Raw genomic sequence first — 69933 nt, 5'->3', positions numbered from 1 at the left:
TGGGGGTTCAAAGGTGAAATTATGTGATTTTGGAATGCTCAAGAGTACTTTGGAAATTTCGGCTTTTATGATGAGTGACGCTTAATTTATGTTGTCTCATTCTCTTATGAATATACTGTGATGTTTGGCCAATGTATTGTTTTTGACAATTTTTGCAAGGGATGGAATAAACTATGTTAGTATTGAATTTAGGAGGGGTGGTAAATTTAATTTTTGAAAACATTTCTTTAAAAGAATATAGAGCTGTTCCTGAAATGAAAATATTTTCTTCTTTGAGTAATTTGGCAAAATAATCAAATAAGCCTTCAATGTAAGGCATGCTGTGAAAAGTGGTTTAATATTGTTGTCTTGGAATAACTTGGAGATGGATTGATAATTGTTACTTTTATGATAGGAAAGTCTTATATTGGTAATGGAATTGATGAGGGTGAGGGGATATCCGTTTTCTAATAAAGTTTTAGTTACTAATGTTGTGTTTGGGTATGAAAAGAAGAGTGAGACAACATGATTGCGTGGTCTATCAAAGAAATGATTGTATTGACTTTATAATTTTTGGGACAATATGACGCGTAATGAAGGTATCTTCCTGACCATGTAGTTTTTCTGTACCAATTTGTGCAAATAATGTTGTCAATTTTGTGTACAGTCACAGAAATAAAAAAATGATTTTGACTTACTTAAAATTATCAAAATTTTGATCAAAATCGATTTGTTCAAGAATTCAGAACATTTGAAAATTTTCAAAGTATAAAAATTTTCAAGAAAATAGATTTATTTCAAAAAAATCAAAGAAAAATCAAATTTTTGAAATTATGCAGTTTTCAAAAAATTTAAAACGTTTCAATTTAAAAAAAAACATACATATGAGTTTGTAGAATACGCTCGTTGCCTGACTTAATAGCTATATTATCAAAATTTACACAGCAGTTTATATTAGGTTTATATGAGGAGCATTTGAGGAACAACACACAGATGCACAGAATACACATACAGAAAATTTATATAATATATATTAATAACAAGTTCCGAAAATTATCATTAAGCAAATTTGAACCTGCAACTTCATCAAACATCGCTAGGCTATGTTCATGCTGACGAACTGTTAAGAACAGTTAATATTAATTACTAGGTGTAACTACCTTAAAATCATATATTTATGCTAATTTCGAGCAATATATATCATGTTTGTTCATTTCAGGGACTTCGTCCCTCGTGTTATTAATTATTTTCTTATAACATTATTAGACTCTGCAATATTAAGCACGTTATAACAATGACATATCGTTGTAACTCTTCTTCATAGAAAATAATTGTGTTGATATTGCGTTTTATTTTTATTTAACTTGAGTTAGTTTAATTTGTTGTTATTTATAGGCAGGTAACATACCTTTGTCAATTTCTGTGTGACAGAGAAACAAATCAAGAAAACCTACATTTTGGCTAAGGGTAAGGCTAAAATGAAAATTTTTATTTATCTTTACTTTTCAAAGATTTATGATTTTTTTGGCATACCTTAGAAGAAATAGATATAATTCAAAAAAATTCAATTTAATTTAAACAATTAAATAACGCATACTTACACAGTGCTCACAACGAAGAAAACTAACAACGGAAGATAATACTTCTGATATAAATTTTCAAGCATTGTCGTTTATCTCACGATAGCAATGTTCTCTCAACTAGCAAATATTGTTGTTAACAAATTCTTAACTTACTACTGGTTTTTGAGATATCGGTGATGGACTTTTTTACCCGCCGAATTTTAAGCGCCGCTCTACCCAATACTATGTATAAAAATATTTATGCATTATACATTTTCATTACTTATTAGTAACAAATGCCCATTTATATAAAGCAGATTTGATCAGGTTGCTTGTATAAGGCGCTATAGTTTAATCGTTTAATATATCGTGGAAACTTACTATATATAATATCTTAAATGCCAACACTTTTTAACGTATAAGGTCAGAATAGTATAATCAATACAGAATACACCTGCTTTATAACGAATTTTATACACTAGCATTTTGTTGGCAGGAATTTGCTGTACAATAAATATATGCTTTTGAATATTTGTTATGTGTATATCTTTGTTGTATAGAGGTCAATTATTTAAATTAATTAACTTCCCGTAGGGCAAGTTATAGTAATCGCAAAAAAAATCGAAAATGAAAATTTTTATTTATCTTTACTTTTCAAAGGTTTCTGAATATTTTGGCATACCTTAGAAAAAATTGATGTATGTGTGTGTGCGTGTGTATGTGTGTGTCTGTGTGTACGTGTGCGTGTGTGTGTGTGCGGATACAAATTTTCGTCGACGATTTCGGGAACATCGATCAACCGATTTGAATATTTCAAAAAACATTCGATTCGTATTGATAAGGAGACGTGCTGATTAGTTTTTGGCGAAGGCAGGTCTAGATTTGTGCTATGGTTTCGACAACTTGTTATCATGTTTATTTGTGTGTTTTACCATCTGTGATGTTAAAAGAAATATATTTTATCAATGTGCACATACTCATACCATGGATTAATAATGGTTTCATATGTTATATTAGGATACAAAATTGTAAGTGTTTCTTATTATTATTATTATTATTGTTTTTCTATGAAATTTCTTACATATTATTTATTTAGTTTTAATTTTTATAGTTAAATTGATTACCACTGAATGAAGACTAAGATGCTAGGTGAAACGTATAGATTTAAATAAATAATTTTTTTAAAAACTCTCATACTATTTTTATTGATGTAACGCCCGACTTTTTAACTCAAATTAAACATATATATACACACACACACACATATATATATATATATATAATATATATATATATATATATATGTATATATATATATATATATATATATATATATATATATCTTATATATAAAATTCTTCTGTAACGGCGTATGAATGGTTAATCCTTTTTAAACTAATCCTCGTGAAGATTGTTAAGGAAAGATTTTTGATTCATAGAAATATAGTTAGATTGTAGAAAAAAATAGAAAAAAAATACAAAAAACCGCTTATCATTGTTTGAGCTTGGAAATATTTAAGGCATGGATGACATTAAAAACAAATGAAGACTGTCATTTGCCAAACATTTTTATTCACTTATAGGCTAAGGCAATATTAAAATATAATAAATTCATGATTATAAATAAGTAATGTCTACATTATTATTGCCCAAAAGCAGCTGAGATGTGCCAAAAATTAAAATAATATAAGATATACAGTAAACATGCGTCTAACAGGTGATGCAGTCTGCGCATGCGTCTGTCAGTGATTGCATATCTAACTTAACCTATAATTCACTTTGACCGATTATTATTTTTTACTTTTAAATGCAGTCGTGTTTTGCCTTACTTTACTAAATCACAATAGAAGAGAAAAATGAATAATAATGTTTTTCAAAAAAGCAATTACTTTTCAAGTTACTGGCTACTGAAAATTTTAACGAAAATCATGTAATGAACAAAATTATGTCAATTAAAATCTTAATAAATCAGTGTTCTATAGAGTGTTCTAAGAACAATATTAAGCTAGATATGAAACTGGGGTTTTATAGTACTCAAAATAAACTTAAAAATGAGTATTTGTGCGTGTGAAATGAGTGAGCTATTATGCAGATAAAGGCCGCATACAAAGTTTTTTTCATTTAAATCAAATAGTTTTTTGAGTGCCATTTCCACCAAAATTAAAATAATCGTATTCCCTCTAGAATTAACTTGGTTTAAGAGATCTTGATGGATTCTAGAAAAGACCACGACTTTAGTACAAACGATTTCCAAAAAGCTCATGATTTCATGAAAAAAAATCTATTTAAAAAAAACAACCAATATCTCATCATTATATCTCTGAAAGAATAAAAGATACGTATAAAGGTATATAGATGATTATTCAAGGTCTTTTTCTGACTATTTATTGCTTTTTATTATTTTTCTGTTACACAAATATTGATAGAGTTATGATTGTTTAAAGTTTAAAGAGTGCGTGGCTGTCCAACCAGAGTGTCTTTCGAGCCATTTAACCCTTCGCCGTTTCAAAATAAGAGAAGTTACGGTAAAATGTTCGATAGAAAGTTGTAGCTTATTTAATTACCTTTAAAATAGTGTATTACAAGTTCTGATAAAATCAGAATTAAATAAGTTATAATCCAATGAATTCGGTGGGTGGTGACGGAGTGCAAATTGTTTTCACTTCTGAACTTAAGATAAAGATTAGCCTATTTCTGACACGCCTTTTTCCTCTCCATTTACTGCAATAATTTTGTTGATCGTAGGTTGAATAGAGCACATGTGAATAGGATTTGACAAATTAACTCACTTCAAATATAAACTTCAGTAATAATGTATATTGAATTCTTAGTGAGAAAAATGTAAGTTTGATATTAAAATTACTAAAAGCCAGTTAAAATTTGGTACGAAATTATAAAAATTATAGGCAACATTATTGAAGCAATTGTTTTGGGTAGAAAAATCCAATGTGATATCGTACTTTTACCGCCAGTACTATATATTAATTCTTTCTGAATTTGTTATACCTTTTAAAAGACTTCAATTTTCAACACGTGTCTCTTATGCTATGACCATAAATGAGAAAGGCAGACAATCATTTTTTGTGTGTTACATGTGGAAAATCAATGTTTTAGTCGTAAATAAACAAAAAATTATTTATTTATACATCCACATCTACAGGTATGACTAAAAAATTATATAACCCTTGGCATTAAAATAAATTGAGCTATTGAATATAAATTTGCAGTGTATAATTTTTAATAAACAATTTTATTGAACATAGTTTAATATTTGGGCCAGCAGTGGCGATATCGGTTAGAGCGTGGGCTAGCAGCAACTAGTCCCAGGTTCGCTGGTTTGATTCCCGCTACCGCCGCGCTGTTAAATAATAATAATAATAATTATTTGTTAAAGGGATAATTAAAGTGTTAACTGTGAGAATTGAGAATCACAATTTTATTTGAAGCAGTTTTACATTTAACATCACTCATATATTGGAGTAAATAGTAATTCGAAAAACAATTATTATTTTTAACTGACCGGTAAATATTAGTATAGGATATTTAAAAAACGTAGATGTGGGTACAGAACCACGTCTGTCGGGTCATCTAGTATATATATATATATATATATATATAATATATATACTAAATGACCCGACAAACGTTGTCCTGTACCCATGTCTACAATTCAAAAGTTCAATTTTTTTTTAATAACCTATACTAATATTTACCAATTAGTTAAAAATTATGTTTTTGATACTAGAGTATATACCGAAATGTATGTACATTCATATGGGTGATCTTAAATGCAGGGCCGGATTTAGAAATTTGGCGCCCCGGGGCACTGACAAAAATGCCGCCCCATCCCTGAAATTTTATGAACTTTCGAACTTCTTTTTAAAGCAATCGCGCTGCTTCAGCTGCGAGGGACAAAATATAGAAGCGCGAGAGCGCCGCGTCGCAATTTAACGGATAAACAATGTTACAGAACTTATATAAATATAAACAAAATTTATACTTATTATTATAATATCTTTAAAATATCTGATAATTTAATGTGCATATGTCTTATGATCACTTTGTTCGCCAAATGTTTCTTTCTTTATTGGATCATCGAAACCGCTAAACCTGCCCCCCACAAATTTAAGCAGTTATTTATTCTGTAATTTTTTTTACTGTTATTGGACGCTTTTTTCTCAAAAACTGAATTATCATTTTTGACATTTTGGCCCGTATCTTCAAAACAGTTGGACCTGCCTTGACCAATAACTAATTAGCATGTCTCATTATCAATAGAAATTGAATCATAAATCGGTTGATTCGTGTTCTCGAAATCGACTTGAATAATTAAAAAATATTAGATTTGTATTGATGGGGAGACGTGCGCTGATTAGCTTTTGGTACAGGCAGTTACGGAAAATGGTAATTGAGTTTCGATATTTCTCCTCTGAAATAGCTACGCAGCGCGAATGCTTTGCAAAAAGTTCATAATTTTCGAAAAATTTCAAAATACAAAAAAATGTGTTTTAGAAGCCTTTTTTTTCATTTTTCTATAAAATGTTAAAGCTCTTTATAAAATGTAATTTTCAGTACAGGATGTTTCAGTAATTTGTCTTAAGGCACAATGCCATGAGTCACTAGTTTAAATTTTTTTTTGACACTATAAGCACTTCCAAGTGCACAAATATGTCATTTTAAGAGGGCTCGAGAACTGAAGAACATAAATTTCCTAAACTTTCAGCTTGTTTACAGATCTTTATATTAGCCAAATTGCCAAATTTGATAACTTATTAACCAATTTGATAATGGCAAGGCAAAATAATAAATTTTAGTTATCGTTTATTTCAACCCAAATTTTGCATTGCAATCGTATTATGTTTTGTTAATTATATTTCTTGAAATAAAAAATGTTGTTAAAAAAATTTCTTATATTGTATAGAATTTTTTTCTCACTGTCCAAATTTTGCCGCCCCCCAAAATTTGCCGCCCTGGGCAGTAGCCCCGATTGCCCCTACGGTAAATCCAGCACTGCTTAAATGTACAACTGCTTTAAATAAAATGATGAGTCTCAGAACCCACACTTAACCCTTCAATTATACTGTGAAATTCGAATCAGCCACGTAAATCCATCAATATCTTGAATATATTGAAATATGTTCAATAAAATAGTATATTAGAAATATACACTACAATTTCTTGAACAAATTTATTTCCAATAGCTCAATTTATTTTAATGCCAAGCCAATGATTGTTTGTTTATTCACGACAAAAACATCGATTTGAAATTTTTGAAAATATTCCATTTTTTTTAATTTTCGAAATATTCTCAAATTTTTGTAAGAAATCATTTTTTTCAATTAAGTTTTTTTTGAAAATGATGAAAAATTTCGAAAATTTGTATGACCTGCCTTCGCCAAAATCTAATCAGCACATGCATACACACACACATACATCCATCTTTTCTAAGGTATGCCAAAGTGTTCAGAAGCCTTCAAAACGTAAAGATATGCACAAATTTTCATTTTTGATTTTTTGCGATTACTATAACTTACACTACAGAAAGTTAATAATAATTTTAAAATGTTGTTTTTTCCTTTCCAAAAAATAAAAGTTTTGTCAACACAAGTAGAAAGTTTTTTGAATCATTCAAATCGGATGCAGAGTTCTATCAAAAACTGCCATTTTTGCATATTTATCTCCGTATCTCCGTAACGGCTAGACATGCATTTGCCAAAAACAAATAATCACTTCTCCCCATCATTGAAAATAGTATGTTTGTTGAATTATTCAAATCGTATGCTCCGTTCTTTAAATCGTCAAAATATTCAGAAACCTTCGAAACGTAAAGATAATATACTAAAATTTTCATTTTAGATATTTGAACGGAACGTTTACAATAACTTACCCTACGGGAAGTTAAAAAATAAAATGAAATTGATACCCATATTACTTAAGGGTATAAAAAATAAATAGTTAATGATTCTCAGACCTCTACTGAATACGAATATAAAATTTGGTTAGAATCGGTAAATCCCTTTCGGAGGAGCACGGGAACAAACTTTGTGGCACACAAATTTTATATTATATATAAGATTATACCATACTTATTTATCTATGGATTATACCTACCCTGGTATTTATACCAATTTTCTACTATCTCATCATTTGTTCTGGATAATATTAAAAATATCGAAGTTTCAAACTTTTAGTCCTAAGAACAATAAAAGTAGCTGCATTCACAATGATCTGTACTTATTATTTATAACAATATAGTTAAATAATTAATTGTGCATAGAAATTGTGTAAATACATGGTGGAGCTAATTTTGTGTAGCAAGATTCTTCTGTCCTCATACATTGACTCCTTAAAAATTTTGAGATTTTTAAAAAAAGGTGAGATTTTGAAAATTTATCTTTTTGTTAAGTCATGCATATCTCTAAAACTGCTATATAAACCGACACTGGCATAAACTACCAAAACATTTTTTTCTGTAAAATGCACGAAAAGAATCGAAAAGGCTTGGAACATAAAAGAATTGGATATTATTGTATGGATGATAAATTTAAATTATAATTATTCCAAAATGTATAATTATTCAGTGGTGTATGGCATCGTGCTTTAAGGCAAATAACTATTACTTCCCGTACCTTTGGACTAAAATATTTGTAAAATAATAAATATTTTTACGTAGAATATTATAAATACTGTAGCTTTCATCATTCGTGTGTTATAGACAAAATATAAGAAAGAGCTTTAAATTTGACGACAACGTTTTATACATGTTTGCATGAAAAGTTAATAAACAGAACTTAACAAAGCAGAGTTATTAGAATAAAGGGCATTATATAATATGTATAAGAAATATATAAATTGCAAAATTTTTTTAAAATTTTAATTACAATCTGTCACACTCAGGACATTCAGTAATTGTTTTGACTTCAATTGCAATGTTAAAATTATTTATTTGAAGTTTATAAGTGAGTTATATATAGCTTTAGCTAGAATTAAAATTAAAATCCGAATTATTTTTGATATCGCAAAAAATGTTTTGAGAATTAAAAGAAAATACAATTTTGAAACAACAAAAAGAACTCTCAAAAAACAATCGTTTTTGAATCATTCAAATCGGATGCTTATATCTCTCAAAAACTGCCATTTTTGCATATTTAGCTTTTACCAAAAACTAATATCTTTACGAATTGAATGTTTCTTAGATCATTCAAATCGGATGCTCAGTTCTCTCAAATACTCGTTTTCTACTTTCTGCACTCTTTGCTTCATATCTCCGAAACGGCTGGACTGATCTTTGTCAGAAACTAATCAGCACGTCTCCCTATTAATAGGACTCGATTGCTTCTCGAATCATTTAAATCAGTTTATCGGTGTGCCCGAAAACGTGGACGAAAAATTATATCTACATATACGCACACACACACATACATACATCTTTTTTTTTCAGGGTATGCCAAAATGTTCAGAAACCTCTGAAACATAAAGATATGGAAAAAAAATTCTTTTTGATTTTTCTTATATCTTCTCATAACATAGGGGAAAGTGCCGAAACGCCGGACGGCACATAAAGCCGGATACTCTATTTAACACGTATTATTTAAGCGAGTATAAATCTTTCTATTTTTAAATACAAGAGAAAAGGGGCGCGGGAGGCACACAGGTGCAGAATTACGCGCTAAGACTCTCCTGTGACTCACACGGCCACGGCGTCACCCAAATATCAGAAGAAGTAATTCTAGTGTATTTATGCATTTTTATTTTAGTGGCATTCAAAAATAAAAGTAGTACTTACTAAATGGTAGAATATTATTATATCTTTTAAACAATTGTAGTAGGTACCACCAAATGTAATTGTCTGTCCCTTAGCACCGGACACTAAGTCGTTCCTTGGCGCCGGACAGTAAACATATTGATATTTTTTGTGAGAATTGACGTAATTTATTCTAATTATTTAATTTTGTTCGGTATGAGTGATAACGGTCACTACATACCCCAATTTTTTGTATTTTCTAGTCAAAGAATGAAAATCTTATGATGAATGCTCCAGCTGAGAGCATCGGTGTGGCCCAGTCGAAAGAGTGGATAATTAGTGTTTTTTGCAATATCTAAGAATATTCGTCAAACACAAATGTGCAGACATTCCAGAGTATGGAGATGGCTAGTGGCTACATATGTGTTCAAGGCTGGTTATTTTGAAATGTCCGGTCTAAGTGCCACTTTGTAAAATCATATCTTTTGTTACCAAAGTTTGATTGATAGTATTAATTATTGTTTAGCAAAGATTGCGCTTTTGTTAATTTAATTTGATTTCTAACTATGTTATCTAACATAAGTCATAATTTAATAAACATTTCGTAAAATATTTTTTAATTTATTTATAAACAACCTTAGGTGCCCGGCACTTGGAGACATCCCCCTACCCCACAAAAAGTTAACAAAGTAGACATCCTCGTGCATCATATATCATACACATTAATTTTCCTCCGATCTCAAAATAATGTAATTGTTGGCAGCCGCATAAGCTGAACATGAATATCAGATAATAGTAATCGGCAGTTATCATTTATTTAAACCAATGACGTATACGATTTAGCTACAAGGTTAGTTCACCCATATCATGATGCCTATTTAAATGTTTTCCTTGGTCTTGCTGTTATGCCTGAATAGTGTTAAGATAAGAACACCAACCCAAAGGCAGAGAAGAGGGAGTGTGATTTAAACGTTTGTCGGTCACGCAATTTCATGCGTCACAAGATGGCGCTTATGCCTTAGAGTGTGGGTAAATGGCATGTCTTTAATTATCGTAAAGGTCGACTGACAGTTACCCCGTAGTTGTATAAACTTTAACTTTATACATGGGGCCAAGTCAATAACCTATTTTATATCAAGTAGAAAACTTTACGCAAACATGAATTTGATAATTCCTAACTACAGCCATTATAAATGTCATTGCGTGTTGTTTGAAAACATTAACAACAAGGCTGGAACTATACACCGCCTCATTCCTTCTCTTTCTAAGGCATTTTCTTTCATTTTTATACTTTTACGATCACTTACATTGTGCGCAATATTTAATCTATCTTCTCTATAATATATCTTTTTTCTAAACATATTACAAACTACAATCACGTAAGTTCTCCAGAGACAGGTACTATAATCTTAACCCATTTGCATCATAAGCGCACATATGCGCGCATTTTGCCTGGACACTATCACCAGAGCGGGCATTTGTCAGTTATATTGTTTACAAAACAATTTATATGGACAGAGTATTCCACGTGTTCAAACAAAAATTAGCGGAAGAAATACTTGAAAAAAAATATACCTAAAATCAATACCCTACAAAAAAAAACAATTACACCATGTTTATCATTGCCAGAAAGATTTAGGAGTCAACATTTTCTAATCCTTTTTGAAACAAATTCATCAAAGAAAGCTCGTAAATGCTGTGTAGTTTGTTTATCATAAAAAAAAGAAAAGATACATTTTATCAATGTGATAATTGCCATGAGGCATTATGCATTGATCATTTCAAGCACTATTATGTTGTGCAAACTAATTAGATTTCATTCCTCTCATAATTATTAATCTATTATGAAGTAAAATTTCTTTATTTATGTAGTATTGCTTTTATTTTTAACATTTGAAAACATTTTTAATTAAATACAATAAAAAAATGTTTGGTGATAAGAACGAATTTTTCACTTTTCTGTGGGATGCAATTGGATTAAACTTACTGTCAGCCAGTTTAAATAAAATAGTTTTTGGCAAAGGCAGGCTCAGCCATTTTGAAGATACGGAGCTATATGTGCAAAAAATGGCAGTTTTTGAGAGAACTAAGCGTCCGATTTAAATGATTCAAAGAATTTTCTGCTTATCTTAACAAAATAATTGTTTTTGATCTTCAACGAGGAAAACAATAAATACGGTCAGCTTATATTGACCACCATCCAAGGTTTTCCGCCTTTCTGCACTATTTATCTTGCATTTATCCCCTTCGACAGAAGATCTTCAAAGACTTTGGATTCTGCAATCGACGGATGCAGACCGGTTATGGTTATATTCTTGGGTATGTCTTCTTTTGCGAGTAGATATAAAATTGATAATTACTGCCCCTTAATATTTCTTAGATTTCTATAATTTCTTGAAAATATTTTGTGCAAATATTTCTTGAGATAATGGTATTTGAAATTGATTATTGAAGGCTTACACAGGTATTTTAATGTCATCTAATTAAACTCAGCACTAATAATTGTTTAAAATTTATTAAAAATGAAAAACACTTTCCTATTTTTCTTAAAGAGCACCTACACTCTAATTGAGCCTACCCTCTTCTGATTACTAATTTCAATCTGAGATTTGGAAAGAAAAGTAGGCGAAAAGGCCTATCACCAATGTGATTTTGCGGAAGCGGAGCAAGCCCCTTATAATTGGACATTTCCCAAAAATTATCAGATATTAAGCTGATCACAAGTTACATTAAATCGGATTGACAAATTCTTATATTTTGTCTATGAGTAACAAAAGTTATAGTATTTATAATAAGCTATTTGAAAACATTCAATATTCCTCGAATATTTCATTTCGGTGCAGAAAGTTCCAGCAATTTATTTGTCCAATATCTAATTAGCACGTCTCCTTATCATTATGAATCAAATATGTTTTGAATCATTCAAATCGAATAATACATGTTTTCGAATTCGTCGACGAGAAATTTTATCCGCACATACATACACACTTTTGCACATGCGTTCATTTTTTCTAACAAGGTATGCTAAGGTAAGGTATGCCTAGATGTTTGAAAGGTCTTTTAAAACGTAAAGATATATAAAAAATATATTTTTGATTTTTTTGCGATTAAAATAACTCACCGTACAGGAAGTACGTTATAAAACATAGCTCCACTTTGTTGTGAAGGTTTGTGAGTTATTGAAGTTTTTTTTTATTAAAACTTACTTAGTTCAAATATATGTATTTTATTTAAACTGGCTGACAGTAAGTTTAATCCATTTGCATCCCACAGAAAAGTGAAAAATTCGTTCTTATCACCAATAATAATAAACACTTCTCCCAATCATTACTAATTGAATGATTTTCAGATCATTCAAATCGGATGCTCCGTTCTTTCAAAAACTCGATTTCTATTTTCTGCACTCTTGTACTAAAAGATTGACGCGGAAACCAAGAACCATAACGCCACTCAAGCTGGCTGATAACAACTACGCCACCATACCTGCAGATAAAGCGGAACTATCGGCGACAAACTTTAAAACATTCTCAAACTAAATGCCAATGTGCCAATCGCAGTCTTGAGGCGAGACATACATGAATTTATTCAAAAATTTTCTGAACAATTTAACGATAAGGACTTACGTAAAGACCCTGCCACAGTTAGCAAAATCAAAGCAATAATCGGAAAACTATCAAACAGAAAAGCACTTGGACCGGCAAGAAGTGCAAAAAACTAATTACCTGTGCATATCTCGGTGAATGTGCACATTTACCGATGAATGCGCACATTTACTGGCTCATTTGGCGAATGTGAGTTCAACTCACTTTATATTTATATTTACATTTACATTTATATTTATATTTATATTATTTATTTTCTTATATCATTAATATTCATTATTTATTATTTACTATTAACTATTAAGTATTTATGTATTAACAATTTATCTATTATCTATTAAATATTAACTATTCACTTATTACTATTTAACTATGAACTATTAACTATTTAATTAATAACTATTAACTATTTAAGCATTAACTATTAGCTATGTAACTATTCTTTCTTTAATTCACTATTTACTAGTGACTATTCACTGTTTACTATTAAGTATTTAGTTATCACTATTCACTATTTTTCTATTCAACTATTTACTATTAACTATTAACTATTTACTATTAAGTATTAAGTATTTAACTATTAACTAATAATTATTTTCTAACAATTATTTACCACAATTTTTGTCCACGTTTTCGGGCACACGGATTAACCGATTTGAATGGTTTAAAAACATTCGATCCCTATTGATAGGGAGAAGTCTTTTTATTTTTTATTTCATATATTGTTTGAACAGCATTCAGAACTCTTAATGTTCTATAAGCTGTTGGTTAAGACTTATGACTACCTATTTCATGAGAGGCAATCCATCGATTTACCATTCTCTTATGTGTGGGATATTTTTGATATTAGCTCTTTCGTCTAAAAGTTAACATGTGATTGGATGTTGCAGCTATGTCCACGAAGGACGATTTCCACTTGGAATTATATTGTGATCTATAACCCCAAGTGGAAATTTGACATCAAAGCTGCCTGATGTCGGGCTACGGCGGTAGCGGAAATCGATCCAGCGAACCTGGGACTAGTTGCTGCTAGCCCACGCTCTAACCGATATCGCCACCGCTGGCAATAGAGAGAAGTGGTGATTAGTTTTTGGCAAAGGCAGGTCAGGTTGTTTCGAAAATACAGAGTGCAGAAGTGGTGATTAGTTTTTGGCAGAGGCAAATCCAGCAGTTTTGGAGATACCTAGCTAAATATGCAAAAAATGGCAATTTTTGAGAGAACTAAGAATCCGATTCGAATGATTCAAAAAACTGTCTGCTTGTGTTGACGAAACGATTGCTTTTGGGAAAAATAACTTTTTATATTTTTCTTTATTTCCAAAAAAAAATTTTTTTTGAATATCGAAAATAAATCAATTTTTTTCTAGCTGAAGTTCTAAAGCTTACTAATATACTTTAAATAAATATTTTTAACTTTGCAATGCAGTTTATATAATTCTTATAAATATTAGACAATGTCCTTCATTTTAAATTGGATTAATTGAAGTTTGGAATATTTAGTTTTCTGAAAACATATATAAGTTAGAGTATTTATAATAATTTATTTGAAAACATTTAATGTTCTTCGAACGTATTTCATTACAGTACGGGAAGTTCCAGCAATTTTCCTCAAGGCACGATGCCATACACCACTTTTTATTTTACGTAGCAAACTAAACAATAAGTAAATTCCGCTACTTTTACAGATAATTTGATATGACAGGTCACACGCTAGTTGATTTTATTTTTATTAATATATTATTTGTTTATAAAATGAAAAGTTCTTGTAATTTGCTTCAACGCTCAATTTATCATATATATTAATAACATGTTAAAAATAAATAACATCAATTTTTCATGAATAATAATGTATATTTTTGTATTAGCACAAAAACATTTCAGTAATATACCGCTATAAACACTTTATAGTTTTTATTAATGATTAATATTGCCGGAGTTCATCATTCGCACTCTTGAACTTTCAAATCTCATATTAACTTCATATTTAGAATAGTCCAAAAGCGTATGTATTTAAATTTTTAACTAATTACCAATTTAATAATTATTCTAGAGTATAATACTTAGTACACGTGTATCGTAAATTTCGTATTTCACATACCAAATAATTATTATTCATAAACTAATTGTTTATGTCTATGACACATTACATAGAAAAAATTGTTTAGTCATCCAATAAGTTCAAATAATTTTGTAGCTTCTGTGATAATCCTAATTGTTTAATTCCCCACGGAAGTTTAAGATTTTTTGATAAATGATTCCTTATGACACACCTACCTAAATGTTTTAATTCTGGAGGAGTTTTCCCACATCTTGAATCGGGCAATAAATTAAGATCCTGAATGCATGGAAATCTATTGAAAAATGACTTTTGCATATCAAACAAAGTATACCATTGAAATGTTTTACGAAGCGGCACTGTATATACAGCTCTGATCATAATAGTAAAGCATTGCAAGCGTTTCATATTTTTACCATTTTCTTTGCAAATATCACTCATAAGATCTTCTATGACCATTGTGTTTTTATCACAGGGATTAGTATTGGCTCCAAGTTGCAACAGCAACAAAACTATTTCCGGGATCCCAATGCGTAATGCAATTCTTAGCGGAGACGATTTTGAACAACAATCTAGAGGTAGATCAACAAAAGGTACTGCTACTTTCTTGAAAAATGTTGCAGAAGAGTAAAATGTATATAAACGTTTGCCAACATTTGAATAATTAGCAAAATACATTAGTGTTTCCATACTTTCTTGCTTAGTTTCTTCATCACCTTGCCAACCAAAGAAGAACTGAGCAGCTTTCTTCCCAAAAAGTGCTCCTAGTATTAAACGTTCAAAAGTATTTTCGCATTGATAAATTTCATCCAATATCGATAAAACAACATTGGTATTTTTAATGTGCTTATTTTTGCACAATGCACTTGCAACATAAAGGATGTTATGATTTTTTCCCATGGGGCACACACCGAAGTTTTTATTTTTTGATTCTTTATGAAAACATACTAAATGATGAATCACCTAAAAAAAATATTATATCATTAACTTCTCGTAGGGTGAGTTATAGTAATGGGCCGTATGAAAATTTTTGCATATCTTCAAGTTTCAAAGGTTTCTGAACATTTTGGCATACCTCAGAGAGTGCAGAAAATAGGAATCAAGTTTTTGAGAGAATTAGTTTTTGGCAAAGGCAGGTCCTGCCATTTCAAATACAGATACAGAGCTAAATGTACAAAATATGGCAGTATTTGAGAGAACTAAGCATCTAATTTGAATGATTGTGTTGACTAAACAATCGCTTTTGAAAAAAATTTATTTCTTTTGTATATAGAAAATAATTCAGATTTTATTTTTAATTCTGGCTAAAGTTCTGAAGCTCACTTATATACTTTAGATAAATAATTTTGTAATTCAGTTTATATAATTTTTATAAATATTAGACAATGTTACAACGTACAGTATTAATCAACGGTCAGAATACAAACTACGCAGTTGTAGTAGATTGTATGCTTGAGATATCCATGACAAAGCCAGCAAGCGTTAATAAAATTCCTTGTCAAACCACGAATATCCAGTAACAATTAACAATAAGTAAACATTGAGTTGCACTATACAATGACATTGAACAAGTTGTAAAATAATGTTATCTAGGATCACATTGAGGTCGAGCTCTTATAAAGTCTTTGGTCAATCGTCATTTACTTTTCATAAAGTTCAGATCAATATGAGTCAGTCGTCAGTTTAGTTTCTATACAAAAATTTTAATTTGAAACTCGGCTTCTATTTCTGTGCTTTGTACAAGTTTTGATAAACTTAAAACAGATTTTTTATTACTGTTTTGTCTGCTACACAAAAGAATTTTTTTTCAAAGTTTGGAGTGCAAGCTTTGATAACTTTTATCAAACAAGGTATAAATTTTTAAGGCTCACATATGGCTAACACTTATATTTTTGCTAAACTTTTGTCATCTGTACTACTCATTATTGAATGGTCAAAAAAACATTTAACTGTGCTAATTTTTATTCTGGAAAGTTATTATAAATACAAACAGTGATTATACCAAAAACTTTCACACTAATATCTGAGTTTTTTTCAAAGGGTGGAGTTAGCCAGTGTAGCCATATTAGTGCACTGACCGACGAATATGTAAGAATTTATAAAATTTTCGATTACTTTTTTATGAGATTTTTTATTCCGTTCCTATCCACCATACAATAACAGCTACTAGCATGAAAATACCTTGTGGCATACTGTATCCATGTCTACATTGTCCGATTGAGCTGCAGCTTCGATAATAGTATCTAGATACTTTAAGAGGTTGTTTCTGCATTTAAATTTGAGCAAACTATCTCGATCCAATACAGCAAATACATCTTTAAAAAATATTTCTATCATTTCATCCATTTCATAGAAAAAATAGAATTTATTTCAAATTATTTATAACTAATAATAGATGTTTTTTGTTTAATATTATTTGATATGTCAAGATATTTATATATATTTGAGAAAACGTCGACAAAAGGTCCGAAAACGGTTCACACATACACAAAAAACACGCAAATTTGGTCTCATTCGATTCAGAATGGCTTAAAACGTCGAGAAAACATAAAACTAGTGGGACGCATGGCATCGTGCCTTAAGGCAAATTGCTGGTACTTCCCGTACCAATTTGAAAAAGATTAACATTTTTGAAAAAAATTTACTCTGAAAAAATTAGATTTTTGAGAAACTATATATTTTTGACAAAAATTTACTATTTTTTGAAAAAAAAAGACTTTTTGAAGAAAAATTTATTTTGAAATATTTTGGAAATTCAGAACTTTTTTTCAAAACAATCGTACTGCTTTAACTGCATAGAGACGAAATATCGAAGCGCGTAAGGGCCCCGCCGCCGTCTAACTTATAAGCATTGGTACGGAACCCATAGGAATGTAAACAAAATTTATACTTATTGTTAAAATCTCTATAAAATAATATAATTTAATGTGCATATGTCTAATGATTATTTTTGACCGCCAAATGGCATTTTTTTTTACTTTTTTTACTAGATCTCCAAAACCGCTAGACCTGCCTTAATGAAAATTTGATCAGTTCTTCATCTTGTAAATACAAGTAAAATGTTTTTAGAATTATTAAAATCGGACGCTCCGTTCTCTTAAAAACTGAGTTACCGTTTTTGGCACTTTTTGTCCCGTAGCTTCGGAACGGCTAGACCTGCCTTCGCCAAAAACTAATCAGCACGTCTCCTTATCAATACAAATCGAATGTTTTTGTAATTATTCAAATCGCTTCATCCGTGTTCCCGAAATCGTCGACGAAATTTTGTATCCGCACACACACACATACACGCATGCACACACACATACGCGCACGCACACACACATACACATACATCAATTTTTTCTAAGGTATGCCAAAATATTCAGAAACCTGTGAAACGTAAAGATATATAAACATTTTCATTTTCAATTTTTTGCGATTCCTATGGGAAGTTAATTAGCAAATCGGATTTTTTGGGTGAAAACATAAACTTCTCCTTCGGGAAGTTAAAAATACTTAAAACGAAAAAGATTTATCGATACATTTGTTTAGTGCATGTTGCAATAAAAAATATCAGTTAATCTATATACTCAACAAAAAAACAAGAAAAAATATATTATTAATGAATGAAGAATCAAATATTTATTTTGCAAATCGCGCATGGCATCGTGCTTTAAGGCAAATTGCTGAAGCATCCCGTACATATTTATAGGTAATATTTGAAGAATGTTAAACGTTTTCAAATGGCACACAGCGCACAGCACTTGGCACACGAAAATGGCACTTTTACTTTTTCCTCAAACTTTTGTTTAAATCTACTTAAAACTGCATGCTAATTTTAAATATACCTTCCATTTTTTCGTGACAGCTTCAGTTTTCGGGTTTTAGAGAACTAACCCAATTCAATACCAATATCACAGTTTACCGGATAACCAAGAGTTTTATCTACTGTTTTTGGTATGCTTTAAGATTTCATGTGCATAATCCAGATAGTTTTTGTTACATCTTATGTCAATATGTTTTCGATAAATACCGAACACCTATGTGGAACTGCGCAAAGCATCGTATTTCAACCACTTTAAAAGTGAATTGCGCAATCACGATAAAACATAGGTTCTTTGTACTGTGTAAAAAAGTTGAGTACTATGTTCACATCATTATCCAGAAGGGAAAAAAATGCTATAATTTAAATTCCCCCAGTCAGAAAAAACCTCATGATCACCCGACGATTATTTCATCTGTTTAGTAAATATAAATGAAATCAGGCAATAGAAGCAAATGGAAATAAACCACAATCCCAATGGTATTGAAGAGTACTTATGATCAGCTACGCGAACGTTATCAATGCTAATGATGAATAACCTAGAGCATAGGTCGGTTAATATAAAGGTATGATAGCCATAGCAGTTTACTCAAGCCTACATTACACAACTCCTGTTCTGGTCCTTTATTGCTCATCAGCTAAGAAGCACGTGGTCGATAGTTAAAAAAAATGAAACGCCGCTTGTTATCGGCTTACTAGATCTTGTCTTAAGATACTTATGATCAGCTATTCAGTCAGCAATTAGTGTGCTATTTTTGGGGATGGAATAGTCTGTGTAAACCAATCGAAAATTTTTCGTCACATGGTTCACCACGGCCTCCAGTGACAGTGTTTTTAAAACTATCAAGTAATTTCAAATTAATCATAAATAAATGTAAAAAAATAAGAACATATTATTTTGACGATTAATGAAAACATCTATATTGTTTCGTTGATAATAAAGGGAAGTATATTTGCTTGTTGCGTAATAAGGGTTTTGCGATTCTAAAGAAAAGTAACATATTAAAACCGTGAATTTTTTTTCAAACCAATTTTGATAGTGACTCTGAAATTAGAAGAAAAAAAATCCTTAAAATTTTCAATGACTAATCAAACTTTTCAAACTAAGCAAAGTTTTTTTTACTAAAATGCTACAACAACATAAAGGAGCTACGATTGCGACATATAACCCATCACTCAATAAGTCCGTAGGATAACTAAGAAAAAAAACATTTTTTTGGCACAATTCTTTTTTTTATTCAATATAGTTTTCTTCGAAGACTATATTCCAATTATAGTGAACTTCGATCTTTTCGAAACCATTTTTGTAGTACGATTTATACTTAGTCACGAAATTTGGCCATCATCTCATCATCTGGCAAAAATTTCTTTAGAGCGAGCATTCTTTTGAGATCTGAGAACAGGATATGGTCGCTGGGCAACAGATCTAGAGAGTATAGTGAGTGGGAAAGCGATTCGGAGCCTATTTCATGTTTTTTTGGCCACTGTTTTCACGGTGCATTGTCCTGATGGAGCAGCACAATTTTGTTTTTCAAATGGAGCCGTTTTTCAGATTTTGATCTTGAAATGTCCCAATAACGTTATACAATAATCACTGTTGATGGTCTGGCTTTTTTCAAGATAGATGATAAAGATCATTTCTTGCGTATCCCAAAAAACTGACGCCATAACCTTGCCAGCTGATTGGTTGCGTTTTTTCTCTTCATCGTCTCAAGTCCACTCGGCTAACTGTCTATTCGATTCCGGAGTGCAGTGTGGAAACCAGGTCATATCCATGGTGACATGTTGATGGAAAAACTCAGTTTTTTTTCGATTAAGCAGCTCCAAATATTACGAATCATCAACTCGTTATGCTTTTGGTCAAATGTGAATTCGCGCGGCACCTATTTTGCACAGGGTTTTCCAAAACGTTAAGGTGGACTTTTTTGATATTTTCCGGTGTAATCACCTCAATTGTCCTTTCAGAGCGTTCAGCGTCGTCAGTGACTGTATGCTGTATGGCCACGATTAAAATCAGTAAACCACTTCTTCACTATCTTCCTCGATTTGGAACAGTCCAGATAACACTTCTCAAGCGATACTTTGGCAGCAATGGTATTTTGACCCATCAAAAATTAATGATAAATCATCCCACAAAATTGCTTTGAATTCATGGTTTCAAAAAACTCAAAAGTAGCGTCACTTGAAAATCTGTAACATGTAAACTAATCGTCGGATTGTCATGAAATTTTGATATATATCTACCTAAAGTTGTTTCTTTCTACAAATCATATGAATGAATACATAGCTACATCATCTATGTGTTATCCTACGGACTTATTGAGTGAAGTGATAAAATAGTGCATTTGCTAGCTAAGAATAAAAAACCATTTACAGATGAAGAGTTAGTGAAATTATGTTAGAAGCTGCAGATTCACTTTTTAAAGAAAATAAAAAAGAAATACGTTTGGCTATAAACACGTTGCAATCATCAGCACTGAAAAATTGAAGTAATTGCGGAGAATTTGGAGGTAATATTAGCAAATAAGGAAGCTCAGTTTATTTTATTTATTTATTTATTTATTTATTTATTCATAAGGAAGCCGTAATCAATAATAATAGATATTATTTCAGGCCCTTATCAAGCATATTTATAATTAATATTAAAAGGATAGCAATTTTATAATAATCATAGTAGCTGCACGAATTTCGCTTCTGAAAAAAGAGCTGAAAAGAAGCATTCGAACATTAAATACAATGTTCATCATCAAGTTCATCATATTAAAGTCTATCTGACCACCAGTTAAGATCAAAATTCTTGCACAAGGTTGAAAATTATACTCATTTAAAACCGTAAAAAATTTAAATTAATAAAATAGCAATAAAAAACATGGTTGTACAGGCGATCAAATAAATGGTCAGGCTACATAGATAAAGGATAAGGATTATGCAAGAAAACAGTTATTGAAATCAAATTGAGAAAATTCAGTAATATCATAAAAAGCTTATTCTTTAAAAAGTTTAACTAGGGAAGCATGAAATTTTTTGCTGTCTAAGTTTCGGATATTGAGTGGAAGTTTATTCATAAGCTGAATACCTAGACCGTCGATCGTATTGAAAGAGCTGGCTAATTTATATGTGCGCGCCTTAATAAGTTTGTGTCTAGTGTTGTAGTTTAAGAAGGACGAAGCCATATCAAAAAGTTTTGAATTGTTGATGAAAGATAATGTTACCAGCAGAAAAATGCATGGGACAGTTAGAATATTGTGTTTTTTAAATATGGGTCTGTAGGAGGCTTTACTGGGCAAGAAAAAAATTATTCGAATAATTCTTTTCTGAAGCATTTTAATTAGTTCGGATAAAAAACCCCAGAATTGGATGCCGTATGAAACGTGAGAATAAAAGTTGCTATAATAAACTGAAAGTAAGCAATTTAAACCGAGTTTGGGTTTTATTGTGCGCAACAAAAGTTGGTGATAGTGAGATAGAGATATGATCAGACCCCTTTAAATTATTATTAATATGAATACCAAGAAACTTTGATACTTGCGAAAAATCATATGCTGAATTATTGATGGTTAAAGATATGGTGATATTATTGGATAAACGATTTTTTGTACAAAAAGATATGATTTGGATCTTATCATTATTTACAGATCATTTATCATTTATTTAGTTTACAGATCTTCTTTCACATACCGAAGTGAGGTGGCTGAGCAGAGGTAAAATAGTTGAGTGGTTTATGATGCTTTTACTATAAATGAAGGAATCTTTAACATCAAGAGGTGAATGTTATGAGCAGTTAGAAAATATGGATTGATTAATGGATCTAGGATTTCTGACAGATATAACGGCAAGCTAAATGAAGTGAATTTAAAAATACAAGGTGAAGTTAAATCACACGCATATAGATAACTGGTTTCGAACTGGGAACTCAAAATATATTCCCGATTATAAAAATAGATGAAAAAACGGACACACAAGTTTCACACTAAATTATATGTATTTAATTAAGTATTGCTAAATATATGTAATGTATATTTAGTATTATTTTCTTAGTATTATATATAATACTAAGAAAATAAAGTTATAAAAAATCTGTTTTTTTTTTAATTTTTCTTAATTTTATACCGATACGCCCACGGTAATTTTCAAAAATATTGTTGCGCCCTTAAGGAAAATCAGATTGCCGACCCCTGACCTAGAGCATAAACATCTTTGCTTACCATGTGATGGATGTAGCAACCAACATTAAAACAGAAGACAGGAAGAATTAAATACTGATTTATTCGATGTAATTGATTTGAATTTATTACCCGTACTCTCATTCAAAGCGGTTTTTGGAAAATATTGGAGACATTAGCGAAGAGCAGAGCGAGAGTATCCACCAAGACATCAGGACATTGGAGGAGCGATATCAAGGAAGGCGGGACTTCCACATTATGGCTGATTATTTTTGCATCTTATTACGACGAAATCAGTTAGGCTTTGTTTACTATCGAAAATCATATAAAAAGACTTTTGAGAATATAATATATAATATTACGTACTTTTTATTGTAATTTGAGGTAAAGCTAGCACATTGGCATATCTCAAAAACTAGAGCTGTTAGCAAATTTCTGTTACTGTTTTCAGGGGTCCACGAATTACTTAAAAACTATCATAACATCTAAGAAAAAATTTTAGTGTCGCGTAGTATAATAAATATTACAGTTTACAGTATTTATAATAATCAATTTTTAATTATTTCATTATTCGTATTTTATGGATAAAAGATAAGAGCTTATAAACTGGACAATAACGTTTATATATGTTTACATAAAAGGTAAATAATCAAAACATAATCAAGTGGAAATAATATGAAGAACGTTATTTTAAATTTATAAGAATTATAAAAACTGAATTGCAGAGAAAACAAAATATTTTTCGTGAAAAATGCCTTCCACAAAAACTAATCGTTTTTCCACACTATCAACGTATCAACGCAAGCAAAATATTCTTTGAATCATTCGAATCAGGTGCTCCTTTCTCTCAAAAACTGCTATTTTTCTCATGTTTTGCTTCGTATCTTCAAAAGAATTCAAATCGGATGGTCTGTTCTCTCAAAATCTCAATTTATATTTTTGCTCCATACCTCCGAAATGGCTAGGTCCTTCTTTGCCGAAAACTAATTGGCACATTTCTCCATCAGTTGGAGTCAAATGTTTTCAAAATCAAATCGGTTGAACCGTGCGCCCAAATCGTGGATGAAAAATTGTATGCACGTAAAACACACAAACATATATTATATAAACTAGATGTACCCGTTCACGCTTTGCCGTGATTTAGTTTAAATTAAAAAGTTGAACAAAGATGTGTATTTGTTACATTTAGCTTGTTACATTAGCTTACTACTATTTGTTCAACAATTTGTCTACGAATTAACCTATCAACTTAATTTAATTAATCAATCTACCATTTTACGGGCTTACCAATTTATCTATCAACCTATTTTCCTATCAACCCGTTTCACATTTCTACCAATTTTCTTGTCAACCTGTTTATCCGTCTTGTTAATTTTGTTATCATGTGTCTATCTATCAGTTCACATTTCTACCAATTTACCTGACCACCAGCTATCCAACGAATTACCTTTTCACCAATTTACTTGTCTCCAAATTCACCTGTCTATCAATTTACCTGAAAACCTATTTGCCTGTCAACCTGTTTATCAATACACCATTTTACCTGTCAACCAATTTACCTGTCATCCCGTTCTGAATGTCTACCAATCAATCTGTTCAATAATTTATCTGTTTAACAATTTGTCTACTAATTTACCTATCAATCTACCATTTAACTGGCCTATATATTTACCTGTCATTCCGTTCGACATATCTACCAATTAACATGTCAACCTGTTTATTTGTCTACATATTTGTTTTTCTACCAGTTCTCCTCTCTACCATTTTACATATCCTTCAATTTACCAGTCTACCAGTTTACCTTTATAAATTCTCTAATTTACCTTATTTATTTACGCATTATAAACAAATTAAAGCTCGAATTGATTCTACGTATTAGTTAGAAAACGTTTGTATGTAAAAAATAAAAAGGCTGTTTTTAGGGTTTTCCCGGCATTTATTACATTTTGTCTCGCCTTGAGAATCATCCTTGGACTTTTAAAAAAAAGAACATTTTAAAAAAAGAATTGGCCAAATTGGTCCAGGCGTTGTTGAGTTATGCGCTTACCAACACATTTTGCGATTCATTTTTATATATAAGATAAATATTTTGGATTGCTATTGATGCGGGATAAGTGTTTATTAGTTTTTGGCAAAGATAGGTCCAGACGTTTGGGAGATATGGGGCAAAAAGTATCGACGGAATGAAGAATTAGTTATTTTTTTGGGAAGGCAAGTCCATGGGTTTTAGAGATCCAGGCAAAACGTTCAAAAAGAATGCCATTTGGTGGCCATAAATGATCGCGGTACCAATATTAAAAAATCTGAAATTTTAGTAAGCTGACGTTACAGTTAAGCCGGCAACAGACGTAACTGTATAACTGCGCAACCTGCGACTTGCACCTGTATTCTGTAGCGTCTGCGGAGTGTTTTTTGCGCAACTTGACAGACTGGTGCAAGCGAGTAGGCATGAGCACTTTTCGATTATTTTAATTGCGCAATCATTCAAGTCGGCAAGTTCATTCGTTGGCCGCGTGTGGCAGCACATGTCCCGTTTTTATTTTACTTTGTAGCGAATTCATAATACAAGTTTATGAAGTTATCGACTATTAAAAGTTATTAAATTAGCCCTCTGAACACTTTGAATTCTCTTCTGATGCTGTAAATATATGAATTAATAAAAAAAATATATTTTTAGGTTATGTCTTGACGTTTCTTAGTTGACATTTGTGATATGCTTGAACATAAACTTGAGCTGTCTGTGGGCACTGTGAAATACGCCTGGTTGCGCATTCATTCTGTTGAACATGCATACAGTTACGTCTGTGGCCGGCTTTACTCATGGTTGGTAATCTCCGTACAAATGTCTGTAACCCGGATTTAGTTAGAGCCTCTGCCGCCGATTTCGCTCTCTTGCCTGATTTCGCACTCATCGGGTAAGAAATTTTGCGCGGGCAATAAAAAGTGGGTTCGATCGTGTTTGTTTGCATTTGATTGGTTTGAATTCAGTTGCCGGCCACAGGCGATACTGTATACTTGCGCAACCTGTGACTTGCACGTGTATTCTCTAGCGTCTGTGGGATGTTTTTGCGCAACTTGACAGACTTGTACAAGGGAGTAGGCATGAACACTTTTCGATTATTTTAATTGCGCAATCATTCAAGTCGACAAGTTCATTCGTCGGCCGCGTGTGGCAGCACATGTCCCGTTTTTGTATAACTTTGTAGCGAATACATAATTCAAATTTATGAAGTTGTACACAATTAAAAGTTATTAAATTAGCCTTCTAAACACTTCGAATTCGCTTCTGATGCTGTAAATTTATAAATTAATAGAAAAAGATATATTTTTAGGTTATGTCTTGATGTAAAATGCACATGCACACAGTTACGTCTGTGGTCGGGTTTAGTTGACATTTGTGATATGCTTGCGTAAATACTTGAACATAAACTTGAGCTGTCTGTGGGCACTGTGAAAATACGCCTGGTTGCGCATTCATTCAGTTGCACGTGCATCTGTGAAACGTCAGTGTTTTTTGTGTAAGTTTACAAATTCTTGGCGGTTTTTGTTCGTTTGTGTTTGTATATTTGTTAATAAAGATTTCCTCGGGAATTGCTCTCAAATGCATAGCCCTTTGGCAATATGAATAGAACAGCTTCAAACTCATGTGGAGGACATAATTACTACGTAGTGCATTGAAAAATTAGTCTAATTGTAATACACTTTAAGGAAAGTGGCCAGTTCTAAGAAATTATGTAAGAAATCAAGTATAAGCTTCTACAAGAAAGACATAATACACAAATAGAAATTTTCAGCTGCTTAAAATTGGATTACCACTTCACACGGATCGGGATATACTTGAGAGAAAATGAATTGCTTAAGCCGGCCACAGACGATACTGTATACTTGCGTAACCTGCGACTTGCACCTGCATTCTGTAGCGTCTGTGGGGTGTTTTTTGCGCAACTTGACAGACTGGTGCAAGCGAGTAGGCATGAGCACTTTTTGATTATTTTAATTGCGCAATCATTCAAGTCGGCAAGTTCATTCGTTGGCCGCGTGTGGCAGCACATGTCCCGTTTTTATTTTACTTTGTAGCGAATTCATAATACAAGTTTATGAAGTTATCGACTATTAAAAGTTATTAAATTAGCCCTCTGAACACTTTGAATTCTCTTCTGATGCTGTAAATATATGAATTAATAAAAAAAATATATTTTTAGGTTATGTCTTGACGTTTCTTAGTTGACATTTGTGATATGCTTGCGCAAATACTTGAACATAAACTTGAGCCGTCTGTGAGCACTGTGAAAATACACTTGGTTGCGCATTCATTCAGTTGCACATGCATACAGTTACGTCTGTTGCCGGCTTTAGAATGTCAAATTTTGCACGGGATGATTATTAGGTAGAGTTAAGAATGTCAGACGATGTAATGAACTAACACTATAATGCATTATTCACTAAATTTTACTAAATATTTATATTAATAAGTAGAAAAAGTGTAGAAGTTATTCCAGTAGATTAAATGTGATGTCTATTATATACAAACCGTCAGTGTATTTGTTGATTTATATTTCGATTTGATTGTATATTTATTACAATATAATAATATCTAGTATATTTTTGTTATTATTGTATTATTGCAAAACATAATACGATTGTAATACCAAATTTAGTTTCAAACATAGATAAGTAAACATAATGGTTTCAAATACTCGTGTATTAATTTGAATGCCAAGAGCAGCGCCATCACGTCGAGCGGAGGACCCTTTAAGTATTCCTTCTGAACGTAAAAATCGGGAGAGAGAAACGTCTATATGGTATTCTAATATTGTCTCGGGTTCTATGTGTCCTACGTTCAAAACTAACCGACTTTGTAGTTGTCTGCCTCGAGTTATTAACGTATACATTTTACTTTGACAGAATACTATTCACATAAATGATTCTTTTGTATGGGTTAATGATCTGAGGTTAGTGTTAATCTTATTACTTTGTCAGTTTTTGTTTATGAATGCGAATGATTGTCGATGATTTTTTATAGAAGTACTCCAATTTTTATGAGTGACACAATCAAGGAATCCTTGACTAAAATTTTTAAGCTACCGCGCAGTTTCATTTGTTTGTTTTCAACTGCTCACAAGTAACAGATATAACTCACGTACAAGTATATGATAATAATTACGAAGATTTAACTTTTTAATTGAAAGTTTACAAGAAAAAAATATTGGCATTTCAATGGTGAGTTATCCATTTATGAATTTTTATTTATATTCTGTCTTTAGCCAACTTTTTATAGAATAAGTAATTGAATTATTTATTTAGTATTAAATCTAGTTCACTGCTTTAAGTCATGTTGGTTTGTTGTTTTTCATAATTGTTGTTTTCAATTAACATGGAATTATTCTATTTTATAACCTCCTAGTGATATTTATTTAAGAAAATGTTCATATCTTTTTGACCAAATGTTTGAAAAGTCAGCAAAACAGCCCATCTAAGACTAATTGATTTATTTATATAGTGTTCTAATATAATGGATAATCAATTGCTCGATAATTCAAAATGCTGTTCTGAACAAAATTTGATGATGACTTTCAAAAGCCGAGCACCTTTAGAATTGCATACAAGACATATGGTCATCGTCTCAGCTATAGATGAAGAGACACTTACTTGTTGTGTACAATTGTTGTCACTACAAACAAATTTGGAACAATTAATGATTCAGATTAATAATTGTAAAAAATATCATTTTGATGAAATTCCAATAAATGGATCGACCTGTATAGGTATGGATTTCTTTCCTTTTTATATAAATTTAGTAAGCTTATGCTGTCCAAAGTATTTCTTTAGTAAAATGCTGCTTGAGGTTGCTGCTAAAAGTTATTAGTTGAGAATCAGATTTTCAGTTAATGAGTAATTTGCAATGCTAGTTGAAAAAAAATCAAAACATTGCAAATAAGGAATAGATTTTTTTTAGAATGTTGTTTTGTTATATATACATATATTTATTGTTTTATTCATTCAATTATGTGGAATAGTAACTTTTAGCATACTCAATATTTTCTATGCATGGTAAGGAAAAATCTATTCTGCTCATTTTCTTATTATAAATCATACAAATTATTTTTAATTGATTCTATAAAACTTGCATTTATTAACTACATATTTAATAATATATGTTTCAATTGTTGGATTGCATTAAAATTGATAAAATATAAAATTATATAAATAATTCATTTAGAAACTATAAAATGTGACTCAATTTTTGGTATTGTGATTCATATTATATTCTGTTGCTTTTTAACCAATTATTAATTATTTAAAATAATTTAAATAACTTTGTTTCTTACTTCATTCTAATTTTTGCTGAATGCAGAAATAACTGATATTGTAAAATAATTTTTTAGGTCAATTCAAAAATGGATTATATTATCGGGCCACAGTTATGGGTGTAGGGGATATAAATTCTCTGAAGTTATATTCAATTGATTATGGTACAACGGAAATGGTTTCCTTCGCAAAAGTTTTCCAAATCGACGCTGAATTCATTCTTGATAAGGTTTATGCATATAGATTTGCTTGCATGGTTTATTTTTAGATCCTACGCTCAAAAAGATAATGCATGAGCATTTTTGAAATATTGTAAATCAACAAGTATTAGAACTAGAAGTATTACCTTCAAAGGGTTCAGCAATACAATATTGTAATCTTTTTCTTGAGGAGAAAAAACGTGATAGACATAATTAATGAAACAATTTCTGCAGCCTGCAATATTCAACTACCAAAAAAATAATATTATGTTTGCTGAACTTAAAGTTTGTAAGGGATCCAAAAATAATGTTTTGGTATCATATATAGAAACAGTGTCACATTTTTTATTCATTTATATGAACATAAGGATCAATTAGATAATGTAATGGAAAAAATTAACATTATTGTGAGAATGCTGAAGGATTATCTATAGAACATTTGCAAGTTAACATGCCATGCGCAGCTCTCTATCTGGAGGATCAAATTTGGTATAGAGCTGTTATATTATCATGCATGATAATAAAAAAAAGTTCAATATGTAGATTATGGCAATTGTGAAACTGTAGATATATCTTGTTTGAAATTATTGAGTGAGGAATTGATATCTTGTTTGGAAGCCCAAGCACTTCTATGCTGTTTAACGGGCTTAGACAGCATTAATCAAAATGAATCTACTACAACACAATTGGAAATGTTGTGTTAGAGAAGATTCTAAATATGACGGTGGCATATTATGATGTTAACACGGGTTGTCTATTTATGAATATTATACTTTTTTTTTAGATCATCTCAGTTACAAAAATGTTTTATGAGTCAGCATCAAAGTAAAAGATTTAAGGATAATTTACCATCAGTTATGCAACAAGTTGCTGTATCTTGGTTTGTCAATCCCCACAATTTTCATTGCCAATTGAAATGTAATGATGCAAAATTGGTGGATTTGATGAAGAATATTCAAACAAAGTACAGTAAAATTAAAAGCAATGCGTTCAATGCTGAAGTAGAAGATGCTGTGATTGTGAAATATAAACAAGATAATATTATGTATAGAGGAAGGATAGTGAACATTAAAGAGCAAAGATATCTGATTCAATTTGTTGATTATGGCTTCAAAGACATTGTTGGACCTACTGATATTTTTCCAATAGAGGATGAATTTTTATTAGAGCCAACATTTGCTATAAAATGTAAAATCAATAGCATTATTCCAATCAGAATGGATAAATCAAATCTGCCACAGATATATGGCTTCTTCAAGCAAAATGTTTATGATTGTATGTTTAATGAGACTGATGCAAATGGCTACACTAATGTGGAATTAAGTCATAATGGTGCTGATGTTGGATTACAACTAGTTGAAAATGGGTTTGCTATTTTTGCTTCGGAAGATATAAGGAATGGTAAGATATATTAAGATTTGAGCAGTAATATATATTACACGATATTAAATATTTATCAATTGAACTTTGAGAGTACAAAAATTAATTATGTATATAGTTTTTTTTTTTTGCTAAACTATGATTAGATAACAAAATATTTTTTAAAGCATGTTTAATATTTGGTTATAAAAATTATGTATATTATAAAACTTTTCATACAGTAACTTCATATTAAATTTTGCATTCAAATAAACTAAATAGGATAACACATTATTTTTCATTAAAGCTATATGAAATTATTTATATTAACATTTTTGATCAATATGAGTTCAAAAATAATTAAGTTTCCATATTATAGATATTGAATTTGACTTGCTTCGTGGACAGTTTATAAAAGGAAAAATCTTAGGAGTAAAAAGTTTTCAGATATTTTTTGTGAACTTGTTTCAAACAGATTCGCAATTTGAATGTGGATTGTATAAATGGAACTGTGATGAAAATGATCCCGAATACAACAAGATGAGAAAATCTTTTTGTGAAATGACAGAAAATAATACTTTTATAATATATATTAATGAAATCCAAGGAACCAAGTAGGTTTTTAATATAATCTATATAAGTGCTTATATAACCTAGTGTTATAGAAATTTTATTTAATAATAATGTAAAATGTATTTTGCTTTTCAGATTATTTGTGACATTATACGACTCTTCTGGGTGTAAAGTTGTTCCTTTTTCATCAGATGAGTCAATATCTTCTGTATTTCCTCTATGCGCAAAGCCAGTATATAGGCAAAATATGAATGTGATCATTAGTCATCGAAATGGAGATCAAGCATTTATTCAGGAAGATTCAGACATGACGCTTCTATCGGAATTATTAGATAACCTCTTTCAGTTCTATGAAAATAATGGTGAGAATTTATTTTGATTTTCTTATATTATTATTAACTTTCTGAAGGATAAGTTTGCTTTCATAAAAAAATCCGATTCACAAATTTTATGTTTTCTCGACGTTTCAAGCCATGAGGATGTACGCGCGAAGCACGTTGATGATATGCACCATATTCATTAGATTTTTTTTTAAACAACTAAACTAATACAGTAATAATTTAGATACTTTTTATTTAGTAATTCCAATATTTTTAGAGAATATATAATTTATCTTAGCAATAAATATTTTATTTGTTTTTATTATTTAAAAAAGCATGGTCCTGCAACAAATTGCTTGTTTCTTTGAAACAATGTTCTTTAAATTTTTTAAATATTATGTTTTGTGTTTTTTTTTCTTGTGTGATTTTATTAAATATGCTGAATGACGGCGCACATACAGTGTCAAAACATACAGAATAGTTTAAATATTTATTGCTTTTTATTTGGACTATTTGGCTGCAAATAAACATTTCAAGACATATATTTATATATATATATATATATATATATATATATATATATATAATATGTTGACATATGTCTTAACAAAGTTTAAGAATCAGATACAGCATCAATAAAAACAATTCTTTTAAGAATTTATTTTATATTCATACTTTTTGGCTATAATCTTAGCCTTCATCCAGTGGAAACTGAAAATGAAATTTGAAAACTAAAATAATTGAAAAGGATTATAACCGAAACATATGGATGTAAAAGAAATTGTTTTTTTTATTGATGATATGCCTGACTGTTAGACTTATATATATATATATATATATATATATATATATATATATATATATAATTAAAATCTTGCAATATATATCTATTTATCTATCTATCCATCAATATGGCAAAATTAATTATTATCTTGTACAATATTTTAGGTGATATGCCCCAGACAGAGTTAACTGAAGGAAATGTTTGTGCAGCGAAATCTTTATTGGACAGTAATTGGTATAGGGCTATAATCATTCAATCGAGGGAGAATGATTATCTTGTCAGATATGTTGATTATGGTAATGAAGAACTTTTACCTTTTAATAACATTAAAGAACTTTCTACTGCATACTATGAATTATATATGTTATGTTTGGAAGTAATTGCTTCCAATGACTTTTGTCATGATGCTAGTGATGATTTGATTAAAGTGAATCTAAGTCGGAAAGGCAAAATGTGGTATCTAACTTCTGGCCACAAATTATGTAATAATGAACAAAGTCATCCTGCACCTGAAATATCTTCAAAATCCAACAATGTTGGCCATAAGGATTCCATTCAAACAGAATTAACTCAGACATGTGATTTAGTTATTGTTGCTCATATTGATTCACCTAGCCAATTTTGGGTGCAAGATGCCAGTAATAAGGAAGCTTTGTTACATCTGCAAGAAGTTTTGCAAAATATAGCTGAAAAATTGCCATCATTGACAAATTTGCAAGTCGGTAGAATATGTGTTGCAAAATACTCAATCGATGATCTATGGTATAGAGCAGTAATTCTTGATGCCGATAGTGATATTACTACTATAAGATTTATTGATTTTGGAAATACGGATGTGATTGAAAATTCTGATAATTTACTTAAAGATCTTGATGGTGAATTAAAACAAATTGAACCTCTTGCTACAAAGTGTTCATTATTAGCTGCTTCAGTAGAGGGAGATGATTGGAGTGAAAATGCGTGCAAAGAATTTGAAGAATTTGTCAACTTTCTGAAACTTTCAAACAAAATGTTTTGTTTAAAATAGGAAAATGTTGTTATGTAGAGTTAGAACATGATGGCATTAATATAACTGAGCAATTGATAAGGAATGGCCATGGTATTACGTGTGATGTGAGTGATATACATGACACTAGTGTTTTATGCTCAGATAGTGATGTATTGACTCAAAAAAAAACTGGTTACATTAGCCATTTTGTAGATCTCAACGAATTTTATGTGCAGCTTGAATGTGATAGAGCTGGTTTAGAGTTTTTGGAAGATGCTCTTTCAAATGCTGCTTCATTTCCTGTTTGCAAAAATCCTGTAAAAGATGTTGTTTGTGTTGCTCAGTTTGCCGATGATATGCTTTGGTACAGAGCATCAATCTTGAATGTTTTGCCTGATTGTTATGAAGTATTTTTCATAGATTTTGGCAACACCGGTACTACTAAAGAAATTCGTGATATGCCTGCATCTCTGGATAATATTGGTCAACTAGCTAAGCAGTGCTACATTTTCATTCCAGATGATCTATCAAGTTTGAGTTTTGAGATTGGTCAAAAGCTGCAAGAAATATCAGGGGACGGTCTAACTATATTTGATATTGAGTTCATGAGTTTGTGCAGTCCTTCCTAAAAACACAATTAATTTTAAATGGAGAAAATATAATAGAAAAAATATTATCTGAACACTTCTGATGCCAAATATTAGTATTTTAAATATGTTGTTTAATATTTACTTATGTTAATTGTCACATTTGACATGATTATTGTTTATTTTATAGTTTATGTGATAATTTTGTACTAATGGAATATATTAATAATTTTTTCATAGACATTCGTTTATTATTAATTCTTGTGCTCAATGAATAGGTACTTTTGATTTATGTATAAATGACTGAACTAATTTACCCATCATTTACCCCTATTTTCTTATCTATGATTTACCATTAAGTTAAATCCATTCTTACTATATGTTAATTCTTGTTCATGGCTAATATTGTTAATTTCACAAATAAAATAAATAAAATTCGTATAATGAGTAGAACGTTTAGTATAATTAGATTGAATTCTACTTATATTTGATGAAATGTTAATAATTTATTACAAGTGTTTGAAACAAAGCTTTTGTAGAAGCGCATACCAGATTTTTTTTTTAACTTCTCGAAGGGGAAGTTAATGCTTTCATAAAAAAATCCGATTTGCTAATTTTGCTTTCTCGACGTCTTGAGCCATTCTGAATCGAATGAGACCAAATTTGAAAACAGTATGTATGTGTATGTGTGTATGTGAACAGATTTTTTGCCGTAAATCGACGTTTTCTCAAAAACGGCTGGACCGAATCAAAAATTGAAAAGCCGTTAAAAAAGAATTTAAATAATTTAAATTTGATGCACCTCGATTGAGGACTATTGTTTGTCAGTTTTGTGAGATGATCGGCCAAGCCATTTCTTTATAAATAGCAGAAAAGTGAAAAAAAAATCTACGTTTTAGCCCGCAATTCTGATCGATTTTGAAAATTCAAAACATTCGAAAGATATTGGTTGGGAATTGTGCTGATTAGTTTTTGGTAGTGATCGGCCGGGCCGTTTTCTTATAATAAAGTGTAAAAAAAATTTCAAAGATTTTTATTATTATTTTTTGACGGTAGATACCATAGTCTCATAGCATAGTCTTATAGATCATACTAAAATATTATGACCCTACGACAACTCGTTTAACTTTAAAAATTCGTCAAAGTTTGCAAAAATTGGTATCGTTTTTTGGAATTTGTCAAAATTAGACCGTTGATCGACGTTTTCTCAAAAATGCCTGAACTGATTTCAGAAATTTAAAAGCCATTTGAATCATTTGATGTCTCTCAATGAGGATTATCGTCTCTCAGTTTTGTGCGACGATCGCCCGAGCCGTTTCTTTGTAATTTGAAAAAAGTGTTAAACTTTTCGTCCACATTTAAGCTCATACTACCGAATCGATTTTAAAAAATCAAAAACTTCAAAAGATATATTAGTTGAGAATGATACGAAACAGTTTAAATTTAAGCCGATTTTTATGGAACTTTTTTGGCGATATATATCATGGTATTATACAACTTACTGAAATATTACGGCCTTACGACAAGTAGTTTAATTTTAAAAATTCATCAAAGTTTGAGAAAATTAGACGATTTGCTTGGAATAACGATAGAGTGCTTGGTCTTAACCCCTTAACTTAAAATGACGAGCAGAGCTGCGTGCGATGACTAGGCCAAACTTAAATTTTACGGGCATAACCCGCGTACGATGATCGAGCCAGAAGTGAATGTTACGGACATAGCCCGCGCGCTGTAATCGAGACAGATGTAAATATTACGTTGAATATTTGATACGCAATTACAGTACGATGCAATAATTGTGGTAGACGCAAGTGTTATAAAATATATATTTATATTAAACTAAAATAAATTTAAGATATAAAAATAAAAAAAAGAAATACAAAATTAACTCTAAAATACAAAATCAGTAACTCTTAAATACAAAATCAGTAACTTCAAAATACTAAATTAGCAGTCGGTAACGGTATGATATATTATCTAGAATTTATGAACGTAATTTTTAATTTGCTAGCTTGATCAAGAACTACTAGCAACTGTTAACGATACGAAAAGGTAAGAATAATAGAATTACATCACAAGTCCTCCTGACGGGCGATGCCCGTTATGTCTACAATCGGCCGGGTTAGTCAGTCATACGAGTCGTGCGACCGGGCCCGAACGCTGCGCCTGTTTGTTACATTTTTGGCCCAAAATTTTCGAATCTAAATTGTAAGTTAAGGGGTTAATGAACATACTAAACCATTAAAGTCCTACGGAAACTGGTTCAATTATAAAAATAGTTGATATTTGAACAATTGCTCTTAGAAAATACACCGAGTTAACGTGATCGTTCGTGTTCAATGGTATTTAGAATCTTTCGTTCGTTATATTTCTTCCCTGTTTCTCTTTCCTCTTTTGTTTCTCACACCCCGTTTCCACTCAATCATCACACTTGCTGCGTAGCCTTGATCAGTGTTCATAATGCACCGCTATTGAAAACATAGAATAGGAGGGCAATATGATGACACACATCAAGTGTCGAAACGTTTAATAGAATAAATAATTTTTCTATTTATTCTTTTTTTAATTCGACGATTGGGCTGCAAAATTATTCCAAATATATATATATATATATATATATATATGATTTAGTTGTTGATTTTGATGTTGAGATATATGAGTAAGTTATTGTGTTGACATAAGCCTCGGAACTTGCAAAGTACAGAAATCGTGGCAGAAATTACCTAACGTTATTCACATTTTTGTTCAAATAAAATTATCATTTGTCTTTTTACATCATACAATAAATTATAAAAAATACATGGTGTTGACAGCTTGCAAAGTACAGAAGTCGTGGCAGAAATGACCTAACGTTATTCACATTTTTGTTCAAATAAAATTATCATTTGTCTTTTTACATCATACAATAAATTATAAAAAATATATGGTGTTGACAAGTTTAGTCGTATAAATGTTAGTGCTAATTTCTAGTGTTGTGTACACTTTCTAGATGTAACCTACCAACGTTAATAACCACTGATGATGACACTAAATTGAATGTCGAAACGTTTGGAATTAAAGATTAATTTATAAATCTTTGCTTTTTATTCTTTGATGTATCGCCCCACAATAACTTACTCATATATATATATATATATATATATATATATATATATATATATATATATATATATATATATATATATATATGATTGATTTCTTGGAGGGCGTAACATCAAGAGAAAAATAAGTAAGGTAAAGATTTTTTTATTAAAACATCTTTATTTTTCCATACGTTTCGACGTAAAATTCTACGGCATCGTCAGAGGTTTTGAATTTCTTAGATTATCACTAACATATTAATACAACTTGTAAGAATTAATGATTGGAGACAGGCACTAAATGTCATTCTTTTTATAAAAAGAATAAAAGATAAAAAGTAATTGATAAATAAAATATTATACATAAATACACGTGTATCCGAGGCCAGTGCCATACCATTGGTAATGCTTATGACTGCAGTCTTTGAAGTTGTAATATTCGGGTTTTGCTAGCGCATCCCCACTGTTCTATTCACTACGTCCAGATAGGCTTGATTAGTACCTTATACAGCAAGCAAGAGCTTGTTTTCTAGTGATAGTTTGGATTTTGGGCCCAATAACCAGTAGAGTGATTTTATTCTTTTGTCGACTTGTTTACATTTTTTAGTGGATGTGAGTAACCCAGTTCAGTTTGTGATCCATATACAGTAACCCTCGCTTTACGCGGCAAGTGCGTACCGTGCAGTATGGGGACCGTGCTATAAAAAACTTATATTTAACATACAATCAGGCTAATTCGTAGTGCGTTCTATAGAACCTTACATAGTGCAGTATGGGAACCGTGCTATGAGGACTCAGAGTTAGTACAAATCGCACCACTTTTATCATGCTGTATGGAGACCCACAAATATAACTTGAAGTAGGAGTAATACGGACGAATGATATAGACACCTTATTCAAAATTGGCGCGACAACAGTTGTCAGCTCAAACGTGTTCCTAGGCAGCTATTATATAATCAGACATAGCCTAAAAGATAAAAGTCGATAACAAAACTTACATTATAGTGCAGTATGGGAACCGTGCTATGAGAGACTCAGAGTTAGTACAAATCGCACCACTTTTATCATGCTGTATGGAGACCCACAAATATAACTTGAAGTAGGAGTAATACGGACGAAATGATATAGACACCTTATTCAAAAATTGGCGCGACACAGTTGTCAGCTCAAACGTGTTCCTAGGCAGCTATTATATAATCAGACATAGCCTAAAAGATAAAAGTCGATAACAAAACTTACATTAATACTTTTTTGATATCAAGTTACTAGAATCACTCATAGGTTGCACAACGAACTTATAGGCTGTTCACCAAATACCGTGCAATAAGAAGTCCGTGTAGTCGGAGGGATTTTTAGCTCCGTGTAGTATGGGAACCGTGTACCATGAGTGCCGTGTAAGCCGAGGGTTGACTATACAGTAGACCCGACTACACGAACTTCTTATTACACGGTATTTGGTCAACAGCCCATAAGTTCCTTGATATTGTGGGAATCAAGCAGGCTAGTCATGAGAGGAAAACAATTAGACTTGTCATTTTATATTTTTCATATCAGTAATATTTTATAATGAATCAAATTTATATATTTTTATACGATGGGAGGTTATACTTTTATATTCATTACGACTCCCACATTGGTGACCTACGACGATTGAAATGAAGACAAAGAAGGAGTTTTATTTTTCGAGGATTTGAGAAATATAGATTTTGACGCAGCACCATAATCACTGGTCTTCAGAGACGACTTATAAGGTACGTCCAGTCATCGCTTCATCATAGTTAATGCACTTACTATCTGAACCGGACTTTCGTGGTTACCCATTTGGTATACCCAGACCTCATTGTTTATTGCTGACAGAAAAAACTAATTTGGAGCCTAAACTTTTCATTGGAATGCAATTCAACCTCTCCTTGTCCGTTAACTCAACAAATCGTCTTTTGATGCTACCTCCCATTATCGGTGACAGCGAAGAGTCAAAACAAAATGAAGACATAAATTATTTATTGGATTCCACAATTCTGGACTCTTATGTTAAAGAAACCAATGATCCTGATTTGGATAAAGAGCCTACTTCTTTCTCTGATCAGAACCCATCAGATACGAATGCAACACCTGCAGAAATGGAAACTGTACCCATAAATTATGCATTCCAAACATTAAGTAATTCTGATATAACTAATGCTATTTAGATCGAGGCTGAAAATTAGAAGTTCACCGACATCGAGGTTCAGGAAATTTTCCACATGTTTTTTAGTCAGAACCTTATGCAGAGTATGGAGATGATGGAAAGTCGAATTACCTACCATATGGTGGATCTGCCGACGAAATATGAAAACTACTAATTGACTAGTACCACAATACTGCTATAATCTGCTTTCCCACCATATTTTTATAACGTGTTTCCCTGTATTTTTCTTTTAAACTGTGAGGTCAACACTGGGCAGGGAGTGTGAGGGGATCAAGCAGGCTAGTCATGATGAGAGAGGAAACAATTGGACTTGTCATTTTATATTTTACATATCAGTAATATTTTATAATGAATAAAATTTATATATTTTTATACGATGGGAGTTTATACTTTTATATTCATTACGACTCCCACAATATCAAAAGGGTATTAATGTAAGTTTTGTTATCGACTTTTATCTTTTAGACATGGCTGATTATATAATAGTTGCCTAAGAACACGTGTGAGCTGACTACTGCGTCGCGCCAATTTTTAAGGTATCAATGCCATACATGTCATTTTGTTCATATTACTCCCACTTCAAAGTGTATATCTTAGTTTCCGTACAGCACGATAAAAATGGTGCGATTTGTACCAACTCTGAGTCTATCATAACACGGTTTCCTGCTCTATATAAGTTTCCATAGAACGCACTACGAATTAGCCTGAATTGTATGTTAATTACGAGTTTTTTATAGCACGGTCCCAATACTGCACGGTACGCACTTGCCGTGTAAAGCGAGGGTTTACTGTACATACCCAAGTATTTTACTTCTGTGGTATCTGAAATAACTTTATTGTATATTCTAACTGGGGGGCATTTATCCTTTTTTAGGGTAAATGTTATATGACTGGATTTGGCATCATTGATCTTTACTCTCCATTGTTGTGACCACTTTTCAATTTTGTGTAAATGTTGTTAAAGTTTATTGCTAGCAGCATTAGGGTTGGAATCTGTAGCCGCAATTATAGTGTCGTCAGCGAACGTAGCGATTATTGTCTGGTCAGCGAGTGGTAGGTCATGGGTGTAAATAATATATAACATGGGACCAAGACAGCTATGAAACGCCTACCTCTATCTTGCGAAAGCTGGAAACTTTGGTGCTTATTTTGGTTTGAAAAGTTCTATCACTAAGTTGGCCAATTTTTTAACAACAATCCCTCATGCCAGTCTTTATCGAATGGCTGATTCACATCAAGTAAAGCAGCTGTGCAGTATTTTCCTTCTTTAAATGCCGTGTGTATTTTAATAACTATCAGATGACATATGAGTATTTCGGCCGAAATCCAAATTGATGGTCCGGAAATAATTGATGATATTTGATTATATCGAATAGCATTAGTTTCTCGAACAGATTAGCTATAGTTCAAATTAGAGAGATGGGTCTATAGGAGTCGACTAGATCTGGATTTTTGTTAGGTTTAGGAATTAGTATTATTTGAGACTGCTTTAGTAAATTTGCCCAATAGTTTAATCTTAGTATTGCGTTGATAATATATGTAAGTAGCACAAAACCTTTCTTGAGCTACTCTTTTAACAACCTGAGCGTGATACTGTCTATACCAGGAGCCTTTCTATTTTTTTATTTCCAAGCAACGCGAGCGTATTGTGTCTGGTGAAAACGTCGATGTACGAGTAATAGTAACGTTTAGAGCAAGATGACTTATTTCGTGATTGCTGATGCTGTTTCCGTTATCGTTAGGTTTGAACACTGATTCAAGATAATCAGCAAAGCAGTCGGCTTTCTCTTTATTACTCCGAGCCCACGTGAACCCTCCTGGTTTGAACATTTCAATTGGATTGCTTAAGATATTCACTCTTTTATTAGACTTGGTTGCGCGCCATAGAGAAGTGCCTCTTGTATTTAAGCAGATTTCTCGAAATTTTGCTGATTGAATAATCTTAGCTCATACTTGAGTTTGTTGTTGAGGTTATTGAGAAATGTTTTAGTTCGAGGTTCATGGTTTATCTTTAAACGCGTTTTCCTCGAAAAAGCATTTCCCGAATTTGCTGCAACGATTACTCAAAAACAAATGTTTCGATCACTATCAATTTTTTTTACATGTTCTATATATAGTTCTCCGTAAAATAAACTATCGATTTTTTGATCGGATCAAAAATCAAATTTTGGCAGTTCAAAAACGACCAAAATTTTAGGTAAAATTTGACTTTTTTTAACGCCGCCATTTTGTCATTTTTTTATTTTTTTATCGTAGGTCATTTTACAGACAGTATTATCTAGTTTAATGAGAAGGGCCTTTTTTCGCGCCGTTGGGGATCGACGATAACTTAAAAAATATTTAATTACTATGTGTTCTTAAAACATGTGTAAACATATTCTTAAAATTTTGAAATGATTGATAAAGTATTTTTTTTAACATAAATTCCCAAAAATCACCTTTTTTATTTACACTAGATGTGCCCTTTAACGTTTAAAAAAATTAATTATAAAAGAAAATTATCTACTCTCAATCAAGTTAACTGATAAATTTACTTCAATAAATTCAAAAATATACCTTGAAAAAATTAGATTAAATATTTAATCTTATCGCTCTTTTTCAAATTGCTTGCCTTATATTTGACGCATTTGCATGCATATCAGCGACTGTCGTTAGTTGTACTTCAACCTGTGCCCACGATATAGGCTAAAATGAATTTTGAAGGAAAGCATGCAATAATTGTTGGTGGAGTGTCTGGTATCGGACTATCATCTGCTGAGCTTATGCTCAAACATAAAATTGAAGTAAGGAATTGAATCTTTATTATATTTTTGTTAAAATTTAATTGAACGATATATATATATATATATATATATATATATATATATGATTTTTCTTATTTTTAATATCAATATTGTTGGCCCCCCTTATTTAGAGCATTAAGCCACCTACATTTCATTTTTTTAATATTCTACATCATATTTATATATTCTACACTATCTTCGCCATGCTTATTTATCTATGATCTTCGCATATATATTCTATAATATTTTTTATTTATATATGTACTATCTAATGTTAAGCTCTTTGCAACTGATTTCTTTATTCTTTTTTTTTCTTTTAAATATACACTTTTCGAATTCTAATCTAGCTTTCCTTCTTATTTCTGATGATTTATTCAAATTCAACTGAACTTATTTCTGATCTTCTCCAATTCTGACCTTTCCCTTGCTGTCTCCATACTTTTGATTTTATTGTAATTCAATTCAACAAATCTGATAATATTTAGTTTCTAATTAACTATTTTTTAATTCTACTTTACTTATATTTCTGTGCAGTTTCTAAATAAAATACAATTTCTATTAAACTTTTTATATTATTAATGTAATTGCCAAAAATCGATCTAATATATTTTTGATCTAAATAGCTATATATGTGATTTATAGCATAGTAAGAAAGATATCAACTATTTTCGAAATAAAAAGCAGATAATTGGCTTTTTGTCCGCCTTTTTGCTAAACTTGGAGTAGTCGAGAACTCTAAGCATTATTTAAAAAAATCTGAAGGGCGAATGTAAAAAGGTACTAATCAGTAAATTCGATTGACAGTTTCTATGACATATGATACATAATTTTAAATTTACTAATTTCTCAGTTTTGTGTCATAAACTAAAGCTTCCACCATGGTAATGACGTCTAAAATGTTCACTGGATTTGCAATATAAAATATACTAACATATTCAAAATTAAAATTCATTTGCATTTGAAATTTGCATATGCTGCAATAATATAATGTGCATGACGCTAAATTTAATTTATGGCACAAAACTGTAACGTACTTATATAGATAAAAAAATAATATTTTTAATATTATTTGAAATAATAATATTTATCCAATTTATTTCAGAAAGTATTAATAATTGATCACATGTCTGAAAAATTCGATGAATTAACCGTAGAGCTATCAAAAAAATACGGTAAAAATAAAATTATATTTTATGAATCTGATGTAAGTGATCTCAATCAATTAAAAGCTGCTTTTGGATTTGCCAGAGAAAAATTGAATAATGTGAGAATAGTTCTGAATAATGCAGCTATATTAGCTGAATCAATTTGGGAGAAGATGATTGATATCAATGTGGTAAGATTAAATATTTTTTTGTTATAATTAGGTAACATATGGTATAGGGGATATGTTATGATTTGACATAATAACCAAGTTTACAAATTTTATATTTAATTACCATTTCTATTATTGTTAGCATTTTGGTCATTATTTATTTGATTTATATCGCATTAGTCCTGAAAAACTAGGACAAAATTTTTATCACCTATTACTATAGGTTTATTGTAGAATATTATTTTATTATCTATTATTATTTGAACCTACATGTTACATTATAAGCAAAGAAAATTATGTTTTGTTTGTCATTTACATTTTTAAATTAAAATAATTTTATTTATTAACGACTTTGGCATTGCGCTTTTTGAACAAATATTTAACTTATTATTAAATCCCTGTAGAGTAAATCCTGTATCGCAATAAAATCAAAAATGAAAATTTTTATATATCTTTACGTTTCAAAATCTTCTGAACATTTTGGCATACCTTAGAAAAAAATTATGTATGTGTGTATCTGTGTATGTGTGTATGCGTGTGCGGATACAATTTTTTGCCGACGATTTCGGGAACTCGGTTCAACCGATTTCAATTGTTCAAAAAACATTCGATTGCTCTTGATAAGGATACATGCTGATTAGTTTTTGGCATAGGCAGGTCTAGCCGTATCGAAGATACGGGGCAAAAAGTGCTAAAAACGGTAGCTCAATATGCTTTGAAAAAAATTCAAAATTTCCAAACTATTTCAAAATAAAGAAAAAGAAAAAGCCTTTTTTCTAAAATAGTAAATTTTTGTAAAAAAATTATAGTTTCTCAAAAATCTTATTTTTTCAAAGTAAAATTTTTTCAAAGATGTTGATCTTTAAAAAAAAATTTTTTTTTGGTACGGGAAGTTACAGCAATTTGCTTTAAGGCACGATGCCATGCGTCCCACTAGTTTCTTTTTTAACTTCTATAAAACATAAATGTAAAAGTATACATTTACCAAAACGTGAAAGTAAAAGTATAAATTTGTCTTTTCATTTCAAATCTACCTACTGTTTTGGTAAATGTACACATTCTCCGCTAAAAGTGCACATTTCCTATGAGTGTATTTTTAACGTAACCTAGATGATTGCATATAACATATGAATATATTATATTCTCATATTATCTAGGGATGCTAGACAAGCGGTTGAATAACTACACGTTAAAAATGTACATTTTACATTTAATCGCCATATCAAATTCGTAAGGGTTGTGTGTTTTTTTGCTAATATTATCTCAAATGAATCTCTCGTTTGATGGGATTCTCACATCTTGTGTTTAAGTCGTATGTTAAAATCTATTTATGAGTTTTTTCTCAATAAATTCATCATAAACACCTGTTATACACATTCTATATTTTGTGAAATAAAATAATCAGGTGGCTTCAAAACGTAAATAATTTCTATAATCACTTTATGATAAATATTATTTGTTTACAAATGATAATGATATGGGAGTATTAAATAGGTGCGTGCGATTTGTTTAAAATTAAAAATGATCAATTTCGTTAAATTATCTAAATCAGATAAAGGGATTAAACGAATTTAGTAAATTAATCGCATTGCTAGACATACTCTAGACGATAATCTAATCATTTGTTAGCAATACTTTTGTATGTTTATTGTTTATTTAATATTAAGCTTTCAAGTTGTTTTAACTTTCGTACAGTAACTCTAAATTCTGACAGTATACATAATTTTAATCTTTGATTTTACATTATTTAAATTCGTTTTAACTACCATGCTACACGTGTTGTAACAATTTTTTCAAAATTTAATATTTTTTGTGATCCACTAATTACATTTCTATAAATAAGGATCGATGGTTGCTGTAACTATCCTTTTATTGAATTGAGTAAAAATAATTCCACAGCTGTTGTTCATCATTTCACAATTAATTATTTTCTAAAAATAAGTTCGGTATTGGGTAATTGGCATTATGTCTACTAAGTCTAATGACAAAATACGACAATGATGCATCTGATATTTTATTCTTTACTTATTTTTAAGATAATTGACTTGTTTCTAAGTAATTCTTTTTATAAATCAACGCCGTGAACTATAACTAATATAACAGAAAAATACAGTGCCTTCCGTAATAGAAATGCTTAGCATATATCAACGTAATTTACAATTATTATCATAATTGAAATCAAAGATATAGTGGTTTCTGTTTCTCAATTTACAGGTACCTACATCTTATAAACTACACATTCCGTTGTAATTTTTTTACATTAATCAAGATATCTATTTGTACATTTTAGCAATCACATTATCAAAGATTGATAAATTTGAAGCGAAATAAGATATATGAAATATAAACTTAGTTGATAATAATAACGCAAACCAAAATTTTATGATAGATCAATTTTGAATTACCTATCAAAAAATGTCGTACCTGCGCAGTTCTGTTAACTGCGCCGGCCTGCAGGACAAAAGTAATGAAATATTATGCAGGTCCGTTTACCTGTTCAATAGAGACAAAACAACATTTTGATATCGTTATTGTTCAAGATTTTGATTTCGTTATTATTGTTAAATATTGCCCCCAGCTTCCCTACGTATGTAATTAATTTCAATTTTTAGTTCAAATTTAGGACGTATTTGTTCAAACTTAGTTTTTTTGGCTAAATGGTTTTCTTTATATAAAATATATATAAATAAAAACGTATGAATTCAATTAATTTGTAATTTTTCATTATGGGTATGTTGGACTCAATACCGCCCTGGTATAATACCAACTAAAACCTCCGCTTTGCCCTTGCCTCTGATTCCCACGGAAACCACCATTACTTCGTGAGGGGAGGATCTGGAATTTTATAATTAACTTCCCGTAGGGCAAGTTATAGTAATCGCAAAAAAAATCGAAAATGAAAATTTTTATATATCTTTACGTTTCAAAGGTTTCTGAACATTTTGGCATACCTTAGAAAAAATGGATGTATGTGTGTGTGTATGTGTGTGTGTGCGGATACAAATTTTCGTCGACGATTTCGGGAACACGGATGAAGCGATTTGAATAAAAAACATTCGACTCGTATTGATAAGGAGACGTGCTGATTAGTTTTTGGCAAAGGCAGGTCTAGCCGTTCCGAAGACATGGGGCAAAAAGTGCGAAAAACAGTAACTCAGTTTTTAAGAGAACGGAGCGTCCGATTTTAATAATTCAAAAAACATTTTACTTGCATTGACGAAACGAACAACTCGTAATTTTTGGAAAGGTAGATGTAGCGGTTATGGACTCTCAATAAAAATAATTTAAAAAAATGTCATTTGGCGGTCAAAAATGTTTATTGGACATATGTACATCAAATTATCAGATATTTTATAGAGATTTTAATATTGTGTACACATTTTGTGTAATTTTTTTTTGGGTTCCGTACCAAGATTTTTAATTTCGAAGTTTTGTTATATGGTTCAAATAAATGTCCTCGACATTTTCGACAGTATGAAATAACCGATTTGTATGATTAAAAAATCATTCGGTTCGTACTCGATCGCAAAGCGTTTTTGCAAAAGGCTATTTTGCCGTTTCGGAGGTATGGAGCGTAAAGGGTGTAAAAACGGTTATGCAGTTCTTGAGAGAACAGATTATCCGATTAGATGAATTCAAAAAACATTTTGCTTGAGTAGATTGTGTGCAAAAAATGCATTTACAGAAAATTTAGTGATTTTGAAAATTAAAAAAAATAATCAAAATTTTCAAAAAAAAATTCAAAGTTTCAACAAATTTAAATTTTCGAAATTCTTCATCTTTTTCAAAAAAAACTAAATTTCAAAAAATTGCAAAATAAATTATTTTTTACAAAAATTTAATAATTTTTCGAAAATTAAAAAAAATCGCATATTTTCAAAATTTTCTAATTCTCAAAATATTAAAAAAAACGTTTCTTTTAGATTCCAAAGAATTTTAAACTTCGAAAAAAAATTTGAAAAAAAATCTAAATTATTAAAAAATTTCTAAATTATCAAAAAAATCTAATTAAAAAAAATAGACTCTTGTAAACGTACACATAAGTTGTTTATAAAATACACTCATCACCTAATTTAAAAAGCGCTTATAAATTTACAGTATGTATTTATAATAAATAATGTATTTGAAAATCTTCAAAACAATTATTGATTATTTTTTCATTCCTCGAATGTTTAATTACGGTACGGTACGTTTGAATTTGATATTGATTTGTTGAACAGAGTCTAATATTCGGGCATATCATTAATAAAAAACATAAATATCATTTGAGAATGTATTTTACGAATATAAAATTTAAAAACTAAAACAATTGATATTGAAAAATTATAAGGAGTTAAAACTTACTTACAATTTACTAATTTCAGTGTTGAAAAAAGAAGATTCGATAATCGATACGGTATAAGTTTATTGTACTACATTATGTAATATAAACAATAAACCAGTAATTATATAAGATTATATTTCACAATTATACTTACATTAAATTAATAAAATTAGTAATGTTTTGTATTAGAAAGCCAGTATTCTCGGAACTAAGCTTGCTGCCGAGCTTATGGCAGGCCACGATGGTGTTATTGTGAATACCAGCTCAATAGCAGCTCTTCTACCACATCGCTGGTTACCTGTCTACACTAGCACCAAAAGTAGTTTGCTGACATTCACACAATGTTTAGCGGTCAGTATGCTTTCAAGTATGTTTGTAAATACTACATATGTTATCAAATATTACATATTAATTATTACATTAAACACTTAAATGCAAAAAAACAAACAGCTTTATATCTTATATATAAAAATGGAGCTCTCGATCAAATGATTCGGTAAAACTCGAAAACGGCCAAACCGATTTGGCCAGTCTTAGTCTTGAAAAATTCGTGCCAATCCAGAGATGGTCGGAAAGATGTGATATTATTTCAAAATCGCGTAGAAACTTTACATTTTTAATTTGAAAGTTTGTGTAGAATTTAAATAAAATAATGGACGGTGGCTAATACGTGAAATGTCAACCTTTTTGACAGATGATGTTCAATTACGTTTAATAAGATGTTTTACGTGAATATTATTTAATTATGATTAAATTGTAATAAGTAGTTTTATTTATACACAAAAACGTTAGTAAACGGGCCGCAAGGCCCGCAAGTGTTACTAGAGACTCAAAATATCAACTTTTTTGAAATTTAATATGAAAATGCACTTTTGGGCATATTTTTCTCAAACACGGTGCTCTGAAAGATCTCATTTGTATAATTATATACTTATTGGTATTTATAAAACATTTTCTAGGTTATATTATTTTTTATTTATGTTATTTAAATTCAGAACCTAAATTTGGTATCGAAAGATCAAATGGACATTTTGTCGAATAACATTTTCTCAGTTAGGGGCCGTTCAAGTATTACGTAAGCACTATAGGGGGGCGGGAGGGGATTGTTGATTTGCTTATTTTGGGTTGACATGGGGGCCAGGGGAGTCTGGATGATGATTACGTCATAGGTAGTATTTTTATTTTTTTACATTAATTGCAAAATGTTTACGTAAGCATGGGGGTAGAGGGTAAGAGCTTTGCTTACTTTTGCTGACAAGGGGGATCGGGGGGGGGGTAAATAATTGTAATAAATCTGCTTACGTAATACTTGAACGATCCCTTATAATTTCCTAAAATTTATCGAAGAATAGATAGTAATATATGAAGGTCCGGGGTTAAAAAGGTCCACCACCGATGTGTCAAAAATCAGTAAAGTTAAGCATTGTTTAACAACAAAATTTGAAAGTAGAGAAAAAAAGATGTATAACCAGCTATACCCTTGATTTGAAAGCGGTGATCTTTGAAATAGGGGAGATAAACGGTAATCTTTGAAAATCCATAATAAAAGTATTTTCTTCCTTTGGTAGTTTTTTAGCATTAGTTAAAAATGTAATTATTTTGTAAAATACCTTTAAAATTATAATAAGACTTTAAATTTTTTTGCCACCTGCCCGTTTCAAGTTACCCCGCCTATAGGATAAAAAGGTCTAGATAACAACTTTTTGAAAGACATCAAAAAAGCACATTTCTACAATGATGAAGTAGAAGGCAGTTTACTGAACGTAGTCAGATAATTGTTCGTTTGAAATGTGTTATTTGTTGCGATATAATTGGTTTGATTTTCATAATATAATTTATAATTGCTCAAAGTTAAATTGTACCTTTGTTCTCCGTCCTCCATATATTTTTTTATTAAATTTACTTTAATTTATGGGATGTTACTTGAAACTTCTCAAAAAGCAAGTCAAAGAAGAAATACTTAATACATTTTCTATCTCTCCTCGCAGAAATTTGAAAATTTTGATAAGCTCAGTAGTATTATTTACAATTATACACAAAATCCAGAATCCAAAAAGAATCTGAAAAACTTGAAACGTAATCAATAAGTCGAAAGACCAAAAAGACTTCCTGTTTGATTCAGTGGCGGATCCAGCTTCGGCGTCAGGGGGGGGGTCATAATTGAAAAGTTTTTAAAGTCCTCAATGAGTATGTAACAAATTTAATATATATATATATATATATATATATATATATATATATATATATATTAGAAAGAGCGGGGCGTAAAGATTCGCGGGTAAAAAGGTCCACTACCGATATCTCAAAAACAAGTAAAGTTAAGAATTTCTTAACAACAATATTTGAAAGTAGAGGGAAAAATGTACAACCAGCCATCACCCTGATTCTTACGACGTTAAAAAAGCATTTTTACAAGAGATAAATTAAATAAATCTTTATTCCAACTCTGCTGGAGAATATTTTGGACAAAATATCGAATCAAGGTTATATACAGAGTTATCTCTGTAAAAAATGTATCTATAAAATTCATATTTTTCATTGGTTGAATAATGTAGCTATTATTTCGTTAAATCCCTTTAAAATTAAAAATAGTAAATTGGATTGTTTGTCCTCTCGCCGATTTTACCCCGCCTATGGGGTAAGAAAAGACCAAGTGACAATTTTTTTAAAAACAGCAAAAAAACACATTTATGTGATGAATTAGCTGTAAGTTGTACTAAAACATAGTCAGACGATTTTTTGTTTGATATGTCTGATTGGTTGTTATGTTTTTCGTTTAGTTTTCACAATATAATTGCTCAAAGTTAAATTAGACCCGCCTAACCCTATATATGTGTATTTTTATAAAAATAATCTGCGTCTTTGACGTGTGTCAAAATTTGATCTTTCCTCGACGTTTTCTCGTCTGAACCGATGTTAAAATTTAAAAACTATAAAATGGAACTGAATAAGCGCTTGCGTTGATTAGTTTTTTGAGACGATTGGTCGATCCGTTTCTTTACTATTGACAGAAAAGTGCAGAAATTATCGTCCATGTTTTTGTCAAAAATTTTTAATCGTTTTTTGCTTAAACTATTCGATTGATATCATTTGGAAATAAATGGTTTCTGGCGAAGATCGGTCAAGTCGTTTCTTTTTCATAATAGATTGCTATTTTTTGGCGATTTAAGCAAAACTTTGCATGGCGATAGAGTTTCTGCTCTAAATGAACGTACTAAACTATATTAAGGCCTGCGACAAGTGGTTTACTTATGATAATTAAAGTTTGGATTATTTGGCCGCGTTTTTAAAAAATTCACCGTGTGTTTGTATTCGGCTTCGTATTTTGTATGTGTTTGTTTTCCATCAATGTGTAATATTCAAACCATTTTTCAAAAAAATAATTACTATATTTGAAAATAAAAACAATTTGCAATAGTTTCTCACTTCAAAATGGTTTACAGCGATTAGGAATACTTCTCTAAATCAGTCATTATTAACTTCCCATAGGGTAGTTATAGTAATAGGCCGAAAATCTAACGTTTTGAAGGTTTCTGAACACTTTGCCATACTTCAGAAAAAATGGATGTGTGAGTGTGTTTTGTATGTCCGCATTCTTTCGTCCACGTTTTCGGGGGTATGGTTTAACCGATTTGAATGGTTCAAAAAACATTCGATTCTTATTGTTAGGGAGATGTGCTGATTAGTTTTGGCAAAGACAGGTCCAGCAGTTACGGAGATACGGAGTAAAGAGTGCAGAAAACACAAATCTAAATAACATTGAGTTTGTAATGATTGTGAGATGAGGTGATTAGTTTTTGGCAAAGGCAGGTCCGGCAATTTCGAAGATACTGAGCCAAATATGCAAAAAATGGCAGTTTAGAGAGAGAAACTGAGCGACCGGTTTGAATGATTCAAAAAACTTTCTGCTTGTTTTGACAAAATAATTGCTTTTCAAAAAAAAATTGTTTAAAATTTTTTTTGTATATAGAAAATAATTTAGATTTTAATTTTAATTCTGACTAAAGTTTAAAACTTATATACTATAAATAAATAGTTTTAACTTTGCAATTCAGTTTATATAGTTCTTATAAATATTAGACCCTGTTAAAATATTTATAATAATCTATTTGAAAACATTTAATATTCCTCGAACATTTCGTTACGGTACGGGAAGTTCCAGCAATTTGCCTTAAGGCACGATGCCAAACACCACTAGTTAACTAAGTTATAGTAATCGCAAAAAAATCGAAAATGAAAATTTTCATATATCTTCACGTTTCAGAGGTTTCTGAACATTTTGGCATACCTTAGAAAAAATGGATGTATGTGTGTGTGTGTGTGTGTGTATGTATGTACGTGTGTGTATGTATGTGCGGATACAAATTTTCGTCGACGATTTCGGGAACACGGATCAACCGATTTGAATAATTCAAAAAACATTCGATTCGTATTGATAAGGAGACGTGCTGATTACTTTTTGGCGAAGGCAGGTCTAGCCGTTCCGAAGATACGGGGCAAAAAGTGCCAAAAACGGTACCTCCGTTTTTAAGAGAACGGAGCGTCCGATTTGAATAATTCAAAAAACATTTTACTTGTATTGACAAGATATAGAATTGATCAAATTTTCATAAAGGCAGGTCTAGCGGTTTCGGAGATCTAATGAAAAAAGTAAAAAAAAAATGCCATTGGGCGGTTAAAAATGATTATTAGACATATGCACATCAAATTATCAGATATTTTATAGAGATTTTAACAATAAGTATACATTTTTTTTACATTCCTATGGGCTCCGTACCAATGCTTATGCGTTAGACGGCGGCGCGGCACTTGCGTGCTTTGACATTTCGTCTCTATGCAGTTCAAGCAGTGCGATTGCTTTGAAAAAAAGTTCAAAATTTCCAAAATATGTCAAAATAAAGAAAACATTTTTTTTAAAAAAAATTTTGTTTTCAAAAAAAATTTTTTTTTAAAAAAAAAGTAATATTTTGTCAATTTTATAGTTTCTCAAAAATCTATTTTTTTTCGAAGTAAAATTTTTTCAAAAATGTTAATTGTTTTTAAAAAAATAATAATTTTTGGTACGGGAAGTTCCAGCAATTTGCCTTAAGGCACGATGCCCTAATTGCCTTAAGACAGAATTACACTTACAGCTAGTTTATATATTTGCAGCGACACTAGCTCTCCTACTATTGAAAATAGTAGTAAAGAGCTACACTAGCCTCCACACTATTAGGGACCCTAATATGTGGAGGGGGTCAGGCTACCAGGTATATAACCAAAGCAGTTACCATCCTCGCTCTCTTTTCTCTTCTACTGGTCGAGCAGGCAATACCTAGAAAAACTACGGAGTCCAAGCGAGGAATACCAAGAATACCAGAATTCAACCAAGAAGATTTTGTAATTATTATAATTTTGTAATAAACTTTATTTTTCATTTATAGTGTCTTGATTTTTATATGTGGGACCACCCCACATAATTGGTGACCCCGACGCTGAATTGGACCACATAGCCTGTGAGCTGAACTATAATAGTCGATTATCCGCATAGAAGACAATAAAAAACAAATAATGAATGAAGACATGCAGGACACTAAAGGGGAACTGGACGCAATCTCACGCACTCCGCATCTACCGCCATTTTTGAGTGAGAAACCGACATTGTGGTTCACAATTGCCGAAGCAATATTTTCTCGATGCCGCATCATCAATGACCTGGCTAAATATGAATTTGTAATAGCTCACCTAGATTGCAAATATTTACTCCAGATTGAGGACGTGATAAATTCTCCGCCTGCAGAGAATAAATACATAAAACTAAAGGAGGAATTAATCAAAAGGCTATCAATTTCCGAACGGCAAAGGATAAGACAATTACTTTTGCAAGAAGAACTTGGTGATCGAAGTCCTTCTCAGTTCCTACGTCACCTTCGTTCATTGGTCGGAACAACTACAGTCGACAATTCACTCCTACGAGAAATCTGGATTCAACGACTACCGGTCCAGACTCAACAAATATTGCAAACCCAGATCAATGGAGACCTAGAAGAACTTGCATCGCTCGCCGACAAAATATGTGAGATTGCACAACCGCCAGTAGTCGCAGCAACTAGTAGCAATCAACAGCAAGACATCATACAAAAACTAATTGATAAAAATGATCAACTAACACAGCGTGTGGAAGATCTTACTGAGCAATTAGCCAAGTTAACCTATCGTAGCAGACTCAACCTATCGGCAAATAGAAACCGTAGCCCATTTCGACAGCACAGGTCTAACCACTTTCTCAGGCCGAGAAGTACTTCTAGATCGCGCAACCGTAATACATTCTGTTGGTACCACGCCAAATTCGGAAAGAAGGCAAGAAAATGCGAGAGTCATTGTTCGTTCAGAGAGGAAAACTCCAACGGCAAGGAGTGATGGCGACCTATCCTTGCTCTTCATCAAGCCGTCGCCTCTTCATAAGTGATCGCAGAACTAAGGTACAGTTTTTGGTCGACACAGGTTCAGACGTTTGCGTGTATCCAAGGCGCTTAACTGCTAAACCTAATCCACAACTAAACTATACTTTGTCTGCAGCCAATGGAACCAACATACGCACGTACGGGGATATTATTCTACAATTAGATTTTGGACTAAGAAGAAATTTTACTTGGAGATTCATCGTAGCAGACGTAACAATGCCTATACTTGGAGCAGACTTTTTGGCGTACTACAATATCATTATCGATATAAAGAATTCTCGTCTACATGACAACCTGACATCACTGTCATCTCCAGGATGTGTCACATTCTCTCGGATACAAAGTGTCAAGTCTATATTTGGAGATAGTGCATACAATAAATTATTAGCTGATTTTCCATCCATCACCAGACCATCAGGCTTGTGTCAAGAAAGCAAACACAAAACATTTCATTATATCAGAACCACTCCAGGACCTCCAGTTTCTTCTAGACCACGGCGCCTCAAGCCAGAATTACTTCGCGTAGCCAAAGAAGAATTCAAGAATATGGTAGAATTAGGCATTGCAAGAACCCTCCGATAGTTCTTGGTCTTCACCTTTACATCTCACACAGAAAAAGGATTCGACGTGGCGTCCATGCGGAGATTATCGGCTACTCAACTCACGCACAATTCCAGACAAATATCCCGTTCGTCATATTGCGGACTACGCCCATAATTTAGCAGGATGTACTATATTTTCAGTGATCGACTTAGTGAAAGCCTTTCAGCAAATTCCAGTCCATCCTGATGATATTGCAAAAACAGCAATTATAACACCATTTGGGCTGTTTGAGTTCCCGTATATGACTTTTGGACTAAGGAATGCAGCACAAACATTTCAGCGATTTATAGATGAGGTTACACAAGGTCTGGATTTTTGTATGCATACCTAGATGATATTCTTATATCATCTACATCGCTAGAAGAACACCAAGATCATCTCCGCCAATTATTTCAACGCCTGAAAGACCACGGCGTTGTCATTAATCCAGCGAAATGCGTATTAGGTGCACCCAAAGTTACATTTCTTGGTTATGAAATTTCTAAAGATGGAACTTTGCCACCACAAGACCGTATCAACGATCTCCAAGAATATCCGCTACCGGCAACCTACTCAAAGCTGCGACGCTTCATAGGAATGATTAATTACTATCGAAGGTTTATTCCTCACATAGCTGAATTTCTTGCTCCGCTACACAAGCTGCTCTCAGGATCTACCAAATCTGGATCACAACCAATTTCTTGGACTCCACAGCTTCAAGATAACTTCGAGACTTGTAAGAAAGAATTGGCTAAAGCAACATTACTAGCACACCCAGTTCCAAATGCTCAAACAGCATTATTTAGCGATGTATCTAACCATTCTATCGGTGCAGTATTACAGCAGTACATCAATGGCACTTGGCAACCTTTGGGCTTCTTTTCAAAAAAACTATCTGAGAAACAACAACTATGGCCAGCATATTATCGAGACTTTTGGCAGGATACGAAGCAGTGCAACATTTTCGAAGCTTACTGGAAAGGGAGACATTTCATTTGGTTTACTGACCACAAACCTTTAATTCACGCCTTTGCCCAGCGAAAGGACAAGCTGCCGCCAATACAGTTAAATCAATTAAAGTTTCTTGTCGCAGTTTACAACAGATGTTCGCTATGTTAGTGGACAACAAAACATTGTAGCCGACGCTTTCTCAAGAGGAACAGAAGCCATAACATCGCCTTTGGATCACTCCGTTATTGCTAAATCTCAAGACGAAGATGAAGAACTGGTAACGCTCTTAAAATCAGATACTGCTCAACCTGAAACGCATCGCTATTCCAGGAAACAAAGAACAATTATATTGCGACATATCTCAAAATCGATTACGTCCTTATGTTCCTGCTGAACATAGACGACATATTTTTAATACTCTGCACAATCTATCTCATCCAGGTAAAAAAACCACAACTAAACTCATCACGGATAGATTTGTTTGGCCTGGCATTCGCAAGGATTGTAGAACCTGGGCTCGAAGCTGCATCTCATGTCAACGCTCCAAAATTGGTCGGCATATAGTCACACCACTTGGAGAGTTCAAAGTGCCACCCGCCAGATTTCTGCATGTTCACATTGACATTGTCGGACCACTTCCACAATCAAAAGGTTTTAAATACCTATTCACCGCTATAGACGTTACACACGCTGGCTTGAAGTTTTTCCTCTATCAGATATTACCGCAGAAAGTGTAACCTGGGCTTTCTTGTATTCTTGGATTTCACGCTTTGGTGTTCCATCTCAAGTAACTAGCGACCAAGGACGGCAATTTGTTCAGCTGTTTTTCAAGCGCAACCAAACTACTAGGAATTTCCCATACTCCTACTACAGCATATCACCCGCAATCGAATGGATTGATTGAAAATGCTCACAGGCCACTGAAAACAGCCCTCATGTGCCATGCAGACCCGTCATGGATGGATTCTCCTACCAATATTTTATTAGGAATTCGAGCTTCTGTTAAAGAAGACATTAAAAGCAGCAGCGCCGAATTAGTATACGGAGAACCGCTTCGTCTACCTGGCGAATTTTTAATTAGCACACGCAAGGAGGATACAAACAAGCGATTCTTGAGAAATCTACATCGACATTTCGAAACAATACATCCAACTCCTACATCTGCACATGGATCGAAAAAGACTTTTGTACATAAAGAACTAAGTAATGCAAAATTTGTATTCCTTAGGGAAGACGCTCTGCGACCAGCGCTTTCTTGTCCATACAGAGGTCCGTATGAAGTCATAGATCGAAACTCCAAAACATTGAAAATTAAAATTGGAGAACGCAATGTAAGAGTATCCATCGATCGTGTCAAGCCCGCTTTTACCACAGAAGACGACCAAAGTACGAGTCCAACTCCATCCAGAGCTACTGAACATACCTCCAATCAATATAAAACACGGTTTGGACGGGTAGTTCGTCCTCGCATCCAATAAAATTAATACAATTTTATTGACTCGCCAGGGGGGTATTGCAGCGACACTAGCTCTCCTACTATTGAAAATAGTAGTAAAGAGCTACACTAGCCTCCACACTATTAGGGACCCTAATATGTGGAGGGGGTCAGGCTACCAGGTATATAACCAAAGCAGTTACCATCCTCGCTCTCTTTTCTCTTCTACTGGTCGAGCAGGCAATACCTAGAAAAACTACGGAGTCCAAGCGAGGAATACCAAGAATACCAGAATTCAACCAAGAAGATTTGTAATTATTATAATTTTGTAATAAACTTTATTTTTCATTTATAGTGTCTTGATTTTTATATGTGGGACCACCCCACATATTGATTAACATTTACAGATGTTAATATTACAGAAAGTTCATGCGTAAGGGCCACTCACAGTCAGTTTAATTTTTTGAATTTTGAATGAATTTTTTTTCCTAAACTGTAATAAAACAGCTATTCGCAATACGATTGGAAAATCCTTAAATTTTAGGGATTTTGACTCCGCCATTCGTCTACAATCAGTTAAATATTTAAGTTATATAATGTGTTTGGTGAATGAAATCATTATGAAGTAATTTTGTTGTTAAATTAGTGTTTTATCTAAGTCCTACAACAGGCTCAGGGGGGGGTCATGACCCCCGTGACCCCCCCCCTGGATCCGCCACTGGTTTGATTGTATTGACAAAATATAGACAAACTAATGGGGGTTTATTGTTTTTATAATACCTCATTTTATGTATCATTCAAACAACACATCCTTATTCACTTAACCCTCCGTCGGTCGGCGTGGTCTGGCCAGACTTTTTTCGACTTCAATTAAAAAAAAAACTTCTAGTAATCCTATCGACTTGAAATTTCTTGACTTTTCCTAAATTTTCATTAGCTGTCGATCATTGAAAAAATCAGGACGAAAAAATGTACAGAAGGATAAATATAAGGATATTAACTTTTTTATACTTAGAACGGTCGGAAAGTTCTGTCCAGACCACCCATACATTTTGTATGAAATATACGCTTTTTGATATATGTAAACCAGTATTTTGTCTTTTTTCATGGTATTTTCTATTCAAACTGCGTTGTATACTTGTTTATCTATGGTTGTATATATTCTTTGCTATGTGTTGTAACATGAATGTTAGTATTTTCATGACGAGAGTTTCTTGAAAACCTACCAAACTTATTGGTAATCGCAAACACTGAAAATCGGATGAGTAATGCAAACATTATCAAAAATTTTTCTACCCGTACTGCGTTCGAAATTTTTTTTTTTGGCAAAGCTGTAGTGAAATTATATTTTCACTTTGAGTTTTATAGCTCATTTCAAAGGCGACGCACCTCATTTCGTTTTCATTTGAATTTCACATTCATTTCAAAGGCGCCGAAAAAGAATAAATTTTTCATTGATATAAAACAGAAAAATTAACAAAAAAGCAACGATTTTTTTATATTTTTTGATTTTTTTTATATAATATAATATGTAATATTTTTATTATAAGCAAGCTCAACACATGCAAAAGACGGTAAGAAAAAAAAAATCAAAACTATAAATATTTACTACTAATAATCGTTAATATATAAGACACCAAAAACTCATTTATCCCATATAAATGCATGTAAAATGAATGGTGGTCTAGCCAGACCTTTCCGACCGTTCGAAGGTGAAAAAATATCTGACCGACTTAATATTTTTGATTCTCTAGAAATTGATTAGAATATACCTTACTTAGCAAAACAACGTTTGCCGGGTCAGCTAGTTATATATACTTTTCGAGCTGAAGGGAGGATAAAAGCCAATTCTTTATATTCCTGAACATATATTCTCATATATTTGACGACTATTAAATGGTCTGTCCAATGGCAACACTAACCTAAGTAAAATTTTAATCAGCTTTGATGAATTGCTTCAATGTCGTTGAACAGTTAATGGGATTTGGGCTAAATGGAATACCAAAATTTTTACTAAAAGAATGCTCATCTAAGTTATGCAAACCTTTAAGTTTTATCCTGAATAAATCTTTAAAATGGGGTATGTTTTCAGTTGTTTGGGAAAACGTATATGCTGTCTCTGTATTCAAATTAGGCGTGAAGTAATATACTCGTATGTAATCACTGACAAATTTATATTCAATCAGCTCCACCTAGATTATTTGAAAAAATAATTTTTAGTAGAATAGAGTTTTGGTTTAGAAGCACCCTGAATAATCAACAACGCTCATAAAGGGTAATTCTACAACTTCCAATCTCATGACATTTGTAGAATATGTAATGCATCATCTTGAGAACAAAATGGGAACACGCGCTGTAAAGACAGACTTCAATAAAGCTTTTGATTAGGTTAATCATGGCGTGCTTGATGAAGCTTAAAAAATATGACATTTCTGGTCGGTTATATGATTGGTTTGATTCCGATTTGAGAGGTAGAAAGCTATGCGTGAGAACCAATGACTCCATATCTGATGAATGTACTGTCTCTTTAGGCGTGCCGTAAGGATCTCATCTTGGACCATTGCTATTTTGTATATTCTCATCTGAGTTTTTTTGGTTTGCGGATGATTCTAAAATATACAGAGGCATAAGAAACGAAGGTGATTTGTTTGCGGTCCAGGATGACTTTAATCGATTATCTAGATGGTGTAAAATAAATAAATTTAAATTGAACGTGAATAAATGCTTTTAGAAAATACTCCTTGTTAACGTGCTCGTTCGTTTTCAATTATTGAGCGTGAAAATTTGCTTTTAGAAAATATTCCGTGTTAACGTGCTCGTTCGTTTTCAATTATGTGTAATAAATCCACTCGGAATACTTTTAATCACTTATAAACTAATGTATATTTTATTGATCAAGTCGATTAATTACACATATCGGGAATTTCATGTAACTTGCCTCAAGGCAAAATACCAATACCAACTTGTTAGTTTTTACTTTATGTTATATAGTTGTAGTTTATATTATATGTATTGTGTATATAATTTAAAAGCTGCCTATGATTTCTTAAATTATTATTTTTCCTCTCATAATAATAAACGTTTTATCAATGAATACACGTGAAGAAACTTCTTAGTTTTTTTATCTCATAGTAATAATAACGTTGTAATGAATATTTTTGAACTAATTACAAATTATCTGTGTTGGAAATGCTTTTTTTCTGTTTTAATCATGGAAATTTCATATGATGAATCCAATTTGTAAAAAACTTGCAGCAAACTGAAAATTGTAGTCCAACCGGGATCAGATATCTATTACTATGTCCTGGAGGGACCAATACACCTCTGAGACATGGCATAAATAAGTATGGAATTGTACAAGAGCACATTCCGTATGAACAAATTCCAAAAGCTTTGTTAGAAGACCAAGAGTAAGTACCCACTTATTACTAATAATAAGTTAATTAATATAACTATTTTTTATTAAAACTAATATTTAATATTTTTATATAATTTTAATATCAGTTAATTTATATAAACATAATATCATTCTGCAGACCCGAATTGGTTGGAAATGCATTCATACGCATGCTTCAAGAAGCTGCTAACGGTGCCGTATGGCTGGTTAATGGTGGTAAAATTTTCGATGTGCATGTACCAACATTTGAAGAACTCAAAAAAACAGAAATATAATCACTCGATTTAGGAAAAACATGATAAAAGCATGTGTTTGAAATTATTGAATGAATTAGTATATATTCAATTCAATATTATTCAAATATTTCTTCCTTTATTTAGCACAATTTCGTGGTGACAGTTTTTATTGTAAACATTATATATACATACATATATATATACATATATATATATATATATATATATATATATGTATATTATGTACACTTAAGTTATATAATATAAATTTTATTGAATACATTTTTATAAGACTTCCAATTATTTTATATAAATTCTCTTAAACATTATAAATAGTAGGTAAGAAAAGAGGTAATATTCAGCTAATTTAGAAATGGAATCCAATAAAAAACACATAAGCAATGAGCCAAATCAATTTATTACTCGAGCATATATTTATTTGTATATTGTTAATTTGTTTCAGAGAGATAGAAAGAATAGTAAGAGAAAAAAAAATTAATACCAATTTGCTTTTAATTTTGATTCAATAGCAATTTTAATATATCAATGGCTATAAAATTTATATTTAAAAAATCTGAGAAAGTTTTTGCCAGAATATTCGATTTTGTTATCTTTCTTGACGTTTAAAGTCATTCTAAATTGTTTGATACCAAAAATCGGCAATATGTATATGTTAGAGCTTGTGTGTTTGTGTATTCAAACATTTTCAATTCTGGCCATGTTCTTTCTCTTGCAGCATCCATCTGTAGTCAGCTTGCTTCCCGAGTATTTAAAATAATTCACGTATTCCAATTCTTTGTTTCCTACCGCCATCCTCAGTTTAGTCTAGTTTCGATATTCTCATCACATAGATTTGTCGATGTTAATATCCATCCCGTATTGGATTCTGCTCATCATGGTATGTAGCTCGGTTTGGTTTTTGATATCAAAACGAGATCATCTGCCTACTTTGTAGTGGTTATTCTTCTTCCTCCAAACGACAAATTTGCAGTATCTTCAATGGTTTCTGTTGACGACCCATTTACCCTATAAGTTGAACGAGTTCGTTGACATGCAACGTCCTTACCAAATTTCTTGACCTATTCCCCTGACACCCTGGTTCACTTGAATCCTTTTTTTCTGTTTCAAACACAGTCTCTAGATCAGCTTACGTTGCTTAAATCCATAGCTGGGCACCGTTAATCAAAATGTTAACTTCGCTAATCGTTAATCCGCTACAAAAAAAGTTAGCTTCGTTAAACGTTAAAGCGTTACATTTCGGAATAATTAACGCAAGTTAACGTTAATCGTTAATCCGTTAATATGTGTAAAATTACATTTTTATATTGTTGCGTTAGTGAACTTAAAAAACTTACTGGTTTAGGTTCTGGAAGTTAACAGGTTATGAATAAAACAAAATACTTGTATAATTCAAATGTGTAATTCAACCCCTTAATGGCGCGACGCGCTTTATGCACACACCGTGTTAATAACGCTATTGGTCAACTTTCTGTTTTTATGATTGCATATTGTTTTTACAAGAATTTTTTTTTAAATAAAGGGAAAGAGTTTTTTTGCGAAAAATAGGAAACGCGCGACGGGTTAAGCGTCGGGTATTAGGCGCATATTTCTCTTCATGAACATTAACATGTTGAAGTTCTCGTCTGAAAGCGAGGCTCGTTTTGGTGTCAAAATGTCTTTACCCGTGGAAAACAAACGTTCAACTGCAGCGCTTGAGGGTATAGCAGTATTGTATTTAATAAATTGATTTATGAATATCTGTTCCCCGAGGAATGCACCATCGTTGAACAAGTCTTTTGAACATGTTGGCACTGTTCATCATTCACGAGTGGTCCAAATCTTTTCTCTATGTCATTTAATAAGGCATTGGCTAAAGCTGTGCCGTGCGGTAAATAGTAATAATTGGCAGGGCCGTGTCTGGGTATGTGGCCGCCTGCGTGCGAGCATATAAATGGCCGCCCTTAAAAATAGTATAATAGGAAAATATCCAATATGTTCTCACGAAAAAAATCGTCTTGTAATTTTCAAGTTTTCTCGACATTTTAAGTCATTCTGAATCGTTTGAAAGCCGATTTTTGAATTTTCGGCAACGTTTTCTCAAAAACGGTTAAATCCAATTCAAAAGTATAAAAGTCATTTGATGTAACTAGATAATGACTAGCGCCTGTCAGTTTTGTGCGACGATCGGCCAAGCTGTTTCTAATCAACAGAAAAATATGAAATTTATTGTACACGTTTTAGCCAAAAATTCTGCATCGATTTTAAAAATTCAGGAACTGTTTGAAAGATATCATTTAGGAATCGTGCTGATTACTTCTAAGAGATCGGTCGGTACGTTTCTTCGTGTTTAATTGGTGAATATTGCTTTACGATGATATTTATAAAACTTTTTTGGCGATAGTGATCATGGTCTCTAAGATAACTAAATATTTCGACCCACATTAAGTCATTTTAATTTTTAAAATCTGTACTATCAAAGATTGCAAAAATGAGCGGCGCTTTTTTACGTGAGTCAAAATTTCATCTTTAGTGGAACTTTTCTCAAAAATGCACAATCCCATTTGAAAAATCGTCAAAATTCGTAAATTCGATAAGCACTCGTGCTGCTTAGTTTTGCCTTTAGAATTTTCAAAAAAGTCTCAAATTTTTAATTAGTGAATTGATTTTAAAAATTCAAAAACCATTACAAACGTTTTACTTTTGTAATTTTGGTCTTTTAGATATATACAGCGGACTTTACGGCAGCGAATGAGTTCAGCGGACTTTGAGCTTGGCCGCCTCTTAATCCAACAGTCTTTTAATTTGGCCGCCTTTTAATTCAGTAGACTTTTAATGCAACAGCTATTTATTTCGACCATTTTTTGTTATGGCCGTCTTTGAATTTGTTCTTTATTTCATTTGACCGCCCCTCGGCCGTCTCAAAAGGCGGCCGCCTGCGTGCGGTGCACGCACTGCACGCTGGCCAAGCACGGTCCTGGGCATTGGATTAACGATTAACGGACTTCTGGCATTTTAACGGAAGTTAACGTGTCCGTTAACATTTTCAAAAGTTAACTTAAAAGTTAATCCGTTAATCAAAATGTTAACTTCGTTAATTAACGATTAACGGATTAACGAGTTAATGCCCAGCTATGCTTAAATCTATGTTATTAGTTTTCAAAATCCTCATCAGCCTGCTTCATTTGACATTATCGAAAACATTCTGCCCATCTATGACACAGAAGCAGTTATCTTTGTTAACGTCGAGACACCTTTTGACATTATTCTCAGTAGTCCAATGATGCTTCTTTCTTATCTAAATACAAACTGATTTTCACTCATATAGTGCACAATCTTATTTTTAAATCGTCTTATAAGGATTTCTGCAAATTCAGACTGATTCAGGCTTTTTCTGAAGAGCTATCAATGTGAAGTTAAGGAAGTTTTTTCCCATTTGCCCGTTCCGTATTTTTGGCGCAGCAGTTAGGTGACTTTTCTTAGTCTATTTTTACTCAATTTGTTCAGCAGGTCAATTTTAATCAAATATATCAATGTATTTATCTCTATCCCGAGGGTCGTGGAGGGAGGATCTAGAATGTTATCATTCTTGCACTGATTTTATATTTATCTTAGGAGCAAAGACCCATTCGCTCTTTTTTTCCATAGATCGCAGGTCAATTAGCTCATCTTTCGCAAATCCGTTCATAGTGTTCCAAGCAGCCTCAGTTGTGAGCATCACTTCTACAACAGTATTTGGAATAATTCTTCGCCTCAATATCTCTTCTACATTGTTCCGTAGAACACTAAGTTGCAGGCACACGAAGAATGCGTGCTTTGCATCTTCGATTTCGCCCAAACAATATGGGCAATCCGAGCTATCGTGCTTGAAGCCTTGAGGTCCATCTGCCTTTCACTGCAGCAGTTGCTGCTATCGGTCAATGCTTCAAATTCAATTCTTATTGATACGGAGATGCGCTAATTAGTTTTTGGCAAAGGCAGGTCCAGCCGTTTCAGAGATATTGAGAAATCGAGTTTTTGCATCCGATTTGAATGATCCAAAAACATTCAATTCGTAATGATGAGAAGAAGTTCGATTTGATTTTGCCGAGCAAAATGTGCAAAAAATGGCAGTTTTTGAGAAAATCAAGCATCCGATTTGAATGATTCGAAAAGCTTTCTGCTTATGTTGACGAAGCAATTGCTGTTGGGAAAATATTTTTTAATGAATTTTTTTTTAATTTTCAAAAAAAATTTTTCGGAAAATAATTCGGATTTTAATTATATTTCTAGCTAAAGTTCTTATGCTCACCTATATACTTTAAATAATTTTAAATTTGCGGCGTTACTTGAACCTAGGTTACAACTGAAGATTATATATGTATCTTTGAGCATCGCTTTGGTTTGTCCATATAAATCCCGTCACAGTCTAATTAACTTCCCGTAGGGCAAGTTATAGCAATCACAAAAAAATCGAAAATGAAAAGTTTTATATATCTTTACGTTTCAAAGGTTTCTGAGTATTTTGGCATACCTTATAAAAAATGTATGTGTGTGTGCGTGTGTGTGTGCGGATACAAATTTTCGTCGACGATTTCGGGAACACCGATCAACCGATTTGAATAATTCAAAAATCATTCGATTGGTATTGATAAGGAGACGTGCTGATTAGTTTTTGGCGAAGGTAGGCCTAACCGTTCCGAAGATACGAGGCAAAAAGTGACATAAATGGTAACTCAGTTTTTAAGAGAACGGAGTGTCCGATTTGAATATTTCAAAAAACATTTTACTTGTATTGACAAGATGAAGAATTGATCAAATTTTCATGAAGGCAGGTTTAGCGGTTACGGAGATCTAATGAAAAAAGTAAAAAAAAATGCCTTTTGGCGGACAGGCGAAAATGATCATTAGACATATGCACATTAAACTGTCAGATATTTTATAGAGATTTTAACAATAGGTATAAATTTTGTTTACATTCCTATGGGTTCCGTACCAATATTCATCCGTTAAACGGCGACGCGGCTTTACGCGCTTTGACATTTTGTCTCTATGCAGGTAAAGCAGTACGATTGCTTTGAAAACAATTTCAGAATTTCCAAAATATGTAAAAATAAAGAAATTTTTTTTTTAATAATTTTTTTTTCTTTCAAAAAAAGTAATTTTTTGTCAAATCTATAGTTTCTCAAAAATCTAATTTTTTCGAAGTAAATTTTTTTCAAAAAAATTTTCTCAAAATTTTTTTTTAAAAAAATAATAATTTTTGGTACGGGAAGTTCCAGCAATATGCCTTAAGGCACGATGCCATGCGCCCCACTAGTTCAATTATTGGTCCAACTGAATGCCTAGAAACTTTATTAACTCATTGCGCGGAATAATTGTTTCGTTAAGTTCAACTGCGGGGCTAGTTTGATTGCAAAGTGCTATTGACTGTGCTATTCTATCCTCCACAGTAAAATCTATGCTGGAGATTGCTTGAAGCATAGATTTGGATTTTTGTTTGCGGCGATGATGCACGATTATCAACAAATGTGGCAACATTTGCGTCAATTTAAGTTGGAAAGTCAGCCGTAAAAATTAAAACTAGTATTGGGATTAGCGAGAACGCTGGAATCAATTTCATTGATATTTGAATTATTATTATATTTATTATTAACTTCTCGAAGGGTAAGTTATTGTAATCGTCCAAAAATCGAAATTAAATTTTTTTACATTTCTCGACGTTTTGAAGGTTTCTGAACATTTTGGCATACCTCAGAAAAAATGGATGTGTGTGTGTGTGTGTGTGTGTGTATGTATGAATGTATGGATACAATTTTTTGTCCACTTTTTCGGGCGCACGGATCAACCGATTTGAATGGTTGAAAAAATATTCGATTTTTATTGATTGACATTTTTTGGCAAAGGCAGGTCCAGCCGTTTTGGAGATACGGAGCAAAGAGTGCAGAAAATAAAAATTGTGTTTTAGAGAGAACGGAGCATCCGATTTGAATGATCTAAAAATATTCAATTAGTAATGATTGGGAGAAGGGGTGATTAGTTTTTTGCAAAGGCAGGTCCAGCGGTTTCGAAGATACAGAGCTAAATGTGCAACAAATGGTAGTTTTTGAGAGAACGGAGCGACCGATTTGAATGATTTAAAGAACTTTCTGCTTGTTTTAACAAAATAATTGATTTAAGAAAAAAAATTTGTTTTAAAATTTTGAAATTAAAAAAAAATTTTTTTGTATATCGAAAATAATTCAGATTTTATTTTCAATTCTGACTAATATAAAGTTCCAATATACTTTAAACAAATAATTTCAACTTTGCAATTTATTTTATATAATTCTTATAAATATTACACAATGTTACAATATTTACTAGTTTTTAAATCAAATGAAATATTATATTTCTCAAATGATAAATCAAAATTAGTACTCAAACTAAACCAATTATATCACTCATAACTATCTGATTATGATGAGTATAACTTCGAACTAATTCACTGTAGAACATCACTGTAGAAATGTGTTTTTTGCTGGTTTCAAAAATTTGTAACTTTGTCCTTTTTACCCTACAGGAAGGGTTAATTGGGACGGCCAGAGGTAATGTTTAGGTCTAATGTTTTATTTAAATTTTAAAGGGATTTTACAAAATAATAGCTACATTATTCCACCAATGCAAAATATAATTTTCATGGGTGCATTTTTACAGAGATAACATTGTAAATAACGTTGCTCTGGTATTTCATGAGAAATATTCATCAGCAGAATTGGAATAACTATTTATTCAATTTATCTATTGTAAAATTGCTTTATTTAACTAAATTTACTTTTTGTTAATTATTTTTTATTTTTTACATCTTTGCCGTTGTAAAGTTTCAGTTGATCTTTATTACCCCACCTAGGCTTGAGCTTGCATAGAGGTTATATAAAAAAACTGTTGAATCTAACTTAAAATTAACAATACATCTTATAAAACAATTAAATAACGAATATTAAGGTCTCGTAAACTAAGCAACAGTGCTCACAACCTAAAAAAACTAACAACGAAAGAAAATACTTTTGTTATGCATTTTCAACATTGCTGTTTTTCTTCCACTTGCAACGTCTTAAGAATCAAGGTGATGGCTGGTTACACATTTTTTTCTTTCTTCTTTCAAATATTGAAGTTACAAGTTTTTTTGGGGTTTTTGAGATATCGGTGGTGGAATTTTTGATCCGCGGACCTTTAAGCCCTGGTCTATTTTTTTCTAAAAATTTGCTGTTCATGGTAATATAATATAAGATGGAACATTGAGAATAATAATAGCTAAGCACTTTATATATGAGGGAGCATAAAACTTTCACATAATCAATTTATAATTATATTAAAGATATCTCGAGTAAAGGCAAAAACTAATGTTGCATGACATCGTGTCTTAAGGCAAATTGCTGGAACTTCCAGTACCAAAAACTAAATTTTCAAAAAAAGCTTTGAAAAAATTAGATTTTTGAGAAATTTTGAAATTTTTGAAAAAAATAAATTTTATGAAAAATTAGTTTTTTTATATTTTGATTTTTTTTGTATTTTGTGTCTAATGTTCATTTTGTCAGCTGTAAAGGGACATTGTATGTTGTTTTGACATGTTAGGATAACAACTCAATAGTTCATTTTCGACCGCCAAATCGCATTATTTTTTTTAATTTCCCGAGAGAGTTTATTCTTTTTTTTACTTCCCGAAGGAGAAGTTTATGCTTTCATCAAAAAATCCGATTTGCTAATTTTATGTTTTTTCGGCGTTTCAATCATTCTGAATCGAATGAGACCAAATTTGGAAAAAGTATATGTGTGTGTATGTGAACAGATTTTTTGCCGTAAATCGACATTTTCTCAACAACGGCTGGACCGATTTCAAAAATTTAAAAGCCATTCGATGCACCACGATGAGGACTATTGTTTTGTGCGACCTCGGCCAGCCATTTCTTTATAAATAGCAGAAAAGCGAAAAAAAATTCGTCTACGTTTTAGCCCGCAATTCTGAATCGATTTTGAAAATTCATAAACCATTCGAAAGGTATTGGATGGGAATCGTGCTAATTAGTTTTTGGTAGTGATCGGCCAGGCCGTTTTCTTATAGTAAAGTGTTAAAAAAAAATTTTCAACAATTTTTATTATTATTTTTCGACGGTAGTCTTATAGATCAAACTAAAATATTACGGCTCCACAAGTCGTTCAACTTTAAACATTTATCAAAGTTTGCAAAAATTGGTATCGTGTTTTTGGCATTTGTCAAAATTAGACCTTTGATCGACGTTTTCTCAAAAACGTCTGAACTGATTTCAGAAATTTACAAGCCATTTGATGTATCTCAATGAGGACTATCATTTGTCAGTTTTGTGCGACGATCTGCCAAGCCGTTTCTTTGTAATTAAAAAAAGTGTTAAACTTTTTGTCCACATTTAAGCTCATACTACCAAATCGATTTTAATAAATCAAAAATTGTTCGAAAGATATTAGTTGGGAATGATACTGATCAGTTTTAGGTGAAAATCTACCGAGCCGTTTTCTTGTAATTAACTGTTGAAAAAAATTTAAGCCGATTTGTATGGAAGTTTTTTTGGCGATATATACCATGGTGTTATAGAACTTACTGAAATATTACAGTCTTACGACAAGTAGTTAAATTTTAAAAGTTCACCAAAGTTTGAGAAAATTAGACGATAAAACGATAAATTAAAAGTAGACGATTTACTTGGTATAACGATAGAGTACTTGGTCTTAATGAACATACTAAACCATTAAAGTCCTACGAAAACTGGTTCAATTATAAAAATTGTTGATTTTTGAAAATTTGCTCTTAGAAAATACTCCGAGTTAACGTGATTGTTCGTGTACAATGATGTGTAATAAATCCACTCGGATACTTTTAATCAATCATAAATTATATTTTATTGAGTCGTTTATTTAACAATTCGGGAAGTTAATGAACTAATCAGCACGTCTTCTTATAAGGCTCCTTATAATACTCAAATCGGTTGATCCGTGTTCGCAAAATCGTCGGCGAAAATTTGTATGTGCGCACGCACACACACATACATTCATTATAAAAATTAATTAAACTTTAATTAACTTCCCGTAGGGCAAGTTATAGTAATCGCAAAAAAATCGAAAATGAAAATTTTTGCATTTCTCGACGTTTCAAAGGTTTCTGAATATTTTGGCATACCT

General features: G+C 31.6%; 3 protein-coding genes across 3 annotated transcripts; 2 read left to right on the top strand and 1 right to left on the bottom strand.

Annotated features, from left to right (window-relative positions):
* Window positions 1–15048: 15048 nt before the first annotated feature.
* LOC113367291 lies at window positions 15049–17289 on the bottom strand. The gene is made up of 2 exons (XM_026608908.1): window positions 17125–17289; window positions 15049–15906 (listed from the first exon to the last, which is right to left on the bottom strand). Exons 1-2 carry the CDS (start codon window positions 17287–17289, stop codon window positions 15049–15051), a joined length of 1023 nt encoding a protein of 340 aa, XP_026464693.1.
* Window positions 17290–27730: 10441 nt separating this feature from the next.
* Window positions 27731–34073, top strand: LOC113367290. Its single transcript, XM_026608907.1, has 9 exons — window positions 27731–27863; window positions 27935–28131; window positions 28412–28676; window positions 29298–29449; window positions 30215–30821; window positions 31159–31393; window positions 31488–31714; window positions 32621–33467; window positions 33545–34073. The coding sequence occupies exons 2-9, from the start codon at window positions 28129–28131 to the stop codon at window positions 34071–34073; spliced, it is 2865 nt and encodes a 954-aa protein (XP_026464692.1). The 5' UTR covers window positions 27731–27863; window positions 27935–28128.
* Window positions 34074–41962: 7889 nt separating this feature from the next.
* Window positions 41963–60804, top strand: LOC113367288 (15-hydroxyprostaglandin dehydrogenase [NAD(+)]-like). Its single transcript, XM_026608906.1, has 5 exons — window positions 41963–42082; window positions 43185–43418; window positions 47911–48072; window positions 60388–60542; window positions 60669–60804. Exons 1-5 carry the CDS (start codon window positions 41990–41992, stop codon window positions 60802–60804), a joined length of 780 nt encoding a protein of 259 aa, XP_026464691.1. The 5' UTR covers window positions 41963–41989.
* The last annotated feature ends 9129 nt before the right edge of the window (window positions 60805–69933 follow it).

This window comes from Ctenocephalides felis, unplaced genomic scaffold (assembly GCF_003426905.1).
Source record: "Ctenocephalides felis isolate EL2017-DRISC unplaced genomic scaffold, ASM342690v1 CF-g0.4_SCAFFOLD_01170, whole genome shotgun sequence".
Lineage (NCBI taxonomy): Eukaryota > Metazoa > Arthropoda > Insecta > Siphonaptera > Pulicidae > Ctenocephalides > Ctenocephalides felis.
This window is presented reverse-complemented; position numbering and strand designations above follow the sequence as displayed.

What these genes read in the sequence shown, in the direction of transcription:
- LOC113367290 (XM_026608907.1), top strand. An exon ending in AAATGGATCGACCTGTATAG is followed by an intron (nt 28,677 to 29,297) that starts GTATGGATTTCT and finishes ATAATTTTTTAG; the next exon opens with GTCAATTCAAAAATGGATTA. An exon ending in TTCGGAAGATATAAGGAATG is followed by an intron (nt 30,822 to 31,158) that starts GTAAGATATATT and finishes TCCATATTATAG; the next exon opens with ATATTGAATTTGACTTGCTT.
- LOC113367288 (XM_026608906.1), top strand. Translation starts at nt 41,990, where the DNA reads ATGAATTTTGAAGGAAAGCATGCAATAATTGTTGGTGGAGTGTCTGGT. An exon ending in TGCTCAAACATAAAATTGAA is followed by an intron (nt 42,083 to 43,184) that starts GTAAGGAATTGA and finishes AATTTATTTCAG; the next exon opens with AAAGTATTAATAATTGATCA. An exon ending in AGATGATTGATATCAATGTG is followed by an intron (nt 43,419 to 47,910) that starts GTAAGATTAAAT and finishes GTTTTGTATTAG; the next exon opens with AAAGCCAGTATTCTCGGAAC.
- LOC113367291 (XM_026608908.1), bottom strand. Translation starts at nt 17,289, where the DNA reads ATGGATGAAATGATAGAAATATTTTTTAAAGATGTATTTGCTGTATTG. An exon ending in TGGATACAGTATGCCACAAG is followed by an intron (nt 15,907 to 17,124) that starts GTATTTTCATGC and finishes TATTTTTTTTAG; the next exon opens with GTGATTCATCATTTAGTATG.